The sequence below is a fragment of the Nilaparvata lugens genome, chromosome 9 (genome assembly GCF_014356525.2).
Source record: "Nilaparvata lugens isolate BPH chromosome 9, ASM1435652v1, whole genome shotgun sequence".
Lineage (NCBI taxonomy): Eukaryota > Metazoa > Arthropoda > Insecta > Hemiptera > Delphacidae > Nilaparvata > Nilaparvata lugens.
Genome location: NC_052512.1, coordinates 17,709,020 through 17,781,108, shown reverse-complemented (window position 1 = coordinate 17,781,108; position 72,089 = coordinate 17,709,020). Strand labels below are relative to the sequence as shown.

The 72,089-nt window shown below is 34.5% G+C and overlaps 2 protein-coding genes across 4 annotated transcripts; both read left to right on the top strand.

The window, feature by feature from the left end:
- The first annotated feature begins 33,139 nt into the window (after positions 1-33,139).
- On the top strand, positions 33,140-41,365 carry LOC120348741. Of its 2 annotated transcripts, none has more exons than XM_039435583.1 (4): positions 33,140-33,204; positions 34,522-34,632; positions 38,138-38,266; positions 41,079-41,365. In XM_039435583.1, the coding sequence occupies exons 1-4, from the start codon at positions 33,151-33,153 to the stop codon at positions 41,151-41,153; spliced, it is 369 nt and encodes a 122-aa protein (XP_039291517.1). In that variant the 5' UTR covers positions 33,140-33,150; the 3' UTR covers positions 41,154-41,365. The 2 variants fall into 2 exon arrangements, with proteins under 2 accessions (XP_039291517.1, XP_039291518.1); XM_039435584.1 differs by having other exon boundaries at positions 38,138-38,147; positions 41,079-41,319.
- A 10,441-nt stretch (positions 41,366-51,806) lies between these two features.
- Positions 51,807-71,803, top strand: LOC111045873. 2 transcript variants are annotated; one of them, XM_039435582.1, is made up of 5 exons: positions 51,807-52,039; positions 57,094-57,150; positions 62,578-62,688; positions 63,626-63,754; positions 71,566-71,803. In XM_039435582.1, the coding sequence occupies exons 1-5, from the start codon at positions 52,004-52,006 to the stop codon at positions 71,626-71,628; spliced, it is 396 nt and encodes a 131-aa protein (XP_039291516.1). In that variant the 5' UTR covers positions 51,807-52,003; the 3' UTR covers positions 71,629-71,803. The 2 variants fall into 2 exon arrangements, with proteins under 2 accessions (XP_039291516.1, XP_039291515.1); XM_039435581.1 differs by having other exon boundaries at positions 51,811-52,039; positions 63,623-63,754; positions 71,566-71,798.
- The last annotated feature ends 286 nt before the right edge of the window (positions 71,804-72,089 follow it).

The window sequence follows — 72,089 nt, the reverse complement described above, 5'->3', positions numbered from 1 at the left end:
GAATGACCTAAAATCGCGTACTATCAACATGCAATGCAAATAGAGATTGTCGCATCATTGAGGCGACTCTATTAGCATGCCTTGGTTTGCACTGCAACAAACTTTCAGTGGTCACCTATCACTAAGGATGCCATATCACAGTATACATACAGTATGGAAATCTATTTGACAGTTGACCTACTGTTAAACGGTGTACACACGTACGTTTGCCTCGGGTGAGCATACGTGTATGGGCTTGCATTCGCACGTGTGGACACTGTTCGCTGAGGCATGTGGGCGAACCGGAACCCTGTCGGTATTTTGGCGTGCTCAAAGGCGCCTCGGGCGAGCATTGAATGTACGTGTGGACGCGATTTTGCCATACGGGTGAGGCAAAACGTAAACATTGAAGGCGTCATAACCTAATTCCAATGAATTAGGTTAATGAATGACAAATCAAATTGTGATCCAATAACTAATTGTAAATTGTAGGATTTTTGTAATTTTGTAGGATATGTGGATTGTCAAATATTAAATAGAAACATGCATGGAGTATATAATTTGTATCATGATTAACAAATTTAGAACTGCATAATTTAAGTGAAAAAAGCTTCTCTACAGGGTTCCTACAAGAAAGTATAGCTCAAATATTATTTTACTGTGGCTATCAAATCATCTTGTGTTTGTTTCATGTTATCAATCAGAGTTGTTAATTAAAATTGTAATCTTCAATATGATATTATACGTTTTAGATAGCTAGGCTATCTATAGAGAGATTTATTCAAACTTTGAACTAGTATTCCCTTGAAGGTAAATCTTGAAGCTAATCTTTTGGAGAATCTTGTTTTGTCATGTGTATGAGCAGAGTTAGTTTAAAATGGGCAGCAATTTAGTATTTGATTCAATTTATGGCTAATTTCCTTAAAGAAGACTGTCAATTTTGTGAGACAGTGTTAAGTGCTTTGATTAGGTCATCAAAACTTCTGGAATTATTGTAGAATTTTTCTTTTTTGAGATTCAGAATAGATATTGGAAACCAACAAATGAATCGCCTAATGCCAAGAATCTCAAAGTTAGAGCCAATCGTTCTTGTGGAGTTATTGCTTCCCTCATGATGATATCATTTTTGTTTAGATAACTAGTTGAATTAGATTCAGTATATTAACAACATAATGTTTTGACAACCTAAGAAAGAAACCTTGTGTATACATCGACGCGCAGTTAAAAAATCTGGTGTGGTACACTCACACAACTTCCTTGCTCATTGATCTATAAGCCTCATTGACGAGGATAATTTAGGGGAATAACATTATGCCGATTGGCGGCTAAATAATTAAAACTATGATTATACTATTGTTATTGCTTCCAGAGTACATTTTCCTTTGTTTGAATCATGAAATTTGAGGATTTATTAAAAGTTGTCAAAACAGCTGTTCTACAAATAAAATATCGACATGTGTTCTTTTGAATAATCTGCTCTACCTACCTACCTACCTCACGCACGAGAAGGAGGTTACAGAGTAAATTTCTCAGGGATGGGGTGGACCCCCTATTAGTTTCCCAGGGAGGAGACTCATGCCAGTCAATAGACCTGATAAATAACTTTAGAGGGTATGAATTTGAAAAAAATCGGTCAAGTCATTTTTGAGAAAATCGTGATAAAAATTAAACAAAATTCATTCTTCTCAGGAATATTACGTAGCTCCTGCAATTTTCCTAGAAATGAGACTCATGTCAGTTGATAGGGCTTATAAATAGCTATCTAGGGTATAAATTTGAAGAAAATCGTTAGAGCCGTTTTCGAGAAAACCGTGAAAAACATGCTTTTTTAGTCATTAGCCACCATTTTTCCCGCCATTTTGAATTAATAATAATAATAAACACTCCCGTGTTTCGGATGGACACGTTGAGCCGTCGGTCCCGGCTGCCTAAAAAGCAGTCGTTAGGTCATGTCAGAGGCCCTGAAATTGATCAGTTGCGACCTGAAAACTCTGACACCAGACCTGAGCCAGCCAGGTCACTCGATATTATTATTATTATTTTGAATTGAACTTTATTGAATTCCTTATCTTCGGATCCTCATGGTATAAGGACCTTAAGTTAGAAATTTCAAGTCAATCGGTTAATTAGGAATGTAGTTATCGTGTTCACAGACACACACACACCTACACACAGACAAACACCCAAAAATCATGTTTTTGGACTCAGGCTACCTTGAAACGTATAGAAAACATGAAATTAGGGTACCTTAAATTTCTTTGGAAAGCAATACTTTCCTTACCTATGGTAATAGGACAAGGAAAGTAAAAAGGAATATTCCAGCCAAATCTCATAGAATTCTACCAACGCGTTTAGCCGTAAATGCGTTACATGCATACAGACAGACAAAAGAAAATCCGAACATAGACTTCATTGCGTTCGGTCAATTATTCGACCTAGCAGATAGCACTATCTTCTTCTAGCTCACCAGCGTTGCCAGGTCGTTTCCATTGTAGAGATATAATAAATGAATTAACATTATATTTGTTCTTAGCTATGGAAATCGTATCATATTTAAGCAGCAAATGACAAAAAATTCACAGCCAAAACGGCTGAATAATTATTGAAAAAGGAAAAATTCCTTTTGAAGTTTAATAATATAAACCAACTAGGAAAAGAGATGTAGGAACGCCAAGGAAAAGATGGGTACTGGAACAGGCTAATAATCAATAGACCTAATCCTTGAAGTGAAGAAGAAGAAGAAGAAGAAGAAGAAGAAGAAGAAGAAGAAGAAGAAGAAGAAGAAGAAGAAGAAGAAGAAGAAGAAGAAGAAAAGAAACGGAGAAGAAGAAGAAGAAGAAGAAGAAGAAGAAGAAGAAGAAGAAGAAGAGAGACGGAGAAGAAGAAGAGAAGACGGAGAGAAGAAGAAGAAGAAGAAGAAGAAGAAGAAGAGAAGAAGAAGAAGAAGAAGAAGACGAGAAGAAGAAGAAGAAGAAGAGAAGAAGAAGAAGAAGAAGAAGAAGAAGAAGAAGAAGAAGAAGAAGAAGAAGAAGAAGAAGAAGAAAGAAGAAGAAGAAGACGGAGAAGAAGAAGAGGAAGACGGAGAAGAAGAAGAGGAAGATGAAGAGGAAGAAGGAGTAGATGCAGCGGAAACGAATAATTAACCTGACGTTGAATGTTGGGATGAACTGATGAGTCGGATTAGCGAGGTATTCCAATAACTTATAATAAGTGAGTATCAATAGAACGTATCGAACATGTCAATTAATACAGGGCTGGAGTTTGAAGCCCTTTGAAAATGGTCGGGATTAATAATCGGTGAGTTTGTAGCCTCACATATCTACATGCTATATTACATTCTTCAATCAATTATGAACCAAAAATTAATGTTTTGTGAATATGATTGATTATTCGAGGCATTCCATATTCTCTTGGCTGGAGAGAGATGTGAAATTGAAATTGAAATTTATTCTTCCAAAAAATACATTAAATTAAAATATATTACAATGTATAACTGAATCAAGTTTATTGGAATTAGTGGAGCTCCAATAGAATGTTTTGTTTTAATAATCATTATTGAAATCCAAATTAAATGCTGTGAATCACCCCGAAGACTTTGCTACTGCAAATATTGGCAACTGGGTGAACAGCTTTAGTGGGGTCCACGTTATAATGGCAGGGGTAAAAGAAAGGAGACGGGGCCGCCGAAAGCAATGGATGAACTGCAGGTAGTTCAAGTTCTTGTGACCCTTCAGTGGTCGCCTATTGTTAATCAGTTTCGACATTTTCGTGGTCTATTGTTAAGGATTCCATTCCAAGAAATAAATTGGTGGCCCAGTCTGATTACCTAAAGGCATTTTCAGCTGTAAACCAGTGGTAGCCTACATTGATTGGATAAACACACACATTACTATCGATGACAAGTACAAATTTACTCAAAATTAGAACGTATTATTTTGCATGAAGATTTTTTAAGAAGACTTGTGCCACGAACACACGCCGTACGCTTTCCATAAGCTGATGCTATAATTATCATACTATACATTATATTGAATTATTTGATAATATTTTATTCATACAAATAAATAATATAATACGCATATCATCAGCTGATGAATAGCGCACGTGGTGTGTAACCACGAATTGTATGTAACTCAAGACAGTCTGTATACAGCTTGTGAGCAACTTGAGCTTCATCAAAATGAACCATTAGAGATAATTGAATAACAAGTACTTGAACACTGATCTAGATTCAATAATGAAGTGAGAATACAAGTAACAGGTAAGGTGGAAAGTAATAGGAATATTCCAGCCAAATCTCATAGAATTCTACCAACGCGTTTAGCCGTAAATGCGTTACATGCATACAGACAGACAAAAGAAAATCCGAGTTAAAACATAGACTTCATTGCGTTCGGTCAATTATTCGACCTAGCAGATAGCACTATCTTCTTCTAGCTCACCAGCGTTGCCAGGTCGTTTCCATTGTAGAGATATAATAAATGAATTAACATTATATTTGTTCTTAGCTATGGAAATCGTATCATATTTAAGCAGCAAATGACAAAAAATTCACAGCCAAAACGGCTGAATAATTATTGAAAAAGGAAAAATTCCTTTTGAAGTTTAATAATATAAACCAACTAGGAAAAGAGATGTAGGAACGCCAAGGAAAAGATGGGTACTGGAACAGGCTAATAATCAATAGACCTAATCCTTGAAGTGAAGAAGAAGAAGAAGAAGAAGAAGAAGAAGAGAGAAGAAGAAGAAGAAGAAGAAGAAAGAAGAAAGAAGAAGAAGAAGAAGAAGAGAAGAAGAAGAGAAGAAGAAGAAGAAGAAGAAGAAGACGAAGAAGAAGAAGAAGAGAAGACGGAGAAGAAGAAGAAGACGAAGAAGAAGAAGAAGAAGAAGAAGAAGAAGAAGAAGAAGAAGAAGAAGAAGAAGAAGAAGAAGACGGAGAAGAAGAAGAAGAAGAAGAAGAAGAAGAAGAAGAATAAGAAGAAGAAGAAAGAAGAAGAAGAAGAAGAAGAAGAAAGAAGAAGAAGAAGAAGACGGAGAAGAAGAAGAGGAAGATGAAGAGGAAGATGAAGAGGAAGAAGGAGTAGATGCAGCGGAAACGAATAATTAACCTGACGTTGAATGTTGGGATGAACTGATGAGTCGGATTAGCGAGGTATTCCAATAACTTATAATAAGTGAGTATCAATAGAACGTATCGAACATGTCAATTAATACAGGGCTGGAGTTTGAAGCCCTTTGAAAATGGTCGGGATTAATAATCGGTGAGTTTGTAGCCTCACATATCTACATGCTATATTACATTCTTCAATCAATTATGAACCAAAAATTAATGTTTTGTGAATATGATTGATTATTCGAGGCATTCCATATTCTCTTGGCTGGAGAGAAAATTGAAATTGAAATTGAAATTTATTCTTCCAAAAAATACATTAAATGAAAATATATTACAATGTATAACTGAATCAAGTTTATTGGAATTAGTGGAGCTCCAATAGAATGTTTTGTTTTAATAATCATTATTGAAATCCAAATTAAATGCTGTGAATCAACCCGAAGACTTCTGCTACTGCAAATATTGGCAACTGGGTGAACAGCTATAGTGGGGTCCACGCTATAATGGCAGGGGTGAAAGAAAGGAGACGGGGTCGCCGAAAGCAATGGATGAACTGCAGGTAGTTCAAGTTCTTGTGACCCTTCAGTGGTCGCCTATTGTTAATCAGTTTCGACATCTTCGTGGTCTATTGTTAAGGATTCCATTCCAAGAAATAAATTGGTGGCCCAGTCTGATTACCTAAAGGCATTTTCAGCTGTAAACCAGTGGTAGCCTACATTGATTGGATAAACACACACATTACTATCGATGACAAGTACAAATTTACTCAAAATTAGAACGTATTATTTTGCATGAAGATTTTTTAAGAAGACTTGTGCCACGAACACACGCCGTACGCTTTCCATAAGCTGATGCTATAATTATCATACTATACATTATATTGAATTATTTGATAATATTTTATTCATACAAATAAATAATATAATACGCATATCATCAGCTGATGAATAGCGCACGTGGTGTGTAACCACGAATTGTATGTAACTCAAGACAGTCTGTATACAGCTTGTGAGCAACTTGAGCTTCATCAAAATGAACCATTAGAGATAATTGAATAACAAGTACTTGAACACTGATCTAGATTCAATAATGAAGTGAGAATACAAGTAACAGGTAAGGTGGAAAGTAATAGATGAGTCCCTACCAGCTAAAACTGCCTTCAAGAAAGCAGACGGGGCCACTCCGGCCACTAATAAGGGTAATGAAGCGGATTCAGAGGACAATTGAGTGTGATAGTTGAGAGTTGGAGGATGAACCTGTTTGGAATAATAGCCCAGTGCACAGGTAGCACGGCCCCGTCTCCTTTCTTTAACCCTAATGGCAGGATTTGTTTATTAATGGTATTGCTATCCTTGTCTATCATTCCACAAAGCGGATAGCGCTTTGGTCTGTTGCCATATCATCATTATTTTAACAATGTAGAGTTAATTATAATTTAACAAAATATTTCATCCCAGTTATGGAAATCCATTAGGAAATCATTGAAAAATATAATTTCACACCTAATAAAATATCAATATTGGGGCACCGAGCTTCGCTTGTTATTTTTATTTATTGATAAACAGAACACAATTCTCTGAATTGAAAATGATCGTGTATATATTTTACAGCTGGCTAAACGTCAGCTTATGAATTTCGGGGTTGCGTTATTTTGATTTTCCACAGAATCACTCGCTTACTTTTTATTATCCACAGACGACTAAAGTCTCAGCTGTTTCAGCCAAGGATGAATTATCCTTTTCATGTCCTTCAGCGAGTTTTCCCAGGGATGAGACCTAGTGCAATGGTGCAATCCAATTTTTATATCATAAACCTACTATGTTCCAAATTTCGTGAACATCGTTAGAGCCGTTTTCGAGATCCGTTGAACATAAATAACCAGATATAAGAATACAGAGGAATAGAAATCTGGTCCAGGGAGGTTGGAATAATCGCAATAAATGGCAGATGGGATGCGAGAAACGGCTGGAGCTGTAAAATAGACTCGCTTATATATATGCTCATTCTTGTTTAAAATAATAAATCCTATTATAATAAACGAGCAATTTATGTATTCTTATATATATATATATATTTAAAATGTATTACATAAGTACATGTGTTTATGTACATAAACATATATATATATATATATATATATATATATATATATATATATATATATATTATATATATATATATACGATAACACCGGTATCATGGTAATACATTTTAATTACTTAATTACTTAATACATTTTAAATATATATATATATATAAGAATACATAAATTGCTCGTTTATTATAATAGGATTTTTATTTTAAACAAGAATGAGCAGTTAATATTACATCAATAATCCTGTAGCAGCTACCGTATATAGAAGATATCGACAAGAGAGAGGATCGGCAACGTTGTTCTCCTATCTTTTTACACTGCCATTATAACGTGGACCTCACTATAGATGATAATTCGATGAGCGCTACTATTCAAAATTAATTGTCAGCCCGGGAATCGAACCCGGTATCTCCAAATTGCTGGTCAGGAATGCTTACCCTTACACCATCTAGCTGTTCACCCTGTTGCCAATATTTGCAGTAGCAAAAGTCTTCGGGGTGATTTACAGCATTTAATTGGGATTCTCGTTCAATAATGATAATTGATTTATTGGCATTTGAATTTCCTGCAATATCTCAGTGATTTCTATCGGTGTTTGATTTTGAATCTATACTATAAAGTTAAGAACTGGTTTATACACGTATGGGATGGAAAATTCACGAAAGACGCATCATCACGTCTCAACTACTCAACTGATTAACTTGAAATTTTGCATATAGATTCTTAATTCACTGAGAATGGTTATAGGCCTATTTCAAATTCTTCAAGATTTCAGTAGGTCCAGTTTTCAGTTCGTCAAGATTCCAATTAGACCTTTGCAGAGCACGGGTTAATACCTGCTAGTATTATAATAAAGTGAAGAATATTGATTTATACGTGTATGGGATAGGAAATTTGAATAGGGGGAGGAGTAGGAGGAGGAGGAGGAGGAGTAGAGGAAGTTGTGAGGAAGAGTGGCGAGGAGGTGGAGTGGGAGGAGTAGTGGAGGAAGTTGTAAGGGGGAGTGAGGAGGTGGATGAGGAGGAGGAGGAGGTGGAGGAGTGGGAGGAGGAGGAGAAGGAGGAGTAGAGGGAGTTGTGAGGAGGTGGGAGGGCGAGGAGGAGGAGGAGGAGGAGGAGTAGAGGGAGTTGCGAGGAAGTGGTGAGAGGAGGAGGAGTAGTAGAGGAAGTTGTGAGGAGGTGGTGGGAGGAGGAGGAGTAGTAGTAGAGGAAGTTGTGAGGAGGAGGGGTGGAGGAGGAGTAGGAGGAGGAGGAGGAGGAGGAGGAGGAGGAGGAGGAGGAGGAGGAGGAGGAGGAGGAGGATGATGATGAGGAGGAGGAGGAGGAGGAGGAGAAGGAGCTGGAGTTCATGATGAAACCCAGTTATTAAATTTCATCCAGTAAACGCTTTCTTGATGACTCAATAGATTGAGAAAATGTTACAGGAACATATGAGTTAATGGAGGTTCCATGCCGATTGAGAGATCTAGATTGAAACTTCAATTCCAGTGCAGGAAAACATATTAAGGTTGAATGAATTCAGTTGAGAGTTGAGTAATTTATTGCTTTTCAACACCAGACATGTAACAACAGTAGGAAAACCTATGAAGGCAATTCAGTTTTTCTTCACTTTGCAGCGGAAATTGCAATCTGAGACAACAATATCACAGTGCAATGTGACATCTTGATACTCAGGAGGTGATCAATTTTCCGAAGGAGAATTCTACACATGAAGAACGTAGTTATGTTAGTATGTGGAGAGTCATGAAAAAAGATAATAATTGAACTAGCGTCAGCGACTTCTTACTTTTGACTTATTGAAGGCCAAAGTCGTTGTCCTCCTGCTTGTATGTTCTACAATAGCTTAAGAAAGAATTGATCAATCGGCTTCAAATTTTGAACAGCTATTTTTCAAAACTTTTTACAGGTCATTTTCGTTGGAGAACGAAATTGCCAACAAAATATTTAATGGCTTATACACTAATTAACATCAAATAAAGGTATTGCTAATATTATTCAACGAATCTTATAGAGAATGAAAAATCAATAAGAATAAAGATCGAATGCTATAAGAATAACGATAATTTAATATTGTGATGTAAATAAATCGGCGGTGTTCCAACAAACAATATTGCAAATTCTCTCAAAAGGATATTAAATAATATCCTTCCCATCAAAATACGACCGGGAGGAGGAGGAGAAGCAAAAGGAAGAGGAGGAGGTGGTTGAGTGAGAGGAGGAGATGATGGAGAAGGAAGTGAACGAGAAGGAGGAGGAGAAGGATGAGGAGGAGGAGGAGGAGGAGGAGGAGGAGATAGAGGTGGATGCGTCGGAGAAGGATGAGGAGGAGGAGTTGGAGGAGAAGGGGAAGGATGAGGATGTGGTGGTGGTGATTGCGGAGGAGATTGAGGTGATGGAGGAGGAGGAGGAGGAGAAGTAGGAGGACAAGGAAGAGGAGGGGTTTGATTGATTGATTGAGTACTTTATTTATGTAGATTACAATATATACTGGCTTATACACTTATATACAATAGCTGACAATACAGCAAAATTATAGATGAATTTACATAATATAGACTAAGAAAATAATTATTGAACTGTATATGATATGAAAAAGCAATTTGTAATTTTATAATAACTATAGATAATAATTAAATTGTTATGCATCTACTTAAATTGGCGGAGCTTTGGACTTATCAATGTCCATTCTTCGGAAAGAATATTAAAAATATCCTCCCCACTAACTCTCTACCAAAAAAAAAGGGTGAAGGAGAAGGAGAAGAAGGAGGAAGTGGAGGGGGAAGGAGTAGAAGGAGGATTAGGAGGAGGAGGAGGAGGAGGAGGAGGAGGAAGAGGAGGAGGAGGAGGAGAAGACAGAGGAGTGGGAGGAGGTGGTTGTTGATGATGAGGAGGATGGGGTGATGAGGAGGAAGATGAGTAGGTTGGGATTGGGCGGTAGGAGGAGCTGGAAGAGGTGGAGAAGGAAGAGAAGGAGGGGTAGAAGGGAGACGAAGGAGAACGAAGAGGAGGTGAAAGAGAAAGGAGAAGGAAGTGGAGGAGAAATAGGTGGAGGAGACGGACAAAGAGGAGGAGGAGGAGGAGAAGGATGATGAGGTATGAGAAGGAAGAGGAGGGGAAGGAGGAATGAGATGGAGAAGAAGGAGGAAGTGGGAGGAGTTGGAGGAGGAGGTTGAGGAGTAGGAGGAGCAGTAGGAGGAGGAGAAGGAGGAGGAAACGGAGGATGATGATGAGATGAAGGAGGGGAAAAGAGGATTGGATTAGAGTTTTTTATTTATGTATGTTACAATATTGAACTGTAAGAGGAAGAGGAGGTGATAGATCAGGAGAAGAGGGAGAAGGTGGTGGAGAAGGAGGAGGAAGAGAAGGAGAGGGAATAGAGGAGGCTGCGGGGAAAAAATTATTGAAAATCGCTTCGCGACAAGACCACATCCATTCTGTTGTAAAAAGATTACGCTCCACCAACGGTATTGATTCTGAACACATTTTTACTGAAGAACTAAGAAAAGGTTGGTGACTTGACTTGTCAGTTGGCGGGGGGGAGGGGTCTAAGAAAGTGGAAGAAAGAACAGTTATTAGAACTTGAAATCCTCATCAAATTAGTTCTCTCCTTTTACAAGTGTTGCCAACATCGTAGATGACACGAGAAGATGAGGCCGCCGTTCTCCTATGAGACGGTGGAGGTGCAAAACGGAAATGGGATTCTTTTCGTGACGATGCAGGAGGGATGAAAAAAGCGAATGAAGGAAAAGAGAGAATGTAATTTTGTCGGAGTCTCTCGGATCCAGCCACAGGACTTGGCAAATAATTCCTAATCTTCGCCAACCTTCACTCCACATAATTCTTTCGTTTCCTGTTTACTCAGGAACTGTCGCTCTCTCTCTCTCAATCTCTCTCTCACACACTCTCTCTCTCTCTTTCTCAATCTCTCTCTCTCACACACTCTCTCTCTCTTTTGGTTAGTGAGAGTTAGTGGGAAGAATACTTCGAATATGCTTTCCAAAGAATGGACATTGATATGTCCAAAGCTCCGCCAATTTATGTAGATGCATAACAATATTATCTATCTTATCTATAGTTATTACAAATTGTTTTTTTTTCTCATATTATATACAGCTCAATAATTATTTTCATCATCATCATCTTCACTTCAGGGATTAGGTTTATTAATGAGCCTGTTCCGGTACCCATCTCTTTCTTGGTCTCCCTACATCTCTTTTTCCTGTGGGTCTATAGTTTTGGAGTACAACGGGAATTCTTCCAGGTGGCATTCTATCCAAATGACTGCACCAGTTGCGTCTATTTTGAATAATTCTTTCATGTAGAGGAGCAACCAATAAAACCTGTCTTATATCAGTATTTTTTTAATTCATAATTTGTAAATTCATCTATAATTTTGCTGTATTGTAAGCTATTGTATAAAAGTGAATAAGCCAGTAAATATTGTAATCTACATAAATAAGTACTCAATCGATCTCTTCCCACCATTGAAGAAGAAGAAGTAGGAGATTGATTGTTTGTCTTCATTAAGGGCGGAGTTAGGACTCCAGGTCCTCTCTGCCACACAACCCTAAAGAGGAAGAAGAAGTAGGAGAAAAATAAATTATTGATCCTGGATTATAGTGTTACTAGCAGTTAACCCGTGCTCCGCAAAGGTCTATTTCAAAACTTGACGTAATGAAATCTGGAAGAATTGAAAATATAAGAATCCTCGGTTGATTAAGAATTTATATGCATTACTCCAAGTGAATCAGTCCAGTAGTTGAGACGCGATGATGTGTCAAACATAATTTTTCTATCATTTAAACGTGTATACGTGTATAAGCCAGCTCTTTCCTTTATTATAGTACTAGCTTGCCCGGCGAACTTCGTACCGCCAAAAAGTCAATGTATCTCATGTCACACTTAACTTTTTTTGGTGAATCATGAAATTTATCTGACAATCAATAATAAATTTCATTTACATCTCAATACGGACTTCCTATGTACTTAGTCATGCAGCATTTATTATTCTGAAAACATATTCTTCTCAATCAATTGATAATATTTATAGATAATAGTAATATTAATTTATCAGTAAAGTTTTGGATTAAAGAAAATATATAGGTTAAATTAGTGTTTCAAAGATGAATTTGATGCGTTAATAGTTGTTGATTGTCCAAGAAATATGCTGGTCCAGGGAAATAATATGATTTCAGTTCAGGAAATGGATGGTCCAGGAAACATGCAATATACGATGAATCACACATAATTCCATATTCCTTCCATCTTCCATTCTAGGATGAATTTAATCTAAGCTATTTTCTCTTATTATATAGATGGAAGATGATATATCAGTATCTTTGAATGAATTTGAGAATTTATAAGCAACATTTCAAGTAAATCAGTCCAGTAGTTCAGACGTGATGATACGTCAAACATAATTTTCCCATCCTCTACACGTGTATACGTGTTTAAGCCAGTTCTCTCCTTCATTATAGTGTGGAAGATGATAGATAGATGGATAAATCATCTTCTATACTATAATAAAGGAAATGAATGAGAATAAATTTTGAAAGGTTTGAGATATCGATTTGCGGTTTTCACGATACCTTTTCTCTGGAAATCCTGTATCAAAATCATGTATCATATGACCACCTTTCAATTTAAAAATATGAAGTTGGAATCAAAATGGCGGACAAAATCAGTTGCGACGGAAAACCAGTTTTTATAATTCGAATAAGATCCCCAATCATACCTATCATCTAATTTCATACCAATCATATCTTCTAGTTTCCCTTTTAAAAGAAATGTTCAGCTGCTTCCATACAACAACTAAAAGCATGACGAATTAAAAACTTGATTTATCATGCTTTTTTAGATTATAACAAATATTTATACAGAAATAATAGTTATTTGTATTTCTACACATCGACTTCCTTTAGTATACATAATATATCCTTTATGAGTGAATTTTATATGATTCAACCGGTCATATGGGTTGATCGAATAATCAGCTGATTCGTTCAGTATTGGTTCTAATAATTATCGATTTATCCAAGATCGACTAATTCTTTTCAAAACGTAAACAAGTAACTCTAACCTCAATGTTCATGCATTTATTTTATTTTTTTTGTAATCCGCCAATAATAATTATGCCGCTTTATAATTTTTTGATCTTACCAATGGTTCTCATAATTATTAAATCACAATAATACATGTTTTCTTATCGTTGTTGATAATGCTATTACTCCTAATCACTAATAATACTTGATTTGAGTTGATTTACTCTTTGGATAGGTCTAACCTTCTTTCCAATTTTATAGTTCTATTACATTTTATTGGCTCATTTAAAAATATTTGGTGGTTTCAAATTACCACGTGACATAGTATAGATAATTATGTTGCTTTGGATTGTTATCAGTATAAATGTCCTGTAACATCCAAAGGTGCGTCCACACATCCAGAACCGAACCTCGTACCACCCAGCAAACCGTTCATTTCGCCGAACATCGCGCCATTCAGTAAACATGAGCATAATGTTTCATAATTTTAAAAATCTACTGTAAAACATTCGTCGTACCATACTCCGAACCGTTCGTCGTGCCGCTCGCCTCTGTTTCAACTGTTCACCATACCGCACTCCGAAAGCTGAAATTTTCAGCCAATCAGAGTCCTCGATTACAATTCGCCGTCCAGTTTGCTCTACAATTATGACTATCATTCACAAGTGGAAAACATGCAAACACGTTCGCGAACATGAATACACAAGTATGGTCCTTTTTTTATTTGATTGATTTCATGTTTTGAACAATCCATTGTTACGAATGATAAGTTGATGGGATCTGATAAATATTTTCTAATTCAAATGAAATAACTTATGGAAAAATAAATGGATAGATAGATAACAATATTAGCATATTGTTGACCAAGAACTCAGTACAACGACAATTAATTCAACCAATTCTGTTCCAATAAAATTATAATCATTTCATTTTTTCGATCGATAATCAATTTCATCAACCAACCATAAACTGATAACCATAGACTGATTTAAATACTTCAATTCCCATGAATTTAATTAATAGAATTATATAGATCTACAGTGTAGGTCATATCTAAATCCATAAAGAGCTCGATTGTTGTTGGCAAGAATCATGTTATTCAACGCAGAGATCATTATTATTATACTAATGGATAAGATAAGTTGAATAGTTTCCCTTTCAGGGGGAGTTTTGACAATCCAAAAAACTCATTTTTCATTTGAAGAAATATCAAAAAGGTGCATAGGACCTTATTTTCTGTTCAGCACACCAAAATACCCCTCATTTCAATATTAAAATTGTCGACCGACATCTATCAGGGCTCGAATAATTTTGAAATTGTAATTAAATTAGAATGGAAGATTATAATTTATTTATGTAGACATATCAAGACCTTTTTTCAAAGACATATTAACTGCATGCGTATTCATATTGCCGATACAGCATTGATAAAACTGTAGACGTTTATTTAGCACTCTGTCTCGAAAACCTGTTCTAGATGAAAAATCTGGTGTGGCGCACTCACACAACTTTCCTTGCCGTTATGAAAATTGATCAACTGACGCTAGTGTTCCCGCGCATATCAAATGTACTATTTTAAGATCTGAGACAGCTGGTGACAGGACAATAGCGCTTCAGACACACGGAGTCTGCTATCTCTTCATAGTGAATGATTTAATAGAATCAACAGTTTGCAATTAAATAATCTTATTTTCTCGCATTTCGAGCTTATTTTCAATTTTAGGTGAAAATGTTACTGGAGATAAATTGTAGAGATATTCATGCTGAATCTTTTCCACTAAATTTTTTTGCTCAAATTGTATCTGAAGCCTGATAATTGAGAATCTAAAATCAAATTTTGCATAGATGGGGCGGTGCTCCTGAAATTTTTACAGATATGGAACTTCTGGCAGTCAATAGAGCTTATCAATGACTTTTTTAGGTATGAATTTGATCAAAATAGTTGGAGCGGTTTCCGAGAAAATCGCAAAAAACCCTGTTTTTTACAACATTTTCGCCCTTTCAGCCGCCATCTTGACTTGCATTTGATCGAAATTGTTCGTGTCGGATCCTTATAGTGTAAGGACCTTAAGTTCCAAATTTCAAGTCATTCCGTTGATTGGGAGATGAGGTATCGTGTACACAGACGCACATACACTCATACACACACACACACACACACACACACACACACACAATGTTGTCAAAAACAGGGTTTTTCGCGATTTTCTCGAAAACAGCTCCAACGATTTTGATCAAATTCATACCTAAAAAAGTCATTGATAAGCTCTATCGACTGCCACAAGTCCCATATCTGTAAAAATTTCAGGAGCTCCGCCCCATCTAGGCAAAGTTTGATTTTAGATTTCCAATTATTAGGCTTCAGATACAATTTAAACAGAACAATTTAAGTGGAATAGATTCAGCATGAAAATCTCTACAATTTATGTTCAGTATCATCTTCACCTAAAATTGAAAATAAGATTATTCAATTGCAAACTGTTGATTCTATTAAATCATTCACTATGAAGAGATAGCAGACTTCGTGTGTCTGCAGCGCTATTGTCCTGTGACCAGCTGTCTCAGATCTTAGAATAGTAGATTTGATATGCGCGGGAATACTAGCGTCAGTTGATCAATTTTCATAACGGCAAGGAAAGTTGTGTGAGTGCGCCACACCAGATTTTTCAGTTATGCAATCCACAAGTTGACATGTTTGGAACAAACAAACAAACACAACCCTACTCTCTCTCTTTTTTATATAGATGATTTATTCTATATATAATATTATAAACTTATAAAGCACAGCCGGGAAAAGCGAGACAATATCATAGAGCTGCCACGATTCGGTGAACTAACAAACAATAAAACGGAACGCCAACTTTTTGCCGCTTCAGATATTCTTCTTCTCGCTCTCATGTCTGAGCTGTGTTGAGGAAAATCCAGAAATATCCCCAAAGTGTAACAATCTAACAATTACTATCAATCTCAAGCTCCTCCTAATCAACTTACACCTGAGAGCGTCTACGTCAATTTATTGTTCAGTGGAAATCCTTTCAAGTTCACGGGCCAATAGACACAAAAACGAATAAAGCAATGAGATGGGGTTCACGATTCTATAGTGAGGTCCATGTTATAATGGCAGTGTTTGATTAGCAATGGTATTGCTATCCTTGTCTATCATTCAACAAAGCGGATAGCGCTATCTTTTTCTCGCTTTGCTGGATCGTCTTTTTACAATGTAGAATTGATGATTAATTAACTAAATATTTCATTTGAATCATGGAAATTCATTAAAAATTATTGAAAACTATAATTCTTGGTTAATTGATTATTTTTAATGAGAATTAACTGATAATAAACATGTATCGGCAACCGTCTATTGAAGGCATTGACAAGACAGAGAATCGGCAACGTTTTTCTCCTATCTTTCTCCACTGCCATTATGACGTGGACCTCACTATAGTAAAAAATACAGGAGCTCAAAATAATGATGAAAACGAACTCGTTCGTATTTATTGATGAGTGGGTAAAATCCTTTCAAGTTTTTGGGCCAATAAACATGCGGAGCACGATGGAAAAGGGTGGTTGAATCGGTTCCCAACACCAGAACAAAATAATGATCAACATTTGAATCAAACTAAAAGTGAATTTTGTTTGCTATATTCTTTCACACCACTATAGTGAAGTCCAAGTTGAAATGACAGTGGAGTAGGATAGGAGAACAACTTTGCCGATCCTCACTGTCTAGTCAATGCCTTCTTGACGGTAGCTGATACAGGTTTATCGATGTAATATTAACTGTTCATTCTCGTTCAAAATAATCAATTTTATTTTATTAAGCAAGAAATTATATTTTTCAATAATTTCATAATGAATTTTCTTAACCCTCAATTACACGCATAGCGTACCACACTTCTGCATATTCGTTCTTTTAAGGTGGCTTCAATAGCTACCATTTTCCAGTGCCTCCACGTTTTCTTTCATCATACCTTTCCGTAGTAGATGACAGTGTTGGTGGCAGTCTGGGGGCGTTTCTTTGGTGTGCAGCTGACTGTTGAAGTGGCAAGGCCTCATTTTCAAGATAAATAAACTTCACAATTGCACGCAATAATTTTTCCTTTTTATTATATTATCATTTTTAAATGTTATTTTCCTTTAATGCTGAAGTTGATGACCACTTTTCCTAAAATAATAACATTATTATTTTGTATTGTCATAGAAGCTTGTTTTCTCTGCTGAACCAACAATTATATTTTACCAATATACAATATTCTCAATTTCTATTTGAATAATTATTGTGGATAAATAATATCGTATCAAAAAAGTTTTTCTCATTTTCATCATCCATGTAGACAGCTCAAATTCTATGAAATAAGTTTGTGATAGGTTTGAAAACACACAATTTACATATAGCGGTACTCAGTGCCGCGCGCGTGTAATATCATTAGAAGGCGCCTAGCGTATAGTTGAGGGATAAATCAAAGTGGAATATTTCATTAATTCTACATTGTTAAAAGCCCATCTGACTACAGAGCAAAGCGAGAAAGAGATAGCGCTATCCGCTTGTGTTGGATGATAGACAAGGAGAGCAATACCATTGCTAATCAAAAACTGACATTACAACGTGGATGTCACTATATAGACACAAAAGTTCATCCAGTGAAGTGCACAGAAGTAATAATTATTTTATCAGGCAATATGTTTTCAACTGAAGCATGATATGAATATAGTTTTCAATTTTGTTGATTGTATTAATTTTATTCTTTGTCACTCCACCATCTAGTTTATCCCGGCATGAAACACGGAAAAGTTTATTACGGTCCGTTATAGAGAGACTCTCGTTCGAGAGCCTGAATTTAATTAGCATTGGTGTTGCTATCCTTGTCTGTGATTGGGCGAAGCTCTAAAGCTCTATCCTCTTCTAACTGCCAACGTTTTGGAATCGCCAGGAACTTTTTAGACTACGTATAGTGAGGTTCACGTTATAATAGCATTGTTTGATTAGCAATGGTATTGCTCTCCTTGTCTATCATTCAACAAAGCGGATAGTGCTATATCTTTTTCGCTTTGCTCTGTTGCCAGATCGTCTTTTAACAATGCAGAATCAATAATTAACAAAATATTTCATCTTGATTATCAAAATTAATTATTAAATCATTGAAAAATATAATTTCTTGCTTAGAAAAAATATAATTGATCATTTTAAACGAGAATGAACAGTTAATATTACATCGATAAACCTGTATCAGCTACCGTCTATAGAATGCATTAACAAGATTGAGGATCGGCAACGTTGTTCTCTTATCTTTCTCCACAGCTATTATAACGTGGACCTCAAAATAGGAACATTATTGACCGAGCGAAGTGAGGTCTGAGATTCAAGTCAACGGTTTTGCATTTTTCTTCATGTTCATATGTTTATATTAATGATTAAATGTTTATATTCATGTTCCGCATTCAAGGCGAAACGCGGCAATAAATACTCATGAAATTTGACAGATATGTTCCTTCTTAAATTGCGCGTCGACGTAAACACAAGTTTTTCGGAAATAATATAAAAGGGAATGGACCCTCCTTCATACGTCAATATTACCGTGAAAATCAGACTACAGAATTATTTATTATAAATCAGCTGTCAAGTGGATTATTAATTATTGCTTGCAATGTCACATGCAATCTCTATATATAGAAATGAATGTCTGTTTGTGTGTTAGTTTGTTTATTTGTTTCTTAGTTTGTTTGTTCCCTATAGACTCAAAAACTACTTGACAAAACGGCATGAAACTTTGGGAATTTATGTTGTGTGAATATTGGGGATGGTTTCTGACCAGAAATTTAAACGGGGGGCTAATAATAATTAATCCATTTTACAGACCCATGTTTTCGTAAAATTGTCAGCAGAGCGGCCAACGTAGAACGGGAAGATCATGTTGTGATAATATGATTTAGCATATGAACTTACCAGCTGTAATAAATACGTCATTCTGTGATAAAATTGTTTACTGGTATTAAAACGGTAATTTCAAGCACATAGGAAGTCCGTATTGAGATGTGAATAAAAATATCGATTGTCAGATAAAATTCATGATTCATCAAATAAAGTCGAGTGTGACATGAGATACATTTATTTTTTGGCGGTAAGATGTTCGCCGGGTAAGCTAATTTATCAATGTAACTTAGTAAAAAATCTGCTGCAATGACGAATGCAATTAACAACGTATGAAAGTAACATAGAATTTTCTCTCGACCTTCCTTTGCTTTCAACTTGGCTTGACCTGTTGCCAGTATGTCTTGAAGGAGATTAGCTCTTGATGCTGGCATTTCTGATACACCAATCCCAACTGCCATAGTCGTTTTCACACCGATACCTCGCCGACACGACAGGACAGGTCAGAATTTACTTTGATGGACATGATTAGAGGAGGCTGTGGTTTATACATGCGCGAGGTCTACTATTCACAGAACTACTAGTTTCAATCCTGGGACAGCGAAGCTGGGGCTCAGCTGACCCTCTCTCACTGATAAAGAGAGATAAATTAGTCATGGTTAACAAAATATTTTTCTCCCGATCAATTTATTCCAATGATGTGTGTTATTTATGGAAATAAGTAATCCTATTATATTAAGCGAGCAATTTCTTTATATATCTGGTTATTTTTATATCTGGTTACTTTCATATCTGGTTACTTTCATATCTTGTTATTTGTATATCTGGCTATTTTTATATCTGGTTATTTATGTTTAACGGATCTCATAACGATTTTCACGAAATTTGGAACATAGTAGGTTTATGATGTTAAGATTCGATTGCTCTAGGTCTCATCCTCAGGAAAACTCGCTGAACGACATTAAAAGGATAATTCATCCATGGCTGAAACAGCTGTGGATAGTAAAAAAGTGAGTATGTGAAAAATCAAAGTATCGCATCCCCGAAATTCATAAGATGACGTATAGCCTTTGCACAGCCTTAATTGGTTGCTGGGCAAACTAAGCTCTAACAAGGTTTTCAGGATTCATTGAAGTATACTACTCAAATTCGCTATTATCATGATTTCCAATAATATAAACCATGTTTCAAGGTTTCAGGAATCCATGTTTCCGGGTTTCAGAGATCTAGTACTCTTGGAAAGGATAAGACTCTAATTTTCCATCACTTCAAGTAGACGAGATCGTCAAATTTGATAATTCTTTTATTAATGGTGGAGAAGCTGTGAGGAAAAGATTTCAATGTAGAAAAACCAGCGTTTTTAATGCTTTAATCATCTTTTACGCCACTCGTCTTAACCTTAGACTAGATTTTCCACGAGTCGAGACATTTCTCTTGCGTCAGGATTGAAGTGGGAAACTCATTCGGTTGGAGGAAAAATCATGAGGAAAATTTTCACTCAACGGATTCTGGGCGTTATCTCATCCAATTAAGGGAAGACTGAGCTGGTCTGTTAGAGAAGAGAGACAGAAGAAGAAGAAGAAGAAGAAGAAGAAGAAGAAGAAGAAGAAGAAGAAGAAGAAGAAGAAGAAGAAGAAGAAGAAGAAGAAGAAGAAGAAGAAGAAGAAGAAGAAGAAGAAGAAGAAGAAGAAGAAGAAGAAGAAGAAGAAGAAGAAGAAGAAGAAGAAGAAGAAGAAGAAGAAGAAGAAGAAGAAGAAGAAGAAGAAGGAGAAGGAGAAGAAGAAGAAGAAGAAGAAGAAGAAGAAGAGAAGAAGAAGGAAAAGCCTGAGCTGGTCTGTTAGGGGAGAGACAGGCACAGAGAGAGAGTGAGAGAAACAGAGAGCGATTGAGTGTGTAGAAGTGGGAGTGAGAGAGAAAGGAACGCAATTAAAAGTGATACAATGACGCTGGAAAGGCAATAAAATCGAGGATGGCACTGCTATGTCAGATAAAGCTCACAAACAATAAACTCCGGCGAAGGCAACGTTTGAATGACCGTGAGAGATTTTCTGCTTTTGATTCAAGATGAGTTGATTTATTCATGGATGCTTCAAGCACTTTGTTTCTCTTTCAGTCTCCACATCTTGGGACTTTTGTTCATAATACAATTAATTATTTAACGAGCGTTGGCCAGCTTTCACTTTTGACATACTGAAGGCCAAAGTCGTTGTCCGTCTGTTTGTATGTCCTACAATAACTTTAGGAAGAATCGATCAATCGGCTACAAATTTAGTACACGTATTCTTCGAACCTATTTACAGGTCAAGTTCGTTGGACAACAAGATTACTCATCGTTTGGTCACGTACGTTTTAAAAAATGATTTTATTTGCAGTTGTTATAGAAATGTAGGTGGAGGAAAAATGTTGTGTACATCACGAGTGAAAATAGTTATTTGTATATCTAGAGTGAAAAGTACGACTTTTTCTCCCTGTGGGAAAAAGTTTGAAGCCCGAGGTGAAGCCGAGGGCAGCAATTTTCCTGAGGGAGAAAAAGTATTTTTCGCTCATGATACACAGCATTTTTCCTCCATCTACATTTTTTTATAGAAACTGCAAATTAAATCATTCTAATAACTTACATATTGGTGACAATGATTCCTAACAACATAACCTAAATCTAAAACCTAAAAACCGGTCATCTGATTGGCACTGCCGATTGCGCTATCTATCGGCAAAAGTTGTAACAATTATATCAGCTGAGCAGCTACCAAAAATGGCTGACTCCAGATCACGCGGTTCAGATTTGAATTGCAGATCAAAAATATTTGTTGGCTGGTATTTTGAATAGAATAAAATATTTTAAAAACTGTATAAATTTTTATCATCTACTAATATTAAGAATATAATATTATCATACAAACATATATTTCATGAGTTAATCAAATTTCTGGTTGTGGTATTGAATTCAGTTGACTCAATGACAGACACCTCTATTATGCTTTCTCATCTGAGCTTAGACCTTCTAACCTATTACAATGTAAGTTTCAAAATAGAGATGTTCCCCATGTTATTTAAATGGAGTCACTTTTACTCCCTAGGGAGTTTTTCTGTTTTTTACTACTGAGAGCGAAAAAGTGACACTTTAGTATTAGGTTTCAGGGAGTAAAGTAAGTACTTTAGACAGTAGGTGAAGGAAAAATTATTTTATTTGCAGTTGTTATAAAAATGTAGGTGGAGGAAAAATGTTGTGTACATCACGAGTGAAAAATGTTTTTTCTCCTTCAGGTCAATTGTTGCCCTCGGCTTCGCCTCGGGCTTCAAACTTTTCCCTCAGGGAGAAAAAACTGTACTTTTCACTCTAGATATACAAATAACTACTTCACTGTTCACTGTCTCTGTTATGGGTCGCCGGAGTTCCGCCTGCACTGAAAGCCACCACTCACAAAAAAATGGTCAGTTTTTACGGACGCAACCAAAGTGGAACAGTGAAAGACAAACTGGGTCTATTCCTATTTTACATCTATCATTTTTTGGCAGCAATGAACCTGTATTCCTCTTAGTATGTAGTCTAGTAACATGAAAAAGGCTGAAAAGTAAATAGGCCTATTGAAAATGTTCATTATAGGAGTGATCACTAGTTTTAGTAATATTCTCATATTGGGGAATTCCATCATATTCAGGGAATCAAATTTATGAAAGCATAATGTTAATATCATTTTTTCTTAAATCTCCTTCTAGTATGCGGGAGACTGAGGAAGACCATCTGCAGATTCAGGACTCTGAGGACACTGGTCGACAAGGGATGTTTAAGAGTTATCTACTTCTCTCTAGCACAGTCCCTCATGCTATATGGGATTGTGGGATGGGGAGGTGCAAGCTTCTTGCACATCGAACCGCTCCTCAGGGTACAGAAGCTGATCATGAGGGTCATCAACCAGAAGCCTCCACGCTATTCATCAGACCAGCTATTCAATGAGTTTGACGTGATGGATCCAAGACAGCTTTACTGCAAGGAGATACTATGCAGATTACACAACAACCCAACAACATTTCAAACCAGAAACCACAACCACAACACCAGATACAGGAATCTTCTCATCACCAGTGTTGCAAGGAAGGCACTATACCAGAGACATTTCACTCATTTAGCACCAAAATTATATAATCTACTTCCTGCAATTTTTGAACAGATTAATCATCCTAGAAAGTTCAAAACAAAAGTACACAATTGGTTGATGAGCAAAGGAAGCCAGAACATAGAAAACATTATTTCAAACAACTAACCACCTAATGACTTACTAAACACTGACTATTTGATAATACGCTTAAAAAAACTAACAAAACTTACTCTAGAACATGGTACGCCATAGTGGAGTACCGTAGGTCAATTTCCACACAGAAAAAACTAAACAAGTAGAGGACACATTATAAGATTTTTTGTAACTAACTATTGCATGTAATATTGTAATTTATCTTATATTTTGGGTAATTGATGCTGTAGTTTTAGTTTTTTCCTACAGTTACGTTGAAAAGTGGCCATTGCTGCACTGATTACAGAACGCAAAGAATCACTTTTCCGCTCTAGTGCGGGAAAAATTTTTCTGCACTCCAGATTTGCAACATGGCAACGCAAAATACTTAGTAGGTTATATGGAGCAACAGTGCAGCAAAATCAAAATGAAGTTGGTAACAGTGACTGCTGTGGCTGCTATAGTGAGCAGAGGTGCAACGAAGCACAACGCGCTAATTATTATTCATTATATATTATAACCAAGGACAACGAGGACTTTAGGATTTTAGGATTAAGGTTTTTATCAATAATAAAATTACACAGAAAAACATTTGATGGATTTCAGGCAAATTTTACCCATAATTACCCACTTTTCATATTCAATGGTAACTGTAGGAAAAACTTAATGTGAAATACGTGCGCAAAGTTCCTCTGCTGCACTCAAGAAACCATTCCGCCCGAGCCGTAGGCTCGGGCGTAATATTATATTTCGCACCTAGGGCCGAAAATGAGACTTTCCTGGCTCGAAATCGGTTTTCAAGTCCGAGGCCGTAGGCCGAGGACTAGAAAAGATTGAGAGCCAGAAACACATTTTTGCCCATGGTGAGAACGTTATTTTTCGCCACACAGAAAAATAAACAATATAAATATGAGAATAATTAATTGTTTATTAGGCACTTCCGAAAGCAAAGGAAGGTCATAGCTCTAGCAAATCTGAGGTAATCTGAATATCAGGAAATTGTCCAAGTATTTTTATTTTTTATTCTGATTTGTCTAAATAACCTAAAAGATTATGTTCAATTATGTAAGAGGTTGAGTTTATACTTTTTATTCTTCCAATTGACAATAAGATGATTTTATTATAAATGTTTTGATTCTTGAATAATAAACACAAATAATGAAAAATTTTTTGATCAGCTGTTTTAGCACTGAAATTTGGCCAATCTGAATGTCAACGTCAACAATGCTTGTTGTCGTTGACTTCGGAAGTTTAGGTTAGAAGTTCTATCCTACTCTGAAAATCGAATTTGAATAATTTATAATATATAAATCTATCCATCCAAATAAAATGATATTATCTTATTGCAGAATACTTATTCAACTCTAGAAGCATAAACTGATTCCGTTTCATAAAACATTTTGTAAACACGTTCACATCAAATCAGAATCAGCTGACTTCAAGGTTATTTTACAGCCCTAGGGCCGTAAAACTTTTACCGGCCTGGTCAGAAAACAGTCATTTTCGGCCTCCATATGACGCACGAAAACCAGCTCATTACATCCAAGTGGGGCGAAAACGTTTCTTTCGGTGCAGCAAACTGACACTTTGCGCACTAGTTGCACAAATAACTATTTTGGGAAATAAGCATTTATTTATTTAGTATCCAACTGAATTGGAAACAAAGCTAAGATATTTACAGGCTCAAATATAATATGCTCAGATCAGAGAAGGTGGTCAATTTGCGTTATCTGAAGGTTAGTAATTCTAATATTATTTATGATCATCATCCTGGCTCTACTCAACAGAAAAATTCTATTGACCGAACCGTTGACTGCTTGATCAGTTACTCGAAATTGATTGTTGAATATGATGAATTAAATGGAATACTATTCATTACTTATACAAACGTTAATATTATATTGAAATACAATTATTATTTATATTATCTGCCATATTACCGGTATCTGCCATACCGGTACGCCATAAATAAGAAACTAGGTACCCTCCTGTATAGGGACTCCTTATGTATGAATGCATGATCAAAATGATGTAGCATGTTAAATTATTATTGAATTTTTCGAGTGATTTCTATCCTTCTATAGCATAGGCAGAAGCTGTATGTAGTACCTTTTCCAGGAAAAGAGATACTAAATGAATGAAAATTTTATCACTACGAAATTCTTATTCAATTTATTGTGAATTTTATTGGAAGTTGGAGGTATCCTTGAGGTCAAGAAAATCTAATGCATTTAGATTTAATGCAGTTTGCTGGACCCTGCAAGTTACATTTTGATTTTGTGAAATTGAACTTGGCGGTTAAACAGAAAAGCAGTTTGTACCGGCGGAAGTACTGTATTGGAAACCAAAAATATTTACATTCAGTTATAACAGTTTAATGGCTTTAAAGCTATTGCTATTCAACTAAAACCCTAAAATTGAATAAATGAATAGAACACAACAATCGATTTCAACTAGTACAGTAAATATGAGTTACATACATAATAATTTTCTCAAAAACGGCTCCAACGATTTTAATCAAACTTATACCTAATATAGTCATTGATAAGCTCTATAAACTGCCATAAGTCCCATATCTGTGAAAATTTCAGGAGCTTCGCCCCATCTATGCAAAGTTCGATTTTATATTCCCAATTATCAGGCTTCAGATATAATTGGAACAAAAAAATTCAAGTGGATGAGACTGAGCATGAAAATCTCTACAATTAATGTTTAGTCAAATTTTCACCTAAAATTGAAAATAAGCTCAAAATTCGAGAAAAAAGATTATTCTATTGCAAACTGTTGGCAACTGTTGATTCTATCAAATCATTAACCATCAAGAGATGGCAGACTTCGTGTGTCTGCAGCGCTATTGTCCTGTCATCAACTGGCTCAGATCCAGTAGACTAGAAATGCGCGTGAACACTAGCGTCAGTTGATCAATTTTCATTACGGCAAGGAAAATTGTGTGAGTGCACCACACCAGATTTTTTTGGTTGTGGTGGTTTTAAGGGCAGGTGGTTCTCTGCGACCCCTTTGTTATGAAGTCGGCGTTAAGGACGGCGGAGAGGACCTACAGTCCTAACTCCGCCCTTTCAAATCAATTCAATTATTCACTGATGCGTGCAAATCCAGCTTTATCTGGCATGATGGGAAAGCAAGCAAATACAATTACTGTATTATCAATATCAGAGCGACCGCTTAGGAGTACAAAGGCACAACGATGAAAATTGAGGAGGAAAAAGGTTGAAATTAATTTTTCCTACAGTTACGTTGAAAAGTGGCCATTGCTGCACTGATTACAGAACGCAAAAAATCACTTTTCCGCTCTAGTGCGGGAAAAATTTGTCTGCACTCCAGATTTGCAACATGGCAATGCAAAATACTTAGTAGGTTATATGGAGCAACAGTGCAGCAAAATCAAAATGAAGTTGGTAACAGTGACTGCTGTGGCTGCTATAGTGAGCAGAGGTGCAACGAAGCACAACACGCTAATTATTATTCATTATATCACTAATGGCCAAGGACAACGAGGACTTTAGGATTTTAGGATTAAGGTTTTTATCAATAATAAAATTACACAGAAAAACATTTGATGCATTTCAGGCAATTTTACCCATAATTACCCACTTTTCATATTCAATGGTAACTGTAGGAAAAACTTAATGTGAAATACGTGCGCAAAGTTCCTCTGCTGCACTCAACAAACCATTCCGCCCTCGCCTACGGCTCGGGCGTAAACGTTTCTTTCGGTGCGGCAAACTGTCACTTTGCGCACTAGTTGCACAAATAACTATTTTGTAGCATTTAAACGTAGAATAGCTGGATTCTCTCATCATCAGTATCAGAGTAGGTGTCCGTTCAGTGAGAATATTCTTCGCATGAGCGCATTTCACTGGCTCAACTGAGCTGATTGTTGTCAGTGTGTTTTATTGTGTATGATACGGTTGAAAAATAGGATCAGCTGCTGCATTCCCATATTACTGTAATAGTGTGATATTGTAGTTGTTTTTGTGTATCTTTTATTGTTTTTCAGGTTTTTGAACTGAAATGAACTTTGATTTTACTGTTTGTTGAACCCTGCGTTTTTAGTGTGTGAATTGACTCTGTCTTGTTTGAATTTGCTAACTTGTTGCCTAGTTGTCAAAATTAAAGCAATTTTCGTGCATTTTCCAAGTGCAGTTTCAATTTCATGTCGAAAAAGCCACTGTATTTGAAAATTGTACGAGCATTGACCTTTTTGCAGCTTTGGCTTTTCCACTGGAAGTTATGCTCAACGCTCGTGGAGGGGGAATAATTTTCAGTGAAAAGGCCACAGTTCGAATTGAGACGTAACTGAAAATTATTTGTGCGTGTGAGTTCAAGTATAGTGAGTTTTATTAAAGCGTATGTGAGTGTTTCTGAAGAGTCCAAGTTTGAATATTGTTAAAATGGTGAATGCCAAACTTTTGTTTTCTTATTAAGCTCAAAATTTAATCTCATAGAATGACTGAGGCCCAAATTTAAATGCAGCAAGTTAGCAGGTTCCCAAAATGTGTGGATTGGAATAATGGAATATATTTTTTGTGAATCAGTTGCTGAATCACTTTGTTCTGTTTGAAAATTTGACATGTTACCTGACTATTAATTCGTTCTACCTATTTAGAGTTCAATAAACCCGAAGTTGAATTTTATTAGTATTTTTCATTGAAGTTCCTGGCTCGTAGTTACTATAGTGCTAGAATAGGTGACAATGATGATAATCTGTGCATTTGAATGAACGAGTCCACTAAAAGCTCCCAACCAATCAAGGATTCAAATACCGTTAGATGATTGATTGATAGCAGTAATTTTGGCAAATATTGAAGAAAAGAAGAAACAACCCTCCTCCGTTTACATTGGTGGCCAGCGGTGGTATAGTCTGCAAGAATGACTATCGAACCACATGTATTCTTATATATTTCACATTTTGGAAGATTAAACCAAATAGAGACTAATAGCTACTCCGATTACATAATGATGTCAGGTGGGGGTAGTGTTAGATACCTCCTCCTATTACATTACTTTCCTTGCCCTATATTGCTTTCTGAAAAAAATTAAGGTACCAAAAATTATAAATTTCTATACGTTTCAAAGTCCCCTGTGTGTGTGTGTGTGGTGTGTGTGTGTGTGTGTGTGTGTGTGTGGTGTGTGTGTGTGTGTGTGTTGTGTGTGTGTGTGTGTTTTTGTGTGTGTGTGTGTGTGTGTGTGTGTGTGTTGTGTGTGTGTGTGTGTGTGTGTGGTGTGTGTGTGTGTGTGTGTGTTGTGTGTGTGTGTGTGGTGTGTGTGTGTGTGGTGTGTGTGTGTGTGGTGTGTGTGTGTGTGTGTGTGTGTGTGTGTGTGTGTGAGTGCGTCTGTGTACACGATATCTCATCTCCCAATTAACGGAATGACTTGAAATTTGGAACTTAAGGTCCTTACTCTATAAGGATCCGACACGAACAATTTCGATCAAATGCAATTCAAGATGGCGGCTATGTCATCAAAAACAGGGTTTTTCGCGATTTTCTCGAAAACGGCTACAACGATTTTGATCAAATTCATACCTAAAATAGTCATTGATAAGCTCTATCAACTCTCACAGGTCCCAAATCTGTAAAAATCTCAGGAGCTCCGCTCCATCTATGCAAAGTTTGATTTTAAATTCGCAATTATCATGCTTCAGATACAATTTGAACAGAAAATTTCGAGTGGAAAAGATTGAGCATGGAAATGTCTACAATTTTCACCTAAAATTGAAAATAAGCTCGAAACTCGAGAAAATGTGATTATTTCAATTGCAAAGTATTGGCAACAGTTGATTCTATGAAATCATTCACTATGAAGAGATAGGAGACATCGTTTGTCTCCAGCGTTATTGTCCTGACACTAGCTAGCTCAGATCTTTGATTTAGTAGACTTCAGATGCGCGGGAACACTATCGTCAGGTACCGTAATCAATTTCTGTAAAGGCAAGGAAAGTTGTGTGAGTGCGCCACACCAGATTTTTATAGTAATTTCCTTGTTATAATGACAGTATTGTCAATGACTTCTATAGACGGTAGCTGATACAGGTTTATTAGTGTAATATTAATAGTTCATTCTCGTTTAAAATATTCAATTGTATTCCACTAAGCAAGAAAAAATACTTTTCAATAATTTAATAATGAATTTTCATAATTGGGATGAAATATTTTGTTAATTAATTATTAATTCTACATTTTTGAAAGCCGGTCTGGCAACAGAGCAAGGCTAGAGAGAGATAGCGATATCCGCTTTGTTGAATGATAGACAAGGATAGCAATACCATTGCTAATCAAACACTGCCATTATAACCTGGACCTCACTATTGAATGGACCTTTTCCATTATTATAAGTTCAAAAGTAATCCTTATTTTGGACTGTTCCATTACCTAAATTTTGAAGAACAATAGCACAACGATTGTCTTATTATTTTATCTAACAATGTTATTACTTCAGTGTCAATTGTATCGTGAGTATTATTCAAATTTTGTATTTTTTTTATAAATTCCACAAATAGATATGAAAACTATTTCACATTTTTCAGGGAGCTGATATAGGTACGCAATATACGAGCTGCTATAGCCACGTACCTACACCCACGTATCTCACAACTTGAAACGTTTCCATTAACTTTTGTATTTGAACAGCTGTCGCCCCAAATCAAAATTATTACTTTGAACAATTGATTACGACATAGCAGTCAGGTATTTATAAATAAAAGCTATTAGCTTCTACTTACATTAGTGTAGCGCTTTCGGACACTAGTTCCTTCATCAACACTGGCTGTCACTTCCGTTGTTGAATACATGTGGTTATTAAGCAGCGTGGGTTGTGGGAGTGGCGGGAATTTTTGAACTGTTGGCGGCGGGGGTGGCGGGAATGTTTGAATTTGTGGATTACCACATAACCACATGTATTCAACAACGGAAGTGACAGCCAGTGTTGATGAAGGAACTAGTGTCCGAAAGCGCTACACTAATGTAAGTAGAAGCTAATAGCTTTTATTTATAAATACCTGACTGCTATGTCGTAATCAATTGTTCAAAGTGATCATTTAACAAGCAGTTCGTAATGGAATCAAACATTGAAGAGTCAAAATTATTGTTGAATCGAGTATAACGATGTTTCTTTCGATAACGAGTTGCCCTGTTTGGCTGCAGTCGGTAGAGTATGAATTATAAGATATATAACCCTTTTTGTGATTCCTAGAATGGTAATAATACCAATTTCTTACTGGCTCGACCAGGAGCTCCCGCAGTCCTCTGCTCTTGCTGGTTACTGACGTCGGCTGCTCCAACAGTCCACAATTTCTGTGACTGATTTGTTGAATTCTGCAAATGCAGATGCGAAAATTCATGTTGCTGCAACTTTATACTATGACTTTGAGATTCTTCAAATCAGATTTGCTGTTACTGGATAATTTATATAAATCTCTGGAAGAGATTTCCAAAGATTTGATAATCAATGCTTTATATCGCTGCTTTCCCCATTTTATCCGGTGAAGAATATAGTTGGCTGGTAATCTTAATAATTTTTCAATATTGGTAACTAAATAGATTATAACGAGATTGGTCATGCATGGAGATAGGGAAATAAATAAAGGATACACCATCAAATATTGACACAAATATATTACACAAAATATTAACGAATAAATAAATATTGGTTAGCCCAAATTACAAGCGAGAGCAGAGGACTGTCGATAAATATAAAGAGCAAAATATTGAATGATAATATGCTAGAATAAAGAGAGCAATAATTAATAGATTGAATGTAGTAAGTAATATTTTCAGCATTAAATTTATACCACAAGTGACTTATTTGGTTACTCACCAGCAAGTAGTTTTCTTCAAATACTAAATACCAACTTACTCCAGGAATTGGAATTAGGTTTGTGGCAGGACAAGACGGAGTCGGGAAAAGGTGTTGGCCTCTCTTGTACATCTGCTACCCCTATCCGATGTATGTTGATTCTGGCATCAATTTAATTACTGATCAGTCCGAAAATTGCTTGGAAGATAGCTTTACTATATTGACTATTACTTTACACTGCTGTACAATTCAAAGTCCGATCGCACTAGTTGAATATTTCAATTTATATATTCACAAATAACAAGGAAAAACTGTACTTTTCCCCAACTTGGGACAGTTAAAATATCGATAATAATTTTAACACAACGACGAACGTGTAAAATTGAATTTCAACGGTAACAATCGAAAAAAAACAGCAACGATCCTGTTTATTCACCATCCGATCTGAACTGACAACTTCAACTGACGATTATGCGATAGAATAATCTAAATACTAACTTATCCGCTAGGGCGCAGCAGCTGCCGGCCTCGCCACTACAACTACCGCTAGACTTAAAACTAATTTAAACTAGACTTAATCTAAATACGCTAAAGGGCGTCACCAAATATATAGAGCAACAAGTATAAAAAATAAAATAAGAACAAATATATATATATATATATATATATATATATATATATATATATCGAGAAAATATCACAGATAGCTATTTGGTTTTGCTTTTAGCACGGAAAGTTACCATGTGCTTCTTAAATCATCAATCATAAATGCATTTAAATTATGCAGCTCAGTTATCGACTTGCTGTTGCTTGTAAAATAAAATCTCATATACCTTCTTTCCAAATTAATATAAATAACTAATTAATAAATTATAAATCTCAAATATTAATATGTATTTCTCAGGGCTAAAGGTTCGGCCTCTGGTGGAAATTAGATAAATCAATTTATCCAGTGAACATGAGCTTCATTTATATCTTTATAATTTACTAATGAAAGAATGATTGAGTGAGCATATAAATTATAGCATCAAAATTCAAATTTTCCATCTATGCATACTTAAAAACATGTAAATCTGATATATAGTCCTTAATCAATAGAAATTCCTTTTTACGTTTCAAGACTTGCACAAGTTTGACATTAATTTCAATATTTAAATAACCTTTCGACAAGCTAGCTTTATAGATCTTGTTTCACTCGAAGCACTGAGGGTGCCCTAGATATATTTCCTTTTAACTATATTGCTTTGGTAAATATTGCTTTATTTTTTTCAATAATACTAATTAATTTTGCTTGCAAATAATTTGAATTTTGAAATATTTTACAGCTGATTCGTAATTTAAAACATTTTTTGAATATATGGCGCTTATTTCTGACAGGTCAAGTGTTCTACACTTTGTAAGCATGATGGAGTGGATGCTAATGGCCGGTTTCCGAGCTCGGGATTGAGCTAAGAAGTTCTAGACTTTGAACAGCTGGAGTCAGAAAATTGGCTTTCTGCTTAGTCACAATTTTTACAACAATCTTAATTTTCTCATTTCTATAATTGGGAACGTAATCCTTGACGAAATTTGACATTCCTAAATAATTCAAAATAGCTGAAACTTTACATTACTTTCTCTTAATTTTATTTTGTGTTCAGTTTTCTAGTTTTTCGAAATTTAATTTGAACGTGGACTGCGACCACACATCGTTCCAGAAAGCAAATTTTCTCCAGCGGAACAAAGTCTAGAACTTGACTAAATCCCGAGCTAAATCCCTAATCTTGACTAAATCCCCCGGAAACCGGCCCTTGGTGCTGACAGTTCCGAGTTCACTTGAGTTCCTGAAAACTCACTCCTCATGCTTTGTACTTTGTTCTCTGATAGGATGATGATTTGAAAAAATATAAGAATTCAATAAAATGAGAGAGCAGTTTGGATATGATGTATTTCTATCCCATCTGATTTTCTATTTGATTTATTATCTATATTTTGGATACATTTTTTGATGTAATCAATTTTTTCCAGGTTATGCAATATGAGTGGTTGGGAGTGAATTGTGGCTGTGAGAACATTGATAGTCTTGTAAGTGGAACGTTGTCATCTTATTTCTCACAATTATATTAATATTGACTATTCAATCAAATCAAATCAAAATCTTCATTTTGCCAAAATACAAAAAATACAAAATACAAAATCACTTGAAATACTTCAAATCATTAATACAATAATAACTGGAATAATCAGTAGATACATAATCATCGAAATGAATGATACATTTCGATTTAATAAATAGAATTGGCACAGCTAGCAAAGTGAACTTGTGCCTTAGCTGTGAGTTCATTTCCAATTTATATATTTTTTAAACTTTCTTACAAAAAATAGAACTACAAACAATAAGATTAGTATGAAGAAAATAAAAATATAAAGGCAAAAATAAAAATAAGATATCCCATCCGGCTAAAAAACCAAAATAACAAAATGAACTATCAATAAAACGCCAATATTCTGACAAACAATCATTGCTCAATACCACGTGATATTATCAATGCCATAACTGATTGACAACAGTATTGTAGGCTACATGTATGAGAATAATTGTTCCATATCTTTACATTATGAATTATTACATAAAATTATTAGAATTTGGGAAGTGTTGAATAAATATTTTTCTCAGCCAATTCAGATATTTTTCCGAGAAGATTTTTAGTTTATTAACTATTGATGGAATATATCAGAATTTTGTTAGAAAATATGTTACAAAAATAAAAAAACTGATGTCTACATACTTCCAGTCTTACTAAATCTATATTAAACATATTTGAAACTGATGGGCGCGTCGGGTAAATCATTTCGATTTTCACAGTCACATTTTTCAATCCAATCAAACAAATTTTCTCTCTCACAGTTCACATCCACATTCAATTATTTCACCCATAGATTACAATGGAGATGGAGTGAGATAGTGATAGTAGATAAATAAGTATTAAGATAGACGTCAATAGTAATAAGCCTACACAATACTCATGTATTCAAGCCACACAACTGGGGAAATGTCTAACGTGTTTCGGATGGACACGTCGAATCGTCGGTCCAGGCTGCCTGAAAACAGTAGTCTGGTCATGTCACAGGCCCTGAAATTGATCAGTTGCTAACTGGAAAATCTGACACCAGACCTGAGACAGGTCACTGGATGTTATTTACTGGGAAAAAAACCGCGTTGTTTTTCTAATGAACGGGTATAAGCTATCTTTTATAGAAGTCATTGACAAGGCAGAGAGTCGGCAAAGCTGTTCTCCTATCTTTCTTCATGGCCATTATGAAGGGAACCCTACTCATTGTCACTAGGCTTCATTATTAACTTTGAATAATAATTTAATTATTCATTTACTCATTTGCTAGGAAGCATTCAAAGCGAAGACCCAGGGAGGCAAGGCAGCTGTTTTGTTGTTGAAGTGTGGAACTGATGCTCCTGACGTGCAGATGGAGAAAGAAACACAAGCAGAGATGGAGGTTGCCACAATTCATTTATTCATTTATTCATTTATTCATTTATTCATTTATTCATTTATTCATTTATTCATTTATTCATTTATTCATTTATTCATTTATTCATTTATTCATTTATTCATTTATTCATTTATTCATTTATTCATTTATTCATTTATTCATTTATTCATTTATTCATTTATTCATTTATTCATTTATTCATTTATTCATTTATTCATTTATTCATTTATTCATTTATTCATTTATTCATTTATTCATTTATTCATTTATTCATTTATTCATTTATTCATTTTTCATTTATTCATTTATTCATTTATTCATTTATTCATTTATTCATTTATTCATTTTTCATTTATTCATTTATTCATTTATTCATTTATTCATTTATTCATTTATTCTTTATTCATTTATTCATTATTCATTTATTCATTTATTCATTTATTCATTTATTCATTTATTCATTTATTCATTTATTCATTTATTCATTATTCATTTATTCATTTATTCATTTATTCATTTATTCATTTATTCATTTGTTCATTTATTCATTTATTCATTTATTCATTTATTCATTTATTCATTTATTCATTTATTCATTTATTCATTATTCATTTATTCATTCATTCATTTATTCATTTATTCATTGTCACGTTATTTTCTATAGTTAAATAACGATTAGCCTCCTGCTTGGCATCAATCGGTAGAGCATGAGAAATATTTCAATAATTATAATATCTGATCGTGGTTTTACTAGGATATAGTCTCATAAAAATCTCTATAGGCCCAGATATGAGCTTCCACAATAATACTGATAATTTATAAGAAAAAAAATATATATATATATAAAACTTATATCCTATAGTAATGAGGAATAAAATGAATCATACACCATAAAAAATTTGATACATATATTAACAAATATCTCAAAAAATAAGTCAAAACAAAAATATATAGAGCGACAGAAATATATATGATATAACAAGAAACGAAATCAATAAAATATCACAGGTTAATACTATTTTTCAGGTTCTATAGCACGAAATGTTACCATGTGCTTTCATTCCATGATCATATGCATCTATTTGCATGTAGCTTCAATATCAACTTGCTGATACTTGTCAACTTGGACGATTTTATTTCGTATATTAGTTTCTTAAATCAGCATGATAAATTGACAAACTAATAATCCAAATATATATATTAAATTCTATGGTTTCCAATAGATTCCTTTATAATAATTTCTTTTTCTCAGGGTGCCATTTTCGGCACCTGACGGAATAGATAGATCAATTCATCTAGTGAATCAGAGCTACATTATATTATTGCAAATTATATTGCAGAAATTAATGATCATATGAATATTTTATTAACAGCCTAGAACTTAGTATTCTTTGATTGATGGATCTTTTGATATATGGATTGATTCGTTACTATCTAATAAAATACCTTTTATAGTATCTTTACTTGTGCAAGTATTTTTACCAAATTCTTAATTTATAAAAAACCCTTTTGACGAGCTAGCTTTGATTCTTATTTCATTCCGAAGCACTGGGGGAGCCCTATCACTATTTCAATATTTTTCACTCATATGCTGGAATTTTCTATGAGCTGCTGATGTCGATCCAAACACCTGGTGGCCCTGGATTATTTGTAGCCGGAGTTGTCTCTTCCAAGGGGTATAAAAATTATTTAAAAATGACTTCTGCTTTACATTAGCATCACAAAGTCTCATGAAAAGATTTAATAATTCAATTTACTTTAAGTTATTAAAAGGTATAGTAAGATATTACGCTCTATAATTTTTGGTGACATCTCATGGTGGTCGTTGACAGGCAAGTGTTGAAGTTCTCTTTTCTAATTCACAATTTTCATTTCCGATTTCCAAATTTACATGAAATTTAAATATTCCGTTCCTCCACCATTCATGGCTCAAATAGACCGTACCAAACTATTGAATTATTACTCATGTTACATCTTTAATAATTTATTTGCCTTCGGGCCATATCCAAAACATAAACTGTACAATAATAATTCATAACTTCTTATCATTTATAGAAATATATACAAATATATTCGAATTGGCTCGCTATTGCCGCCTATCAATCGCTAACATTTGATTGGTGCAAGCAAATTATTATAGTATTCATGCGCCTAGTAACCTCCTACTTCCTTAATACATTTAATTATTTTTGTTTGGGTTTTTTAATATGCTTCTTACATGCAAAGTAATTCTATAAAGGTTATAGATTGATTCTTATATTACAACAATTAGCCACGTGTAACCCTTGGTTCCTCAAGTTGAATACTGTTTTGTTACAATAAGTTTCTGCCAAGGTGTTTGGTCAGATTCTACGTTATGCGACTCGGTCGATCATTAGGTCACCGATCAGTAGATGTTTTACGCCTAACCTCAAATTTTCAATATTTTATATAATATTATACAGGTAGTAAAAATTATTTTCATTTCTATTCGGCTGTTGTACAATTTAGCCATGATGCCTGATATTATCTAATCTTTAACGTTATCATCTTTGGCGATATTAGCCTATTATTTCACTTGGACCTATAAATTTCTTCAAATAGGAATTTTTATTTATCCATTCGGATTTTGAACGTTACATCATTAATTCATTTATTCATTAATCATTCATTCATTTATTCTCATTGGTTGAATAGATACAGGCCTTTCTGTAGAAATGAAGTTGACTTCAATAGAAATTTTCTATGATGAAACCTTCAATAAGTTGGATTATGATACTGTAACTTTCAGGATAAGTTATTGGTCGAATACCATATCTTTTGACGTACAACAGAATTTCAACCCCTCATAAGGGGGTCACTTAGGGGTTGTAACTCGAATATTTTTAATGTAAACACCCATTGTGTGGTACATCATTTCAAAGGCCTTTTTGAAACAAGAAAGATGGCATCGATAAAAATGTTCTATGATACATTTGTATCCAAAATGGCAGCTGATTGGAATTTTAGTTTTAAAAGGAATAATTGATGAAGTTTAATCAGCCGCCATATTAGATAGGAGTATCAATGAACATTTCTATCAATGACATCTTTCTCGTTTCGAAGAGGGCTTTAATATTATTTATCACACAATGGGTATTCACAATCACAAATTCTGTTACAACCCATCATATCTTCAAAAACTAAAACTTCGATCAGCCGCCATTTTGGATACAAATGTATCATAGAACATTTTTATCAATGCCATCTTTCTTGTTTCAAAAAGGCCTTTGAAATTATGTACCACACAATGGGTGTTTACATTAAAAATATTCGAGTTACAACCCCTAAGTGACCCCCTTATGAGGGGTTGAAATTCTGTTGTACATCAAAAGATATGGTATTTGACCAATAACTTATCCTGAAAGTTACAGTATCATATTATCTACAATCCAACTTATTGAAGGTTTCCCATGCATATGACTCACCCTGTATATTATTCGTTTTCTCAATTTGGCTGTTCTATATTTCGAAATGTTACTGTTCACAGGAGCAATGTGGTAAGAATAATATACCTTGTTATCAAAATGACTTTGGAGATAATAAGGAACCAGAGACATTCAGATCTTTGAATTTTCCTATATGCCCTGCATTCTTTCTTTTCAAAGATGGCAAAGAGGTAACTATTGACTAATAAATAGAAACCTTTTTCCTACAGTTACCTTGAAAAGTGGCCATTCCTGCACCGATTACAGAACGCAAAGAATCACTTTTCCACTCCAGTTTGGGGAAAAATTTTTCTGCACTCCAGATTTGCAACATGGCATCACAAAATAGTTTGTGGGTTATATGGAGGATTAGTGCACAAAAACAAAAATTAAGTTGGTAACAATGACTGTGGTTAGATTTAGATAAGAATAATTTCAATGGCTACCCTACATTTATGATAAAATCCCAATCTAGAAATCCAAAACAATAATAATGTTTATCTAGATCATAATTAAATAATAACTCCTCATCATTTGATGATAAATAATGTTTCTTTCCCATTGACAGTAATAACTATTTCAACTCCAAGCAATGAGAAATGTAGCGAGAAATGTAGCAAACACACATTATGAAATTCGAATTTTCAGGTTAAATAATTACTGTTTGAAATCCATGTCAATGAAATTAATAGAATAACATTAGAATACACTACAGTAAAATATTTTCTGTTGTCTATGTTATTTTATAAATATTTTTTAGTTTACTTCTAGTATTTTTCGGTAATTTTAGTTAACCTTAAGTCTAAATATCTGAATACTGTCTTTAGCTGGATGAAACGGAGTTAGGTACGATTCTTCCCACTAGGTCGCGCGCTTGTCGGTTCAGCCATCCCAACAAGCTGTTGGCATGTATTTTGAATGCGAATTTTTTGATTTATCTGTATTTTTTCTGATTCATGAATGAATAAAAATGAGAACTTTGGCTGAGAATTTTCAATTGGATTATTAATTTTTAATTGAATTAAGGTTGTTATTAATAACAGCATCACATTTGATGGCATTTCAGCCATCATTTTATCCATAATTACCCACTTTTCATATGCAATGGTAACTGTAGGAAAAATTCAATGTGAAATATGTGCGCAAAGTTCCTCTGCTGCACTCAAGAAGCCATACCGCCCTCGCCTACGGCTTGGGCATAAACGTTTCTTTCCATGCAGCAAACTGACACTTTGCGCACTAGTTGCACAAATAACTATTCTAGTATTCTTTCAATAGGATTAGAAATGCCTTTCAACGTTATGATATTTATAAAATAATAATATGTTCTTGAAAAAAATCAGTAGCTATGTTTCATTTCCAATTTTGAAGTTTTTTACTGTCAACTTGAAGCATTCCCGGGCTCCCGGCCTAATACTGATACCAAGAAATCCCACGATTGCTAATCACTATACTAATTTACAAATGGGGAGGGTCTCAAAATAGAATTGGTGAAAAAATGGCTATGTTTATGAACACTATTGGTGACATTTTTTGTTGTAGCACACTGAATATTTTTAGATTATGGAATTGTTTATAAAATGAAATCATTTGGAACTCCTTATCTTCAATAAGTACTGAATTACTATTTTCAAATATGAGAGTAATTTCAAAAGAAAATCAATTTTGATGAGTTTTAGATTTTGATCAACAATATTTATCGATTGATAACGTCAAGGGTCGGTTTCCGAGCTCGCAATTCAGCTAAGTTCTAGACTTTAAACAGCTGAAGTCAGAAAATTGACTTACCAAAACGGGGTGTAGTTGCAGTTTTTATGATAATCTCTATTCTCCAATTTCTATAACTAGAAAAGTTTCTCCTTGACTAAATGAAACATTACTAAATAGTTCAATATAGCTGGAACTTTACTCTATATCATCTTTATTTTATTTTGTGTTCGATTTTCTACTTTTTCGAAATTAAATTTAAACCTGGACTGCGACTACGCCCCGTTTCGGAGAGCCAATTTTCTGACTCCAACTCTTTAAAGTCTAGAACTTAGCTAAATCCCGAGCACAGAAGACGGCCCTAAGGGATAAAATCCCAACAAGGATGCAAAAATATGATTTTTTGTCATAGTCATTCAATTTCAGCTGTTTTACATCCATGAAATCAAGCCGGTAAACAGCTGATTATAGAATAAAAAACATATGATTCTCATTACAGCATACTATACTGTAATAAAATCATATGTTTTCTTTATGTTTCCTACTTCCGAATTTGGAACAGCAAAACTGTTCCTAAAGCCGCTTTTTAGCGCTCCAGGTGGAATTTTTGTTTACAATCAAGAAATTCCTGATTTGAAACGTGTAAACTAGGTTATGTTTATAAAATGCATGTAGTAATGTCAGCACAAGCAGGTAATGTTTTCTGTTTCTCAATTATTCTTTTCTAGATTATTATGACAAAAATAGTGTAACTAATAGAATAACTCGAATATTATCAGAACTCATCTAATAAGTTTCAAGTTATAAGAACTCATTTGACATTCTTAAACATTGGCCTTTATCATTTTATTTGATCAAGATGGGTCTGTTATGACCTAGGAGCTATGGGCTAGGTCATGTTTATAGAATGCAGTAACTCGAACAGCAGCAATGGTTACTGTTTCTCAGCAATATTATTCTTTCTGAGAAAAGTATGACAAAAAATATTGTATGTAACTTATATGGTAACGTATTTACCGCATTCGTATGATAATGCAATCATACTTATGTGGTAAACTACCGTTACCGGACTTGTGACGTAAAGTACTATTTTGATTGAACTATTCCATACAAAACAATATTTTTCCCATCGAAAATATTCTTTCCCAATTTGATATTTGACAATCCCGGAATCCTGGGATTGAATATGAGGTACAGGATTGACAACCCTAATCGCATGAAAATCATAGATCTATCATGGTTGAGAATGATATTGAATGATCAATGTATAAATGAATAAATAAATATTGATTGCAGATCAAAAGGTTGAGCCATACATTGGAACCAAAGACTTATGAGCACATCGATTCTCTGTGTGCTACGAAAGTATAAGATGGAAAAGTCCATAATTATATATTACGATAATTATCAAACAGAGATTCATATTATTTGTTTTATCCATTTAATATTCGTCAAGGCATTCAATATTGTTATCGGTAGTTGGTTCCAGGATTGATATCTTCATTATCATATACTATTATCATAATATCAAATATATTATATTTGTGTCAGTTCATTGAAAATAAAAAAATGAATAGAACATAGATGAAATGTGAATTATTTGACTTGATTTTCTTGGATTCCCTCTCAGCCAGAACAATTAACCTAGCGCCACAGTGCAGGATGGTTTCTCACAGCTTGGCGTTGTTGTCATTTGAGATGGGTGTCTGGCTTGGAAGTGTTTCGGCCGCATTGCAGGATGACTGTTAACGGTTGCTGGAAGATCAACAGCTGGATTTTTTTCGTTATTTTTCGTGATAGAGAAATTCTGATTGTAGATTCGTTCTCAGCGACCCCAAGTTTAGCCTAAAGGCTCAGAATGTCAACAATGTTTTCAAATAATTAAAAATCATCATGAAAAGTCATTAATATGGTAGTACACCACGTTTCTGGAAACTTTCTACTGGTGACTGGAGTTATTATTAATCATAGGTAACACAAAAATCAAAATAATCATGAGAAAGAAAACTGCTGATGAACGCGAATAAGACCGCCACTCCATTGTTCTATTGTCTCGGCTGCTTGGCTGAGCCTGGCTGGAGGGATCAAATAACCGACTGGATTGATCATTCGTCTGTCTGCTAGGCGGAACTACGCCGACCATTGCTGGGTGGAAAATGTTACTGCGGCCGCTCGCATTCCCACCAACGCTGCTATTATTTGCTGTCTCAGCGCCTAGTCAGAGTCAGACAAGCATCCAGCCTGCACTGCGGAGCTAGGTTTGGGGCCAAGCCACACAAAGCGTTTTTTAAGACATGTAGGCAGAAGCTCTCCTGTTGGCTGATTGGGATGAAGTTCGGTAACCAGCTGATAATCAGGCAATCGAAGAGCTTCCTGCCGGCTTGACTGAAAACGCCTGAAAAAGCGCTTGGTATGGTTTGGCCCTTATTCACGAGATTCATCCCAAACTGAAAGCAACTGTTGAATGGGGAGCAACAACTCAAGTTATAGTGAGGTCCACGTAATAATGGCAGTGGAGAAAGATAGGAGAACAATGTTGCCGATCCTCTGTCTTGTCAATGCCTTCTATAGACGGTAGCTGATACAGGTTCATTGATGTAATATTAACTGTTCATTCTCGTTTAAAATAATCAATTACATTTTATGAAGCAATAAATTATTTTTTTCAATAATTTCATGATTAATTTTCATAACTAGTAGTTCTGCGAACAGTAGACCTCGCACATGAATACAACTTCCAATCTAATGAACCTTGAGGGTTTGAAAAGGAAAGTTAGGAGGTGGGGTTTTTGCTTTTATATGGAAAAATGCTTGTATTATTCAAAAGTTTTGATAATTATTGTAAGGCAGAAACAGAAAGCTTGCATGTCAGAAAATGTTTGTGTTATATAATTTGACTTTAAATTTATAATTTCATAAAATTTACTTTGTGAACATATTAGTGGTCTGAAAATTTTGTGAAGTGAAGAGCTACAAGACTTAACCTATTTCGGACAATGTGTAACCATATCTAAATTGGGGAGAGGAATAGCACAAGGTTACCTTATTTTTCCTCTCCCTATCATTTTTATGATGTATACTTATTATATCAATCAATAAAGAATAAAGAATAAAGAATGAGAAGGACCAGTACAGTAAGTACAGTATATTGTGAAGATTTAGCCATGTAATCGATTATTTTCTCCATTGAAAGTGCTAGAGACACTGTTTGCAGGGACACCGGACTTATCAAGGAGGTACCTTTATATCGTCTCCATATTTACAATATAAACATATATTACAACTTTTCTAATAATTAATTATAAGAAATCGGTCAACTGACGGAAAAATGGAATATGCAGTAGGTAATTTAGATGATGAATCGTCTCACAGACAATGGTGAGATGGAAAATGATTCTAAATAAGATAAGTTTGTTGCTGACAATGACATTAGGTTGCTAATGATGTTTTTCATGAAAAGTGGATTCAATGTTATGGCTTGTTATGCCTATGCAGAATGTTAATGCTCACAAATCGGTTTCTGATCTCATACCTAAAGGAAAACAAAAGACTTGACACTGTAGAACGACCCAAAAATGCACAAAAAATGCATACAATACAATAATTGTTGTACCTGATAAACTGAAAATTCAATTAAAAAATAACTAAAATAATAACTGATAGTTATGAATAAAAGAAGTTGAAGATTAAAGAAATGTTTATGATGTTAAATATTGTCTACAACTGGAATAGTTATTGATTTATTAGTTGATTAATTTTATGATTATAAGAATTGTCCACAACTAAAATAGTTGAGTTATCTGTAATATAGATATTTATTACATAGTTATTTATGTATTGACTAGCAGGAACCCGTGCTTCGCAAGGATCTATTTTCAAACTTGATAATCTGAGAACTAGACGTGATGAAGTTTTTTGAAGAATTGAAAATAGGCCTATAACCATCCTTGGTTGATTAAGAATCTAGCCTATATGCAAAATTTCAAGTAAATTAGTCCAGTAGTTCAGACGTGATGATGCGTCAAACATAATTTTCCTAACCCGTACATGTATGAGCCAACTCTTTTATTTCATTATAGATATGGTTTAAGACTGCAAGAGATAGGAGTGTGGAACAGAATAGTTGTGAAACTATGATAGCACCAGAAGTGTCTCAAACTCAATAGTAGGTACTACATAAACTTTTTGAAAGTGATTTGAAAAAAAATGTTGAAACAACAGAACTGAAAGTTGTCAACCCCAGTTTTGAATCCAATGGTGACCACAGAGTACGCACGGAGAGTCAATTGTAGCAGCAGAGACCACAGAGACAGAGAACCTGTCCTATCAAAAAAGTTCCTCATGACTCTGCTGTGCAATGAGCGGTTAAAGAGTACAACATTTTTGGGGGCCCTAGCTCCCTCAGGAGGACAATTTCTGAAAATCCTTTCTTAGTGGATGTTTTGAGGCTATCATAAACAATTGTGCAAAATTTCAAGTTTGCAGGCTCAGTAGTTTGGGCTGTGGTGTGATTTCAGTCTGTCGGGGCTTAGCCTTTTAAAGATATAGAGAAGAAGAGATAAATCAGCTGACAAGTGATTACACAGATGTGTGGAGAAGCCAGTCTAGTCTATTGCTGTATTTCCATAAGGTCTATAGTTTCAATCAGGTACTTGTGGATGAGAATACTGCGTGAGGTCTACTGTTCACAGAACTACTTGTAATTATTTGATTCGGAGTTTAATTTAGAATTTTGAAAAAATGTATAACAGTAATTGATGGAGCCTCATTCAATCATTGATGAAAAATAAATCTGGAGGGATCTCATCATCATATTATTTGACAATGTGTAATACATTGACTTGTTAATTTATTTATGCTATTTATATTTATTCATGCTAATTTGTATTATTTAGAAATGATATTATTCCAAACATATTATGAATTATTGGGAAAGGAGCTACAGCTTTTCTGTTGATATCAGCAGCATGAAATAAACTGAGAGGGAAATTATGGAGTACTGCAGTACCACACAGAAAAGATATTTTCCTTTCTCCTCTCTGAGAAGTTACTGTACTAGTGTGCGATTCACTTTATGTGTGTACACTTCATAAAATTGAAAAGACAGCAGAGCAAAGCAAGCCACTGTACAAGTAATTGGCTAAGTGCCAATATTGTTGTGACTTGTTTTTATTCTGTTGGATGTTGATCTGGAATGACAAAACAGCGGTGGGAGGGGTGGAGGGGACAGAGTACTATTACAACTCTGGTGGAGGGGGATTACTGAATTAGCGGGGAAGGCCTGTGATGATGCTGATCTCTCCTAGCGAATTGAAGAACTAACTCTTAGTCACCCACTTTACCCCGCTCCACACCCACTAAATAGTGCTGGTCACCAATTTAGCGCAACATTAGATGCGTCCTCTGCTCTTCTTCTCTGTGGCTGCACTCAAGAAACCATTCTGCCCTTGTCTATGGCTTGTGCGTAAACGTTGATTTTTGTGCAACAAACTGTCACTTTACGCACTTGTTGCACAAATAACTATTTCCACTTACCGTTTGTAGTACTTTTTTTACTCTCTGGAACATAACAATGAAGTGTCACTTTTTGCTATTGTGGGACTAAAAATAAAAAACTCCCTGGAGACCAAAAGTAACTCTATTTGAATAACATGGGACACATCTCTATTTTAAAAACTTACATTGGAAATAGTTTGGGAGGTCGAAGCTCAGATCAGGCCCGGCCCCAGGGGTGGGCGGACCGTGCGGCCGCCCAGGGCGGCAGGTTTTGGGGGCGGCAGATTTAAAGGAACGGAAAATTTAAAAATACAAATGAATAATAAATTCATAATATCAAATGTGAATGGTAAAATTATATAAGAAGCTTTTCAACCTCGAGCTAATGAAGACTTTTCTAAGATCAACAATGTCCCAGGAACGTCTGAGTGGTCTAGGGAACATAAAACAGTCCCCAGATCTTGAAGAATTGGTGAAGGAATTTCCCCATGCAAAGGTTAGACGAGTTCTACTTAATTAAACAGGTGTGTTGAACATACTTATAGAAATTGTAGTTCTAATTACTTAGCAAGTTGAGTAGGCCTAATGTTGCAGTCTACGTCTTAAGGCTGTGCAAAGGCTAAAAATAAACTTTCTTGTACTGGTGATATTTTTCAAAGTTTTTTGATTTGTACCGGTATATATCAAAATGAAAAAGTTTTCTTAGGGAAACATTTTCTTCCAATCATTACTTTCTGAGATATGAACGCCTAAAGTTTAAATTTTTGGGACAGGACATTTCAAATTCGGTACGAGATAAATTCTTCATGGTATTGTTGATTGAATAAAACAAGTAAATTTTGAAACATTTTCTGAAAAAGTTATTCAATTTACAAAAAAAAACTCAACTAAACACCATTTTTGGTCATTTTTAGTAAATTGAATAACTTTCTCAAAAATTGATATTTTCAGAAAATTTTTGTTTTATTAAATCAAAAAAACCATGAAGAATTTATCCTTTGAATTTTATGGATTCATCTCGTAATTTGAAATGTTCTGTCCCAAAAATTTAAACTTTAGGCGCTCATGTCTCAGAAAGCAATGATTGAAAAAAAAAATATTTTCCCAAGAAAACTTTTTCATTTTGATAGCTTGATCCTTAAACGATCCTTGATCGTGTCCTCGCGCGCCTCTCCACTAGGGAATACTGAAATGAAGTGCAATTAACAGGTGATTCTCATAGAACATAATCTAATGAGCTTATATCATTGTGCGAAATATCACTGTGAGGACAATATAGATGGTGATGATGGTTGAAGCTAAAAATGAGGTGTTTTTCACAATACAATGAGCATTGTTGTCAAGTGTACCTGGAAATCTATATGAGATAGAGCGCTCTACCTAGTCTCAGATTTTAGAGCACAATAATACGCCCAGAGGGATTTTGAATTTTACATCTAGATTGTAATCGGGATATATTGTTGATCAAATACTAAATATGATCAAAATTGATTTTTTTTCTTAAAATATTACTCATATTTGGAAAATCATAACTCAGTACTCATTGGAGATAGAGAGTTTCGAATGATCTCGTTTCATTCAGAATTTTATGATCCTTAGGAAGGCAGGAGCAAATTTTTCTGTCCGATCACTGATTTTGCCGGAAATAGCTGAAAACTGGAAAATGAACCTAAAATACGAACTTTTTGGGCCACTCGGTATTAGCACAAGGGAATTTTACATGAAGAATTTGGTTCTGAACCTCTCTCATGTACCCAAATAAAATATTAAAAAATCAGAACTACGATATAAATTGCAAGCAAACCCCCATTTTTATGTCTATATTGACTGGACTTTACTGTTCCCCAATATTTATATTTGTCAAATATTTGTTTAAATGTCAATAAATATTGTTAAACATGATTTTTTAGAGTTTACTGAGACTCTGTGGTGTCGCATCACAGCGGAGACACAATAGTAACGCTGGTTACACACTGGGCGGTTTCTGCCGCGGCGGCGAAACTGCCGTCGCCGCCTCGAAAAAAAGTCGAGCTTACACATTCAGCGGAAAAAATACCGCCAAACATCGAGCGGTAAAATTACCGCCACGTATGATCAGTAGCCAAAATAATAATTCTTGTAGTTCTTCATCGCAGATGTGTTGTGACTTCTCTGTTTCATGAGTTTTCAGTTAATTGTATTTTGCACATTTTTCAAAAGTATATATTATTGTTTAACTTAAAATGGAAAGGCAACAACTTTTACCACTTTTGTTGTACTGTCGAAGGAAAAGAAGACAGCAGAGAAATCGCCTTGTTTGGATTCATTGAAATGAACGTTTTTATTAAATCGACAGCGATATACAACATATTACAGATTTTTCCTTGTCATTCAGAGTTTCAAAACCTCCCCTAATCTCCATACACGCTTCCTTCCACGCATTCCTTGTTGCATCTCGATCCTTAAATATGTCGAGGGTTTTGTCCCACAAAACTGGCCTCTGTTCTACAAATGATATTAACAACTCATTGTCTATTAACTTACTCATTTTCTCACACTCGTCAACCACAAACACTTAAAACAATAAATAAATGTTATAAACAACTTACAAACTTTACAACAAGGCACAAATTAAAAGGCTGATTTTCAAAGACCTCTGACTTGGAGCAACTGGGAAAGACGACTGATCAGTGGCGACGGTAGACAACCGCCAAATGTGTTTGGTCACGTACGCCACTGCGTAGACAAGAGCGGCAAAAATACCGCCAGCCGCAGTGGCAGTGGACGGCTGCACAGCTGCCGCCAACGGCAATATAGCCGCGCGGCGTTTCTGCCGCCCAGTTTGTAAGCTTCCATTCAAGTCCATAGGCTACTGCTCGAACGGCGGCGACGGCGAAATTACCGCCCCGGAAGAAACACCGCCCAATGTGTAACCGGCGTTAGGCGATCGCTCAAGGAGGGGTGGAACCCGGGATTAACAATTAAAGACGGGATACTTGTGGAGGGGGGGCGGCAGTTGCCGATCTCGCCCAGGGCGGCAAAGTCCCTAGGGCCGTGCCTGGCTCAGATGAGGAAACATAATAGAGTTGTCTGTCATTGAGCCAACTGAATTCAATACCTCAACCAGATATTTGATCAACTCATGAAATAAATGTTTGTATGATATAACATACTTAATATTAGTGGATGATAAAAATGTATACATATTTAAAAATATATTATACTATTCAAAATATACTACAATTCAAATTTGGTACTGGAGTCAGCCATTGTTGATAGTCAGCTGATAATTGTTACAACTTTTGCCCATAGATAGCGCAATCGGCAGTGCCAACCAAACGACCGGTTTTTAGTTTTTAGATTTCAGGTTATGTTGTAAAACAAAACATTGACACCAATAAAGGGAGTAATTGAGGAGGAGGCGTTGAAAAAAGATCTTGTCACCAAAAGCTGACTTCTCACAAATGACAAAAAACTGTTGTAACAATATTAACCAGTGTAGGGGATTGAATTTTTTCAACACGATTATTCAGGCTTCAGAGACATAATTGATCAACAATTTCTTCCAAAAATATCAATAGTTCTTGGATAATGAAGCTTTAAATGTTGGACTAAACCTTCTTTGATTGACACATGTGGACAAAACTTTTTTTGAACAACCTTCTTTACACTTTCAATATGTGACTGGATTGTCTCCTGAATGTGAATTTTCTTTAGAAATCAGTCATTTGAGAACAGTCAGGATGAATTATTATTCATTTCAAGGCCCAAATTCACTGAAAAAAAATACTTGGGTTTTTCATCGGTTTTTTCCAATACTTCATTTTGAAATAATTTGATTTTAAATGGGATGATAATATGATTTTTTTGTTCCAAACTCAGATTCAAATTTACTGCTGTAATTCATAACTGTCGAGAGTCGAAGCTCACTAAAATAACCTTAAACATTCTGTAAAAGTCATGCCGGGTGTCTAGATTTGCAAAGCATCATGGGTTGCGGTTTCCATGGTTACTGCTTTGTCATCGGCTGGTTGTGACAAAACCATTTCTGATCAGAAACTACTCGTGGACAAAAATCTTTTTTTTTGATGTGTCAAGTTTTACTATCAACATTAACTAACTATCAAATAACATTTACTATTTACTATTACTATAACATTTACTATTAAATAACATTGGACTAGATTTTTTTCTGACCAGTTCTGAGCATGCGGGCTTGTAGCGCTCAACATAACCTTTAAAATGATACCAATAACTCGATTTTCTATTATTTTTGTGACAAGATCTTTTTTGAACGCTGCCTCCTCAATTTAAATTAATTGATTCGCAGTTCCTGTGAATGTAGGTCGGGGAAAAATGTTGTGTACATCACGAGTGAAACATGTTTTTTCTCCCTCAGGGAAAAAAGTACTTTTCACTCCAGATATACAAATAGTTATTTCACTGTTCACTGGATTTGTTATGAGGTGTTTTGGGGTCGGGTGGCAGAAAGGACCTAGAGTCCTAACTCCGCCCTTTCAAATCAATTCAATTATCCACTGTTGCGTGCTTTATCTGCTAGCTTTATCTGGCATGATTGGAAAGCAAGCAAATACAATTACTGTATTATCAATATCAGAGCGATCGCTTAGGAGTACAAAGGCACAACGATGAAAATTGAGGAGGAAAAAGGTTGAAATTAATTTTTTGTAGCATTTAAACGTAGAATAGCTGGATTCCCTCATCATCAGTATCAGAGTAGGTGTCCGTTCAGTGAGAATATTCTTTGCATGAGCTCTAATGTGGCTGGCTATTCACACTGGCTCAACTGAGCTGATTGTTGTCAGTGTGTTTTATTGTGTATGATACGGTTGAAAATTAGAGACAGCTGCTGTATTCCCATACTATACTAATGTCCACGTTATAATGACAGTGAGGAAAGATAAGAGAACAACGTTGCTGATCCTCTGTATTGTCAATGCCTCCTATAGTCCAGTCAATATAGACATAAAAAAGGGGGTGTGCTTGCAATTTATATTGTAGTTCTGATTTTTTTAAATATTACTTGGGTACATAAGAGAAGTCCAGAACCAATTTTTATAGAACCAAGTCAAAAGTTATAAGTGTTTGAAATTTTGATCTTTGAAGGGTCCTTAAGCGCGCCTCTCCACTAGGAAATACTGAAATGAAGTGCATCTAACGGGAGATTCTCATAGAACATGATCTCATGAACTTATGTCATTGTGCGAAATATCAATGTGAGGACAATGTAGTTGGTGATGATGGTTGAAGGTGAAAATTAGGTGTTTTTCACAATACAAGGAGCATTGTTGTCAGGTGTACCTGTAAATCTATTTGAGATAGAGCGCTCTCCCTGATCTCAGATTGTAGAACACAAAAATACGCCCAGAGGGATTTTGAATTATACATTTAAATGTTAACAATCGGAAGATGTTGTTGATCAAAAACTAAAATTCATCAAAATTGATTTTTCCTTCAAATTTCACTCATTTTGAAAAATCATAACTCAGTACTTATTGAAGATAGAGAGTTCTGAATGATCTCATTTTATTCAGAATTTTATAATCTAAAAAAAAGCCAAGAGCAAATTTTTCGGTCCGATTACAAGATTTGGCAGAAATAGCTGAAAACTGGAAAATGAGCCGAAAATACGAGGTTTTTGGGCCACCCTGTATCTAGCACAAGGATATTTTTCATGAAGAAATTGGTTCTAGACTTCTCTTATGTACCCGAATAATATATTGAAAAATCAGAACTACAATATGAATTGCATGCACCAATATAGTGACTGGACTACTATAGACGGTAGCTGATACAGGTTTATTAGTGTAATATTAATTGTTCATTCTCGTTTAAGATATTCAATTGTATTCCACTAAGCAAGAAAAAATACTTTTCAATAATTTAATAATGAATTTCCATAATTGGGATGAAATATTTTGTTAATTAATTATTAATTCTACATTTTTGAAAGCCGGTCTGGCAACAGAGCAAGGCTAGAGAGAGATAGCGCTATCCGCTTTGTTGAATGATATACAAGGATAGCAATACCATTGCTAATCAAACACTGCCATTATAACGTGAACCTCACTATTAAATGGACCTTTTCCATTATCATAAGTTCAAAAGTAGTCCTTACTTTGGACTGTTCCATTACCTAAATTTTGAAGAACAATAGCACAACGATTGTCTTATTATTTTATCTAACAATTTTATCACTTCAGTGTCAATAATTTTATCGTGAGTATTATTCAAATTTTGTATTTTTTTTTATAAATTCCACAAATAGATATGAAAACTATTTCACATTTTTCAGGGAGCTGATATAGGTACGCAATATACGAGCTGCTATAGCCACGTACCTACACCCACGTATCTCACAACTTGAAACGTTTCCATTAACTTTTGTATTTGAACAGCTGTCGCCCCAAATCAAAATTATTGTTGAATCGAGTATAACGATGTTTCTATTGATTTCTATGATTCCGTTAATCAAGAACCTATTGTACGATAGTTGGAAAATCATATAAGTATCAGGGTAACTCTAAGCGATATTTCTATATGGATTCAGAGATTTGAGCTGCATAATCAACCCGTGTGTTAGTTTCTGGCTTCATACATTTTCTAATTTTCGAATTGAGCTCCCATATACGAAATTCAGTTAGATTATCCAAGTTTCAATTTAATTCAAATTCATTTTATTTTTCCATTTTAATTTTCCGATAAGCAGTTTTGTAGAAGCTGCAATGAAGCTCAACCTCATTTTTCTTTCTGTGGTTTTGGTGAATATTGCTTTATTTTTTTCAATAATACTAATGAATTTTGCTTGCAAATAATTTGGATTTTAAAATATTTTACCGATGATTCAGAATATGGAATATTTTTTAAATGTATGGCACTTATTTCTGACAGGTGTAACGTTATTTCTTTCGATAACGAGTTGCCCTGTTTGGCTGCAGTCGGTAGAGCATGAATTATAAGATATATAACCCTTTTTGTGATTCCTAGAATAGTAATAAAACCAATTTCTTACTGGCTCTCCCAGGAGCTCCCGCAGTCCTCTGCTCTTGCTGGTTGCTGACGTCGGCTGCTCCAACAGTCCACAATTTCTGTGACTGATTTGTTGAATTCTGCAAATGCAGATGCGAAAATTTATGTTGCTGCAACTAAATACTATGACTTTGAGATTCTTCAAATCAGATTTGCTGTTACTGGATAATTTATATAAATCTCTGGAACGTATTATTTCCAAAGATTTGATAATCAATGCTGTATATCGCTGCTTTCCCCAACTTATCCGGTGAAGAATATAGTTGGCTGGTAATCTTAATAATTTTTCAATATTGGTAACTAAATAGATTATAACGAGATTGGTCATGCATGGAGATAGGGAAATAAATAAAGGATACACCATCAAATATTGACACAAATATATTACACAAAATATTAACGAATAAATAAATATATAGAGCAACAAGTATAAAAAATAAAATAAGAACAAATATATATATATCGAGAAAATATCACAGATAGCTATTTGGTTTTGCTTTTAGCACGGAAAGTTACCATGTGCTTCTTAAATCATCAATCATATGCATTTAAATTATGCAGCTCAGTTATCGACTTGCTGTTGCTTGTCAAATAAAATCTCATATACCATCTTTCCAAATTAATATAAATAACTAATTAATGAATTATAAATCTCAAATATTAATATGTATTTCACAGGGCTAAAGGTTCGGCCTCTGGTGGATATTAGATAAATCAATTTATCCAGTGAACATGAGCTTCATTTATATCTTTATAATTTACTAATAAAAGAATGATTGAGTGAGCATATAAATTATAGCATCAAAATTTAAATTTTTCATCTGTGCATACTTAAACATGTAAATCTGATATATAGTCCTTAATTAATAGAAATTCCTTTTTACGTTTCAAGACTTGCACAAGTTTGACATTAATTTCAATATATAATAACCTTTCGACAAGCTAGCTTTATAGATCTTTTTTCACTCGAAGCACTGAGGGTGCCCTAGATATATTTCCTTTTAACTATATGATTAATGTGTCGAAATTCACAAGATGATGATGGCGATCCGAATTCTTCTGTCATCTTAGGTTTTCTGGTGGCTGAAGTCGTCCTCTCCAAGGGAATAATAAAATATCTGTATGACTCACGCCTTAATATGGCCTCACTGAGTCTTATGAAATTAATTATTGAATTTAAACTTAAACTTTTCAAATGTACAATTATCAACAAAAAAGGGACTTGTGCTCTATAAAATTGGTGGCTGTTCCTGGTGACCTCTGGCAAGCAAGTGGGCTCTAATCTACCCCTATTCTCTATGATCATACTTCCATATTCCAAATTTGCATATTATTTGAATATTCAACTACTACATCATTACATAATCAAAATGGTCTGTGTCAATCTGCTAGGCTATTACATAAATGTTACACGTTATATTTTATAATCACTCAAATTACCTCTGGTACATGAACTGAGTAGTGATAACTTATAACTTACACATTCTTATCATTTATATAAATAATGAGGTTTATTTTTGAATCGACTCGCTTTTACTGCCAGTCAGTTACTGCATTTTGATTGGCTTATCCAAAAATTACAAATGTATCCATGTGCCTGATAGAATATACACACTTCCTTGATATTTTTATTTATTTTACATATTTTGTACATGCTCATTCGACATAATAAATATTTTTAGGTTTATTAAATTGTTTTTTCTTTTACAATAACATGCCACATGGTTACCGAATCCTCTGGTCACATCTTAAGCGAATGCTATTTGTTTACAACTAAACTTGCCATAGGTGTCTGGCTAAATTTCAAATTATACGTCTTGACCGATTATTTAGGTTACCGACCAGTAAGTATTATAGAGCCTAACCTCAAAAATTCATTATTTCATATAATTAAATAAATAGCAATAGAATTCTTTTCTATTTGGCTGTTCGAATTGTAGCCAGGATACCCGTTATTATCTAATCTCTAACTTGTTGATATCTCACCCGGCGATAATAAAGCAGCTGTTTGCTAGAGACCTATAAAATCTTTTCATTTAGCGATTTTTCCAGTTATTCAAAATAATCTGTTATACAGGTCAAGTGTTCTAAACTTTCTAAGCACAATGAAGTGGATGCTAAGGGCCGGTTTCCGAGTTCGGGATTGAGCTAAGAAGTTCTAGACTTTGAACAGCTGGAGTCAGAAAATTGGCTTTCTGCCTAATCACAGTTTTTATAACAATCTTAATTTTCTCATTTCTATAATTGGGAACGTTATCCTTGACGAAATTTGACATTCCTAAATAATTCAAAATAGCTGAAACTTTACATTATTTTCTCTTTATTTTATTTTGTGTTCAGTTTTCTAGTTTTTCGAAATTTAATTTGAACGTGGACTGCAACCATGCATCGTTCCAGAAAGCCAATTTTCTCCAGGGGAACGAAGTCTAGAACTTGACTGAATCCCGTGCTCGGAAACTGGCCCTTGCTGCTCACAGTTCCGAGTTCACTTGAGTTCCTGAATACTTACTCCTCATGCTTTGTACTTTGTTCTCTGATGAGATGAATGAATTTGAAAAAATATAAGAATTTAATAAAATGAGAGAGCTGTTTGGATAGGATGTATTTCTATTCCACCTTATTATTAATTTCATTCTTCAATGTTGTTTTCCAACGAACTATTAAACGTACCAAATCCATTGAACAAACAAACCACTACAAATCCCACATTCTCTTTGATTACCTTCTCAGCCACAACAAACCCAATAGAACCAACAGACACTAATCCAATAGACAACAATAGACACCAACAGCACCAACAGACACTAATCCGATAGACAACAATAGACACCAATAGACACCAACAGCACCAACAAACACTAATCCAATAGACACCAACAGCACACTAAAAATTGCCATCCTATGCTTCTACTTGTTAGTCCAGTCAAATGGTCGTTTTTCAGGAAACAGCCCAGAAAGAATTTTTCTCGACGGTTCTATATGTATTTTGGGGCGCTGAATTCGAATCTGAAACTTACTGACACGCCAGAGGGCGGCTTCACCCCCAAAATCCCCAAAAACCACCAAAATTTCTGAATTAATTCAATTTTCCCATCTTATCTCGTGAACCTTGAGTTTCTCAAGAGAAATCATTCCTGACAAAATTAAAGAGAATAAGATTTCCAATGAATTGAGTGGTCGCGCAGGATTCTACCATTTTTGGTTCTGAATTTTCAAAAAAGGGGTATTTTTTAAAGGGTTTTCAAAATTATGCAAACCTACCACTTCTACCCTAGAACAATTTATCATGAACAGGATCCCTTAGGAATTTTTTAATTTATTAGTGGGGTGAGGGGGGATATACCCAAAAATAGAAAATTTTGTCCTACAGAAAAAATACAAATTTTTCATTATAATACCTTTTCAAGGCCTTCCTAACAAAAAAATACATATTTCAGCTGAAATCATCTCACGTGGGTTATTTTCTATGAGAATCACCCGTTAGAAAAATTTAATCTCAGTATTTTCTAGTGGGGGGTACGTCATAAGGATACGTCAAGGATCAAAACTTTAAACACTTATAACTTTTGACAGAATGATCAGATCTCCTCGTACTACAGCTCATTCTACCCCCCACTAGAAAATACTGAAATTAAATTTTTCTAACGGGTGATTCTCATAGAAGATAACCCACGTGAGATGATTTCAGCCGAAATATGTATTTTTTTGTTAGGAAGGCCTTGAAAAGATATTATAATGAAAAAATTGTATTTTTTCTGTAGGACAAGATTTTCTATTTTTGGGTATATCCCCCCCTCACCCCACTAATAAATTAAAAAATTCCCAAGGGATTCTGTTCATGATGAATTGTTCTTCCAGGTGATGTGTGGTTTTTATCTATATTAGAGAAATATCAATATTGTATAGGGTAGAAGTGGTAGGTTTGCATAATTTTGAAAAATACTCCTTTTTTGAAAATTCGTAGCTCCGGAAACAAAAATGATAGAATCCTGCGCGACCACTTAATTCATTGGAAATCTTATTCTCTTTAATTTTGTCAGGAATGATTTTTCTTGAGTAACTCAAAGTTCACGAGATAAAATGGGAAAATTGAAAAAAGTCGGAAATTTTGATGGTTTTTGGGGATTTTGGGGGTGAAGCCGCCCTCTGGCGTGTCAGCAAATTTCAGATTCGAATTCAGCGCCCCAAAATACATATAACCGTCGAGAAAAATTCTTTTGGGGCTGTTTCCTGAAAAACGACCATTTGACTGGACTATGTCTATGAGTACAACCAAGAAGATGGCGGACCTGCCGAAAGATCTCATTGTCACAGTGAGTGATTAATTCATTTTTCATGAAATATCTGACTGTTAGTAGTTTTTTCTAATGGCAAAAAGTTATTTATCAATTTTATTTATTATCTAGGTTTGGAAGACATTTTGTAATATTATTTCTATTAACTTCCAATAGTGAAGTTGTGTTTCTTTTCTGGCTCAAAATTTTGCAAAATTACTCAAAAATTTCTAATTTGTAGAGATTTGAGTAAAATATTTTTGTTTAAATCAGTTTTTAAATATCAAAATTCAAAATTTTCAGTTTAGTCATTAGTTTTGAAGTGGAAATTGGACTTTTTGAAGTGAAAGTGAAATCTTAACCGTATTCTTTTTTGAAACTTTTATTTGTTAAAATTTGGGAGAAGACAGTTTTGGGCTATGCCTGTTGTCTTCTCCCAATCATGAAATATTTATCATAATTATGATCTGTAATTGCCAATGAAATAAATAAATATAATCATTTTTTTCCAGGTTATGCAATATGAGTGGTTGGGAGTGAATTGTGACTGTCAGAACATTGATAATTTTGTAAGTGAAACCTTGTCATCATATTCCTCACTATTATATCAATATCGTCTATTCAATCATTTCGATTTTCTCAGTAACATTTTTCAATTCAATCAAACCAATTTTTACTTTCCTTGCCCTATTACCATAGGTAAGGAAAGTATTGCTTTCCAAAAAAATTAAGCTACCATAATTTCAAGTTTTCTATACCTTTCAAGGTCCCCTGAGTCCAAAAACATGATTTTTGGATGTTGGGCTGTGTGTGTGTGTGTGTGTGTATGTGTGTATGTGTGTATGTCTGTGAACCAGTGAACTCTATACTAACTGGAACGGGCTGTCCAATGCTAAGCTACAGCCAATAGTGTGTAAGGCGGAGTGAGTGAGACAGGCCTACCGTGTGGGATTCCCTTCTCTCTCGTACTCATACATTTAAGCAGGTTGTTGCAGCTCTTGAGTACGATTTTCCATTTTTAAAGTTGGAAAACGGATTTAAATGAGTATTAGGGCTATCAGTATTAGATCACAACCTTTTCTCTTAAATATTGTGATGTATTTGTCCTAAAATGTGTAGAATTGAATAAAAATACGACCGAGAAATGGTGATGTATTGTGTTGCATTAGGATGCAAGAGTGGGCATGTAAAAGGAAATGAAATACCATTTCACATGTAAGTCAAACATTTTTAGTCTATTAATTAATTTGAAGAAACCTTTTTGTTTTACATTCATTTCCAATGCTTTATTCTATATTGATCAGTTTATTTGACCAAAAATAGAACAATCAATTTTGTTATATTCCTAGTATATGGTATCCTAGATAGTTTCTATGCTAATTGAAAATTAAGACCTACTCTATAGCATCTAAAATAAAGAAACTTAGTTGAAGCACAAATTAATCCTTATTCAAAAAAGAATAAATACAAATGATTAATAATTCTGTGTTATCATCATGAGATGACATAATTCATTTCGGTACCTACTTTTATTTTGAAAAATATGATATTGATATTGCAGCTGAATTGTGATTAATTTTTCAAACCTTTCCGTTTCAAATAAATAATCGTTCAATTAACAATATTATAATACTTATTTCGCATATTTTACTGTTTGCTTATCATATGGTCATAATTATAATACAATTAATATAAATGTCTATTCATAGATTTCTTTGCATCATTTCTGAAACTCCCACACATACATGATTTGAAATGTTATCAGAATACCTAGTATATTGCTCTCATTACATATTCAATAATCCTGTGTTATTGAATCATCATGAATCCACATAATTCATTTCATTCACCTACCGTACTTTTATTTCTAAAAATATGAGATTGTTATCAGCTGAATTGTAATTAATTTTTGAAACCTTTTTATTTCAAATTGTTCATTTTACTCTGGTAATAATTATGTAGCATATTTTACTGTTTGCTTATCATAGTCATATAATAAAATGTTTACTCGTTATTTGCTCCATTTCTGAAACTCCCACTCTTACATGATTTGAAATTACACCAATGCATACCTACATAATTCTACATTCATAGCCTGCTGTAAGTAGGCCTATATTATTAAATTGAGATATTTTCTTGAACAATAAATCATAAATCATTCCTTTAACAATAACAATAAATCATACAATCAAAAAAACAATAGTATATCCTATCAAATAAACATAAGACTGTGTTTAATAGTTTCAATTAAACACAGCCCTTCTTTGGACTGTGTACAAACAAAATTCGGGATTGGAATAATAAGGACTATGAGCCTGTTTTCTCATTCCCAATCATTTCATGACAATTTATATTTGTCCTTGTTGAATAAATAAATGATACGCTTCTCTGAAATCTGGCCCAAAGTTATTCCCTTGCTTGTGAAAAGTTGACAATACTAAAACTACTGCAGTCACAAATGAAAAAAATCTTTTCTTTTTTCATATTCAACCTATTTCATTATTTTTGCTCTCAAAAAGTTAACAATGAACTGCTTAATAAAGGAGAAATAACGCTTCCATGGAATAAGAAATACAATATAGAAATAAAATAGAAATTGAAACTGTGCAATGCATTTTCCCATAAGAGCCAATGTGTTACAAAATGACGAGTCCCACAGCAATGCGGGTTGCCTATCTTTACCAGCTGCCTCACTTTCTTTGTGTTGCTAGTCCATTCCAGTTAGTATAGAGTTCAGTGCTGTGAACACGATAACTCCATTCCTAATTAAACGATTGACTTGAAATTTTAAACTTAAGGTTGAAAAACTTATACCATGAGGATCTGACAATAAGAAACTCAATAGAATTGAATTCAAAATGGCGGAAAAAATGGCGGATAATTACTAAAAAAACCATGTTTTTCACGGTTTTCTTGAAAACGGCTCTAACGATTTTCTTCAAATTTTTCCATGGATAGCTATACATAAGCCCTATCAACTGAAATGAGTCTCATTTCTAGGAAAATTGCAGGAGCTCCGTAATATTCTTGAGAAAAATGGCGGATAATTATTAAAAAAACCATGTTTTCCACGATTTTCTCAAAAATAATTTGACCGATTTTTTTCAAATCCATACCCTCTATAGTTATTTATCAACACTATCAACTGGCATAGTCTTCTTTCTGCATGAGGTAGGTAGGTAGCGCAGTTCATAAAAAGAACACAAAGTCGAGTTATTTCATCTGTAGAACAGCTGTTTCGACGACTTTTAAAAAAATGACAACTAAAAAAATCATCGAATTTCACAGTTTACACAAAGGAAAAAGTACTCTGAGAACAATTATATATAAACATATTATACAGAAGTCTGATCGTAGTTTCAAATATGAGCAAGGAAAGTTGTGTGAGTGTACCACACCAGATTTTTTCTCTCACAGTTCACATCCACATTCAATTATTTCACTCATAGATTACAATGGAGATGGAGAGAGATAGTAATAGTAGATAAATAAGTATTAAGATAGACGTCAATAGTGATAAGCCTACCCAATACTCATGTAATCAAGCCACACAATTGGAGAAATGTCTAACGTGTTCCGGATGGACACGTCGCATTGTCGGTCCAGGCTGCCTGAAAACAGCAGTCTGGTCATGTCTCAGGCCCTGAAATTGATCAGGTGCTAACTGAAAAATCTGGTGTGGTACACTCACACAACTTTCCTTGCTCATTGATCTATAAGCCTCATTAACGAGGATAATTTAGGGGAATAACATTATGCCGATGGACGGCTAAATAATTGAAACTACAATTATACTATTGTTATTGTGTTCAGAGAACATTTTCCATTATTTGAATCTTAGACCAGTTATAGAATAGACACGCTGGGAAGTCTAGCCTCTAAAGCCAACATCTACTGCCAAATTCGCCCACCTTGACGTCACAACAGTGACGTCACGCAGCGTACTGAAAACTTTCAGATTGTGTCTATTTCAGATTCATGGTGTTTTTAGGTTATTTCTAGCTATGGGCAAAAACGATATATGTTAATTAATGATGTGTTATCGGCTTCAAAGTTACAATGTGTTTTGAAAATAATAAGGTACGGAAGCCTACAAAACTAATTTATTGTCATGCTGCAATGAGTTCACGTACATCATAACCAAGGATAATATAACAGTTAAAACTTACAATATCTTTGTGTATAAATTTCAACTTACACATGAAAAGAGATTCCAATTTCTTTCCTAAAAATTTCAGTGCAATTATATGCTGTGTAGAACTTACACATGAAAAGATATTCCAATTTTTTTCCTAAAAATTTCAGTGCAATTATATGCTGTGTAGAAGCTGCAGTTTTTAGCTGGATGAAACAAACTTAGGTATGATTCTTCTCGCTAGGTCGCGCGCTTGTCGGTTCAGCCATCTTGCAGCTATCCCAATCAGCTGTTGGTGTGTATTTTAATGTGAATTTTTTGTACTATCTGTATTTTTTCTGATTCTTGAATGAATAAAAATGAGAACTTTGGCTGAGAATTTTCAACTTCAATTGGATTATTAATTTTCAAATGAATTGAGGTTGTTATTAATAACAGCATCACAAACACAAACATTTGATAGATTTAAGCCATCATTTTACCCTTAATTACCCACTTTTCATATTCAATTGAAACTGTAGAAAAAGTCTAATGTGAAATACGTGAGCAAAGTTCCTCTGCTGCACTTGCCTACGGCTCGGGCGTAAACGTTTCTTTCGGTGCAGCAATCTGTCACTTTGCACACTAGTTGCACAAATAACTAATAATGATCTACTGGGAAAATAACTGCACTGATTTTCTGATTAACATTGGATGAACTGGTATGAGCTATCTTCTATGGAAGGCAGTGGCAACGCTGTGCTCCTATTTTTCTCCACTGCCCTTATTCGGAGGACCTTACTGAATAACACTCAATTTTATTTGTTAGGAAACATTCAAAGCGAAGACCAGTTATAGAATAGACACGCTGGGAAGTCTAGCCTCTAAAGCCAACATCTACTGCCAAATTCGCCCACCTTGACGTCACAACAGTGACGTCACGCAGCGTACTGAAAACTTTCAGATTGTGTCTATTTCAGATTCATGGTGTTTTTAGGTTATTTCTAGCTATGGGCAAAAACGATATATGTTAATTAATGATGTGTTATCGGCTTCAAAGTTACAATGTGTTTTGAAAATAATAAGGTACGGAAGCCTACAAAACTAATTTATTGTCATGCTGCAATGAGTTCACGTACATCATAACCAAGGATAATATAACAGTTAAAACTTACAATATCTATGTGTATAAATTTCAACTTACACATGAAAAGATATTCCAATTTTTTTCCTAAAAATTTCAGTGCAATTATATGCTGTGTAGAAGCTGCAGTTTTTAGCTGGATGAAACAAACTTAGGTATGATTCTTCTCGCTAGGTCGCGCGCTTGTCGGTTCAGCCATCTTGCAGCTATCCCAATCAGCTGTTGGTGTGTATTTTAATGTGAATTTTTTGTACTATCTGTATTTTTTCTGATTCTTGAATGAATAAAAATGAGAACTTTGGCTGAGAATTTTCAACTTCAATTGGATTATTAATTTTCAAATGAATTGAGGTTGTTATTAATAACAGCATCACAAACACAAACATTTGATAGATTTAAGCCATCATTTTACCCTTAATTACCCACTTTTCATATTCAATTGAAACTGTAGAAAAAGTCTAATGTGAAATACGTGAGCAAAGTTCCTCTGCTGCACTTGCCTACGGCTCGGGCGTAAACGTTTCTTTCGGTGCAGCAATCTGTCACTTTGCACACTAGTTGCACAAATAACTAATAATTATCTACTGGGAAAATAACTGCACTGATTTTCTGATTAACATTGGATGAACTGGTATGAGCTATCTTCTATGGAAGGCAGTGGCAACGCTGTGCTCCTATTTTTCTCCACTGCCCTTATTCGGAGGACCTTACTGAATAACACTCAATTTTATTTGTTAGGAAACATTCAAAGCGAAGACTCAGGGAGGCAAGGCAGCTGTGTTATTGTTGAAGTGTGGAACTACTGCTCCTACCATACAGATGACGAAGGATACACAAGCAGAGATGGAGGTTGCCACAATTCATTCATTCATTCATTTATTCATTTATTCATTTATTCATTTATTCATTATTCATTTATTCATTAATTAATTCATTTATTCATTTATTCATTTATTCATTATTCATTTATTCATTCATTTATTCATTTATCATTATTCATTTATTCATTTATTCATTTATTCATTTATTATTTATTCATTTATTCATTTATTATTCATTTATTCATATTCATTTATTCATATTCATTTATTCATCTATTCATTATTCATTTATCATTTATTCATTTATTTATTCATTTATTTATTCATTTATTCATTTATTCATTTATTCATTTATTTATTCATTTATTTATTCATTTATTCATTTATTCATTTATTCATTTATTCATTTATTCATTTATTCATTTATTTATTCATTTATTCATTTATTCATTTATTCATTTATTCATTTATTCATTCATTCATTTATTCATTCATTCATTTATTCATTTATACTCAAGGCCTTTCTGCAGAAAGGAAGTTGACTTTGATGAAAATTTTCCATGATACTTCTATCCAAAATGGCGGCTGTGTGAAGTTTTTGTTTTAAAAGGAATAATTGATGAAGTTTAATCAGCTGCCATATCAGATAGGAGTATCAATGAACATTCCTATCAATGACATCTTTCTCGTTTCGAAGAGGGCTTTAAAATCATTTATCACACAATGGGTATTAACATTCGAAAATTCTGTTACAACCCCTAAGTGACCCTCTTATGAGGGGTTGAAATTCTGTTGTACATCAAAAGATATAGTATTTGACCAATAACTCATCCTAAAAGTTACAGTATTATATTACAACAGTCTCCAACTTATTGAAGGGTTCCCATGCATATGACTCACCCTGTATATTATTCGTTTTCTCAATTTGGCTGTTCTATATTTGGAAATGTTACTGTTCACAGAAGCAATGTGTAAGTAAGAATAATATACCTTGTTATCAAAATGACTTTGGAGATGATGCGACACCAGAGTCATTCAGATCTTTGGATTTTCCTATATGCCCTGCATTTTTTCTTTTCAAAGATGGCAAACAGGTAACTATAATAAATAAATAACGTTTCTAGTATTGTTTCAATAGGATTAAAAATGCCTTCCATTTGCTCAAGTCATGCTATTTATATAATAATAAATAATGAGTCGAAAGTTTTTTACTGTCAACTCGAAGCATTCCCGGGTTCCCTGCCTAATACTGATACCTAGAAATCCCAGGATTGCTAATTACTAAAAGGGGGAGGGGCTCAAAATATAATTGGTAAAAAAAATTGCATGGTTGCCTGTAAAGTCGGTATATGGGCGAAAGTTTTACGTGACAATGGCTTTGAGTGGTAAAATAATTTTAATGTAAATGTTCACATTCGTATAGTAGGAAGAAGGATGAAATAATAGTAACAATTCAAAACATTTATTTATACAAAGAATTATATTTAAAACATTAATTTATACAAAGAATCTCGCACTGAATTTCATATTAACAGAATTTATTTTCACCTTCACACATCCTCAACAAAATCACTCTCTCTCTCGCTCTTAGGCGGGCTAACTGTGCTCGATTCAATTTTTTACATAGCAAGTCGCGCTCATTGCCAGCCTGGAAAGTAGTGGCGCAGTTGCAGGAGATTGCTTGCGGCGCCTGCGCAGGTTGACTGCTCCGTTTCACTCTCTCTCCAGGTGAATTCCTTTGGGTTGCTGCTGCATTGCTCGCGACTGCTCCTATTCGTGCTCTTTCCAGACGACCGTGGACTGAAACGAACGCTCTCACTCGCTCTCATTGTGAGCGCATAACGCAGAGCATTGAAGTGTCACCCAGCAAACCAATTTATAAGACGTTTGTCACGTCAAAATGGTCTGCTATGTTTATGAACTATTGGAGGCATTTTTTGTCATAGCATGCTGATTTTTCTCTAGATTATGGAACTGTTTATAGAATGAAATCATTTGGAAATGATTTTCGGAAATAATTCGGATCCTCATCTTCAATAAGTACTGAGTTATCATTTTTATAGTTGATTATAATATAACTTACTATGACTTCTATAATATTTACTTGTTTTAGAAGTGAGTTTGAGTTTCTTTTCAAGTTTTAAAATTTTTAATTATTAGGCTAATACAGTATTTTTCAGTTATCAGTGGTATTTAGTAAATTATTCTTATTTGATTTGTTTTTCAACTTTTCTAAATTCTGAATTACTAGTTTATAAACATTTTTGACTCAAGATTGGACAACGATCATGAAGTGTGAACATAACCTATTTTTGGACAATTTCTATCTAAATTTGGGGATGGAACAGTTTTGGGCTTTAAGCCTGTTCTTCCTTTCCTTTCCCATTCATAGTTTTGAGAATGATATTCTATCTTCATAAGTTTATTTGACCAAAAATAGAACAATCAATTTTGTTATATTCCTAGTATATGGTATCCTAGATAGTTTCTATGCTAATTGAAAATTAAGACCTACTCTATAGCATCTAAAATAAAGAAACTTAGTTGAAGCACAAATTAATCCTTATTCAAAAAAGAATAAATACAAATGATTAATAATTCTGTGTTATCATCATGAGATGACATAATTCATTTCGGTACCTACTTTTATTTTGAAAAATATGATATTGATATTGCAGCTGAATTGTGATTAATTTTTCAAACCTTTCCGTTTCAAATAAATAATCGTTCAATTAACAATATTATAATACTTATTTCGCATATTTTACTGTTTGCTTATCATATGGTCATAATTATAATACAATTAATATAAATGTCTATTCATAGATTTTTTTTGCATCATTTCTGAAACTCCCACACATACATGATTTGAAATGTTATCAGAATACCTAGTATATTGCTCTCATTACATATTCAATAATCCTGTGTTATTGAATCATCATGAATCCACATAATTCATTTCATTCACCTACCGTACTTTTATTTCTAAAAATATGAGATTGTTATCAGCTGAATTGTAATTAATTTTTGAAACCTTTTTATTTCAAATTGTTCATTTTACTCTGGTAATAATTATGTAGCATATTTTACTGTTTGCTTATCATAGTCATATAATAAAATGTTTACTCGTTATTTGCTCCATTTCTGAAACTCCCACTCTTACATGATTTGAAATTACACCAATGCATACCTACATAATTCTACATTCATAGCCTGCTGTAAGTAGGCCTATATTATTAAATTGAGATATTTTCTTGAACAATAAATCATAAATCATTCCTTTAACAATAACAATAAATCATACAATCAAAAAAACAATAGTATATCCTATCAAATAAACATAAGACTGTGTTTAATAGTTTCAATTAAACACAGCCCTTCTTTGGACTGTGTACAAACAAAATTCGGGATTGGAATAATAAGGACTATGAGCCTGTTTTCTCATTCCCAATCATTTCATGACAATTTATATTTGTCCTTGTTGAATAAATAAATGATACGCTTCTCTGAAATCTGGCCCAAAGTTATTCCCTTGCTTGTGAAAAGTTGACAATACTAAAACTACTGCAGTCACAAATGAAAAAAATCTTTTCTTTTTTCATATTCAACCTATTTCATTATTTTTGCTCTCAAAAAGTTAACAATGAACTGCTTAATAAAGGAGAAATAACGCTTCCATGGAATAAGAAATACAATATAGAAATAAAATAGAAATTGAAACTGTGCAATGCATTTTCCCATAAGAGCCAATGTGTTACAAAATGACGAGTCCCACAGCAATGCGGGTTGCCTATCTTTACCAGCTGCCTCACTTTCTTTGTGTTGCTAGTCCATTCCAGTTAGTATAGAGTTCAGTGCTGTGAACACGATAACTCCATTCCTAATTAAACGATTGACTTGAAATTTTAAACTTAAGGTTGAAAAACTTATACCATGAGGATCTGACAATAAGAAACTCAATAGAATTGAATTCAAAATGGCGGAAAAAATGGCGGATAATTACTAAAAAAACCATGTTTTTCACGGTTTTCCTGCCTAATACTGATACCTAGAAATCCCAGGATTGCTAATTACTAAAAGGGGGAGGGGCTCAAAATATAATTGGTAAAAAAAAATTGCATGGTTGCCTGTAAAGTCGGTATATGGGCGAAAGTTTTACGTGACAATGGCTTTGAGTGGTAAAATAATTTTAATGTAAATGTTCACATTCGTATAGTAGGAAGAAGGATGAAATAATAGTAACAATTCAAAACATTTATTTATACAAAGAATTATATTTAAAACATTAATTTATACAAAGAATCTCGCACTGAATTTCATATTAACAGAATTTTATTTTCACCTTCACACATCCTCAACAAAATCACTCTCTCTCTCGCTCTTAGGCGGGCTAACTGTGCTCGATTCAATTTTTTACATAGCAAGTCGCGCTCATTGCCAGCCTGGAAAGTAGTGGCGCAGTTGCAGGAGATTGCTTGCGGCGCCTGCGCAGGTTGACTGCTCCGTTTCACTCTCTCTCCAGGTGAATTCCTTTGGGTTGCTGCTGCATTGCTCGCGACTGCTCCTATTCGTGCTCTTTCCAGACGACCGTGGACTGAAACGAACGCTCTCACTCGCTCTCATTGTGAGCGCATAACGCAGAGCATTGAAGTGTCAATGAACATTCCTATCAATGACATCTTTCTCGTTTCGAAGAGGGCTTTAAAATCATTTATCACACAATGGGTATTAACATTCGAAAATTCTGTTACAACCCCTAAGTGACCCTCTTATGAGGGGTTGAAATTCTGTTGTACATCAAAAGATATAGTATTTGACCAATAACTCATCCTAAAAGTTACAGTATTATATTACAACAGTCTCCAACTTATTGAAGGGTTCCCATGCATATGACTCACCCTGTATATTATTCGTTTTCTCAATTTGGCTGTTCTATATTTGGAAATGTTACTGTTCACAGAAGCAATGTGTAAGTAAGAATAATATACCTTGTTATCAAAATGACTTTGGAGATGATGCGACACCAGAGTCATTCAGATCTTTGGATTTTCCTATATGCCCTGCATTTTTTCTTTTCAAAGATGGCAAACAGGTAACTATAATAAATAAATAACGTTTCTAGTATTGTTTCAATAGGATTAAAAATGCCTTCCATTTGCTCAAGTCATGCTATTTATATAATAATAAATAATGAGTCGAAAGTTTTTTACTGTCAACTCGAAGCATTCCCGGGTTCCCTGCCTAATACTGATACCTAGAAATCCCAGGATTGCTAATTACTAAAAGGGGGAGGGGCTCAAAATATAATTGGTAAAAAAAAATTGCATGGTTGCCTGTAAAGTCGGTATATGGGCGAAAGTTTTACGTGACAATGGCTTTGAGTGGTAAAATAATTTTAATGTAAATGTTCACATTCGTATAGTAGGAAGAAGGATGAAATAATAGTAACAATTCAAAACATTTATTTATACAAAGAATTATATTTAAAACATTAATTTATACAAAGAATCTCGCACTGAATTTCATATTAACAGAATTTTATTTTCACCTTCACACATCCTCAACAAAATCACTCTCTCTCTCGCTCTTAGGCGGGCTAACTGTGCTCGATTCAATTTTTTACATAGCAAGTCGCGCTCATTGCCAGCCTGGAAAGTAGTGGCGCAGTTGCAGGAGATTGCTTGCGGCGCCTGCGCAGGTTGACTGCTCCGTTTCACTCTCTCTCCAGGTGAATTCCTTTGGGTTGCTGCTGCATTGCTCGCGACTGCTCCTATTCGTGCTCTTTCCAGACGACCGTGGACTGAAACGAACGCTCTCACTCGCTCTCATTGTGAGCGCATAACGCAGAGCATTGAAGTGTCACCCAGCAAACCAATTTATAAGACGTTTGTCACGTCAAAATGGTCTGCTATGTTTATGAACTATTGGAGGCATTTTTTGTCATAGCATGCTGATTTTTCTCTAGATTATGGAACTGTTTATAGAATGAAATCATTTGGAAATGATTTTCGGAAATAATTCGGATCCTCATCTTCAATAAGTACTGAGTTATCATTTTTATAGTTGATTATAATATAACTTACTATGACTTCTATAATATTTACTTGTTTTAGAAGTGAGTTTGAGTTTCTTTTCAAGTTTTAAAATTTTTAATTATTAGGCTAATACAGTATTTTTCAGTTATCAGTGGTATTTAGTAAATTATTCTTATTTGATTTGTTTTTCAACTTTTCTAAATTCTGAATTACTAGTTTATAAACATTTTTGACTCAAGATTGGACAACGATCATGAAGTGTGAACATAACCTATTTTTGGACAATTTCTATCTAAATTTGGGGATGGAACAGTTTTGGGCTTTAAGCCTGTTCTTCCTTTCCTTTCCCATTCATAGTTTTGAGAATGATATTCTATCTTCATAAATGTATTAATAAATGAATGAATATGACAGTAATTTAAAAAGAAAATCAATTTTGATGAGTTTTAGTGTTTGATCGACAATATTTTTTGATTGATAACATCAAGGGCGATTCAGCTGAGTTCTAGACTTTAGACAGCTGGAATCAGAAAATTGACTTTTCACCACAGTGTACAGAAAGCAGCTTTTCTCCAGTCCCTACGTAGATCTGAAAGACATTGTTTGCAGACGACTCTCGTCTGACGTCAGAACAGGTTTCTTCCCGGCTAAGGCCGGAAAGAGTACCCTTTCCGGCCGCTAACAGATTGGCCAAATTTCAAGTGTGCTAAGACAGTTGATCAAAAAACTTCTCATCATTTGTGTTTTTATACAATAATTAAAACATTTATAATAATATCATCTTATTGTCATCTATATAATAAGAGAGAGTAGGGTTGTGTTTGTTCATGTGTTCGTTTGTTTGCATCAAAACATGTCAACTTGTGGATTGCATACCGGAAAAACGGGCATGATTTAGATCTCCAAATTTTGCTTATAGATTCTAAAAATATCAATCTCGTGCACCTGGAAGCCAAAATTTTAATTTTCCTCCTAGATTTTTCAGAATTAATGTCTTAATTTCATTAATGGTACATTCGATTTGATTAAAAAATCACCAAATCATATGGTCGAAATTAAAAAAGGAACATCTGTTTCTATATTGCTTTCTACCTGAAAAACATAGTTTTGAAACTTCGTTTACCTGATGCAATGTTTAGGCCTGCACGTGGCATAGATTATTAATTTCTCAGCTAGAACAATTTTTGAGACAAAGTGCTAAATAAACGTCTACAGTTTCATCAATGCTGTATCGGCAATATGAAAACGCATGCAGTTAATATGTCTTTGAATGAAGGTGTTGTTATTTGCATAAAGAAATTATATTCTTCCATTTTTATTTAATTAAAATTTCAAAATTATTCGAGCCCTGATATAGAATGACTGACTCACTGTACAGTCAGTCGAAAAATTTTAATATTGGAATGAGGGGTATTTCGGCAAGCTGAGCGAAAAAATAAGGTCATATGCACCTTTTAGTTATATCATCAAATGAAAAATGAGTTTTGTGGGTTGTTAAAACACCCTCTGAAAGGAAAACTATTCAACCTATTCTATCTTTTAGTGAAATAACAATGATCATCCATCCATGTATCATCATCTATACTATAATACAGGAAAGAACTGGATTATAAACGTAGCCTATACAGGTGTAAAGTATAGGGAAATTATGACGCATTATCACGTCATAACTACTGGACTGATTAACTTGAAATTTTGCATAATAGATTCTTGCTCAACCGAGGATTGCTTATAGACCAATTTTAAATTCTTCAAGATTTGATTACATCTAGTTTTCCGTCATACCCAAATTTTTTCCGCCATTTTGAATCCAACTTCTTTTTTCAATTGAAAGGTGGTCATACTGATTAACTTGAAATGCAGCATATAAATTCTTAATCAACTGAGGATTTTTATAGGCCTATTTTGAATTCCTCTTCATTTCATTACGTCAAGTTTTGAGAAACACCCTTGCGAAGCACGGGTTACCTGCTAGTTTGAAAGAATAAAAATGTATAAACTCAACCTCCCAAATAATTGAATATAATAGGTTATTAAAACAAATCAGAATAAAAAATACAAATACTTGGACAATTTCCTGATAGTCAGATTACCTCAGATTTGCTAGAGCTATGACCTTCCACTTTTGCTTTTGGAAGTGCTTAATAAACAATTATTATTCTCATATATATTGTTCATTTTCCTGTGTGGCGAAAAAAAGCGTTTGCACCACGGGCAAGAATGTTTTTCCAGCTCTCAATCTTTTCTAGTCCTCGGCCTACGGCCTCGGACTTGGAAACCGATTTCGAGCCGGAAAAGTCTCATTCTCGGACCTAGGTGCGAAATATACTATTCCGAAACAGGGCGTAGTCGCAGTTTTTTTGATATTTCTATTTTCTCATTACTATAATTGGAAACGTTTTTGCTTGACTAAATGAAACATTACCAAATAATTCAAAATAGCTTAAACTTTACATTATATCCTCTTTATTTTATTTTGGGTTCTATTTCCTAGCTTTTCGAAATTTATTTTAAAAGTAAACTGCGAGTACGCTCTGCTTCAGAAAGCCAATTTTCTGACTCCAGCTCTTTAGAATCTAGAACTCAGCTAAATCCCGAGCTCGGAAAGCGGCCCTAAGATATAAAATCCCTACAAGAATGGAAAAACATTATTTTTATGATTAAACTATTCCGTACAAAACAATATTCTGCCCATCGAAAATATCCTTTCTCAATTTAGATCCCAGGTTTGATATTTGACAATCCTGATATCCCGGGATTGAAGATGAGGTACGAGATTGACATCCCTGATCACATGAAAATCATAGATCTATCATAGTTAAGAATGATACTGAATGATCAATGTATAAATGAATAAATATTGATTGCAGATCAAACGGGGTGAGCGAAAAATTGGGACCAAAGACTTGGGAGCATATCGATGCTATGTGTAACAAGAATTTATAATTATCAAACTCAGATTCATATTATTTGTTTTATATATTCAATATTGTTATCATTAATTGGTTTCAGGAATGATGTTTTCATTATCATAATATAAAATATATTTTATTTGTGTCAGTTCATTGAAAATAAAAAAAAATGAATAGAACATGGATAAAATGTGAATTATTTGACTTGATTTTCTTAAATTCCCTCTCAAACAGAAGACAGAACACTCCCCTCTCAACCAAGCCACACAAAGCGTTTTTCAAGACGCGTAGGCAGTGTAGGCAGGAAACTCCCCTGTTTGGCTTATTGGGTTGACGTTCGGTAACCAGCTGATTATCAGGCAATCGGAGAACTTCCTGCTAACTTGTCTGAGAATGCCTGAAGAAACCCCTCGTATGGTTTGGTCCTTATTCACGGGATTCATTCCAAACTGAAAGCAACTGTTGAATGGAGAGCAACAACT

Coding starts and splice junctions, on each gene's coding strand:
- LOC120348741 (XM_039435583.1), top strand. CDS start 33,151: ATGCAATATGAGTGGTTGGGAGTGAATTGTGGCTGTGAGAACATTGAT. Junction 33,205..34,521: donor GTGAGAACATTGATAGTCTT/GTAAGTGGAACG, acceptor CTCATTTGCTAG/GAAGCATTCAAAGCGAAGAC. Junction 38,267..41,078: donor TTTTCAAAGATGGCAAAGAG/GTAACTATTGAC, acceptor TATTGATTGCAG/ATCAAAAGGTTGAGCCATAC.
- LOC111045873 (XM_039435581.1), top strand. CDS start 52,004: ATGAAGCTCAACCTCATTTTTCTTTCTGTGGTTTTG. Junction 52,040..57,093: donor TTTTTCTTTCTGTGGTTTTG/GTGAATATTGCT, acceptor ATTTTTTTCCAG/GTTATGCAATATGAGTGGTT. Junction 57,151..62,577: donor GTCAGAACATTGATAATTTT/GTAAGTGAAACC, acceptor TTTATTTGTTAG/GAAACATTCAAAGCGAAGAC.